The sequence below is a fragment of the Callorhinus ursinus genome, unplaced genomic scaffold (genome assembly GCF_003265705.2).
Source record: "Callorhinus ursinus isolate GAN/ISIS: 27379988/994484 unplaced genomic scaffold, GSC_fseal_2.0 scaffold1, whole genome shotgun sequence".
Classification (NCBI taxonomy): Eukaryota; Metazoa; Chordata; class Mammalia; order Carnivora; family Otariidae; genus Callorhinus; species Callorhinus ursinus.
In genome coordinates, this window is record NW_027397063.1 from 111,318,578 (window position 1) to 111,390,666 (window position 72,089).

The window sequence follows — 72,089 nt, forward strand, 5'->3', positions numbered from 1 at the left end:
ATGTTCAAGTTTAAATCACTTCAGTTACATCTAGTCTTTTTTTTTTTTTTTAAGATTTTATTTGACAGAGAGAGGGAACACAAGCAGGGGGAGTGGGAGATGGAGAAGCAGGGTTCCCACTAAGTAGGGAGCCCGATGCGGGGCTTGATCCCAGGACCCTGGGATCATGACCTGAGCCGAAGGCAGACGCTTAACTGACTGAGCCACCCAGGCGCCCCACATCTAGTCTATTTTTTATTTACCCATTGAGTTCTTGATTTCAGTGCCTATAGTTTTTTTTTTTTTTTGACAACTGAGCACTGTTTTTGTGTTCTTTGTAACTGTATTTCAAATTCCTTCCAAAACAAGGCCCCAGGAACCCCCAGGTTCAAGTATGTCCCTGAGCTTGGTCCACTGCTGTCTTGTATTCATGCTTGGGTATTCGTTCACCAACATTAAACTCCAGGATAGAAGATGTGACACAGCAGGACTCCCTCTTCCACGGCAAGAGTCCTCTGCTGACTTCAGAGGTGGTGGTGGCAGCCAATGTGGAAAACACACTGGAACTTTCCCCTGAACTGGGCTGTAAGGACAAGTGCCTGCCAGGAGCATCATCATCTTTTCCTTGACCCGCCCTCTAGTTTCTGAAGATATAACAGAAAATAATCTTCTTTGAAGATACTGGAAACAATTCCAAAAGACAAAACACATGCCCCCAATGCACTGAGCTTACAGATATTCTGGGTTTAATTCAGCTGCAGAATGAGCTGATTGATGCGTCACCTCGATAGCCCGGTAAGCCTACCTCCTTGATGTGGTCCACTCTATTCTTGGTAGCACGACAGGCCACTGAGAGATGGAAAGGATGTAAGAACGCAGAGATTCCTGGAAATTTTTCCCCGGAAAGGCAATTTCATGAATGAGGTCTTCCAAGCAAATAACACCATACTTCCCCAGGTGCTCCTCAATCACTGTGTTGTCTGTCAGAGGGATGGTTTTATTCTTGACCTTGTCCTGGCCACGTTTCAAGATGAGTTCCCGGACAGACTTCAGATTTGGAAGTCCCCAGGTCACATAAGGTTCCACTATATGCAGGGGTCACTCTGAAAAAGATACCACTAAAAATCTTCTTCAGGCGAAGCCTTGCAATGGTCCTCCGCATCAGTGAACTCACCCCATTAATCCTTTGGATGCATACAACAAAGGTCAAGGCATGTTTATCTGGCACTTCCAAGCCATGAGGTCTCCCTTCTAGTCATCTGAGGTGCACCCTGTCGCGTTGCTGCTGCCAGGAATCAAGTAAGAACCATTCCAGTCACTTAAACTTGAGCTCTTTTCCTATCTTCTGCTCTTTCTTCTCCAAAAGTGCCTGCTTTGCTTCAGTGGCTTTAAGGGCCTGATAAGCCTTCTTTTTCAGATTTTCTGGAACCAATGGGATCTTTTTTCTTTGCTCTTGCTCCACCATGTTTCCAAAGCTGTGGCTACTGCTCTACAGTTTTGTTTTTTGTGTTTTTTTTCCAAGATTTTATTTATCTGACCAAGACCCAGAGAGAGAGGGAACACAAGCAGGGGGCATGGGAGTGGGCGCAGCAGGCTTTCTCCGTGGAGAAGGGAGCCCGAAGTGGGGCTCAATCCCAGGACCCTGGAATCATGACCTGAGCTGAAGGCAGGCGTTTAACCACTGAGCCATCCAGGCGCCCCAACAGTTTTCATTTTTATGGTTAACTATTAAAATATTTCATATTGTATGCTCATCCTTGTAATTAAAACTACTAGCTAGCTACTCTGCCTTTTCTCTCGGAAGTCCCTGATGGTGTAAATCTGTTGTTCCCATGTTTCTGTAATCACTCACAGTGCCAGGTCTTGTGTTTGGTAATCATTAAGCAATGCTAGGAGTCTGTAGGCCCAACTTGGAGTTTTCCCCCACCAGATTTGATTCTGCTTCTACTGGTATCCAGGGGAGTACTCCTCACCGATCCTGGGAGCACCTCAGTCTGCTGACACCCCTGCTCTTCAGGCTTGGACCCCAGATATTATTGCTCTTGGAGATATAAGCCCCACCACCGGTCCCCACCCTGATTAATCCAGATTCAGTTCTAATTGTTTAGCTTTGGGGTTGGCATGGGGGAGGGAAAGGGAGAAGTCCTTGGGGAACCCTTCAACTTTTTGTGAGCTATGCCTCAAAAAGCGCGTTCTGAGATCCAGTTTTCATTGAGGTGAGTAGATCAGAGGTCCTGCTTACTTGATACCAAAATTGGATACTTACTTTTAAAACCTCCATTTTATTTCTTGAAACATACTAAGCATGACTGTTTTATGAACTATACTTTGATAATTCCAGTACCTCAAGCCTTCATGGGTTTCATTACGTAGTGTTTTTACTTTGCATTATTTTTTTAAAACACAGGCTTAAAGTGGACAAATCTTGTATCTACAGATAATATATCTTCACATTATGTACACACCTGCTTACCCCTACCCAGATCAACATGTTGAACTTTCCCATTACTCCAGAAACTTTCACTAGGCCCCTTGCTAGTCAACTCCTCCTCTCCAACATTAGGTACACTATTTGACTTCTATCAAGCTGGCTACATTTGCCCTTTCTTGACCTTAATATAAATGGAATACAATGTACACTATTCTGTGCCAGACTTCTTTCATCTAATGTCTTTAATACTCATTTGCATTATTGCATGTATCAATAATTCCTATTTTGCTTTTTTACTATGTATTTCATTGCATGAACTTACAACTGACTTTCCCTATGAACACTTGCGGAGATTTTCTCTTGGAAATTCCCACTCCTCCTTCCCCACCAGTAGTAATTCGGGTTGTAGCATAGAAATAGTTTCAAACTTTCTTAAAAACTCCATCTTTCCAAAGTAGCTGTACCATTTTACATTCTCGACAGAAATGTAGGAGTCCCAGTTGTTTCTACATCCTTGGTATTGTGTCTACTTATTATATTGGCTATATTGTGTTATCTTATTTGTGGTTCTAATTTGTATTGCTAACCATGTTAAGCATCTTTATATACGCTTTTTAAAATAGCGTTTAGGTCATTGCTGTTTGTGTGTATATTTTATTACATAGCCTGTCAGATATATTGTAAATATTTTCTTGCAGTCTGTGGCTGCATTTTTGTTTTTCATTTTGAGGGTTTTTCTTAATGATTGGTGCTTTTTGTGGACTCAATCCCTGCCTACTTCAAGGTTGCAAAGATACTCCATTTTTTCCCAGAAGGTTTGCAATTTTTAATTTTTACCTTTAGACTCATATTCGTTTGAGTATGGTAATGGCTCACTTTTCATACTGATATCCAGTTGCTCTTATGGGGGTGGGGACAACAACAAAACACTACATACTTAGGAAAATTCAGATCAAATAACCTAGGCCACTAAAACACCACAGAGTAAGTTCATACAATGGAGATCAATCTTACTGGATAACCTTGAAAGGTAAGATCCAGAAACAGTGATTGAAAGTGGGCCTTTTATCCTTGACAATGAAACACTTAAGGAATCGAGGTGCTTTGGAAGTGTGAGACTGGGACACAGAAAACAGGAGTCTAGCACTCAATTTTGTTGAGCTGGATGTGATGAGATCCTTCGAATGAGGCTAGGCTTAGAATCCTAGGTCTACCACTAGTTTCAAAATGTCAAGATATTTAAAAAACAACAGTATTTATTGAGAGAGCACACACAGGCATGAGCATGGGGAGGGGCAGGTGGAGAGGGAGAGGAAAAGGGAGTCAATCCCCAGCAGCTCCACACCCAGCGTGGAGCCTGCCTGGGGGTTCATTCCCATGACCTTGAGATCATGACTCAAGCCAAAACCACAAGTCCGACGCTCAACTAAGCCACCCAGGCACCCCTCAAAACACTTTTTGTGTAAATTCCCAGGAGAAAATATAAGAAAATGGGTTATTTCTCCTGATGGGCTACTAGAACACTTTGATCTTTGTTTCAACAAGGAATGCCCCTCCCCAAATCAGCCTGTCAAGTTTGTTTCAAAGTTTGGTTTAAACACTTTTTCTCCAACCAACCTTTCCAGATCTTTCTAAAAGAATCAATCACCATAACACTTCCAGAGAACATGACATCCCTGAGGCTCACCTAAGACACACTGAACCTAGTTAAGTCTGACTTGCTATGTTGTTACAAAGATGCTTTGGTGAGGAGGAGAAAGAAATCCAGTGCTTCCCTCTGGACCTCAGAAGTAACCTAAGGCTCTATACAGATCAGCTTCAAAAGCAGTTTACTGCTCCAATTCATATACTTAGTTCTATTTCTTATTAATCCTCCAGTATGTTTCGCCCTGAGCGAATCCCCATAGATCTTTCCTCTAAACTGTCTGTTACTCATTCCAGTGTTCATCCCAAAGGCTGTTGAATAGTGTAGTAAATAAACACAGAACTAAGATTCAGAACACCAAGTCAAAAAAAGCCCACTGTGACTAATATCCCTCCTAAATACCACTTGTCTATTCACCCTATCTATAGGCTGTTGGAAAACCACATGAAATCACACTGTATAAACATGGCACTCTATGAATTTAAATTACTGAACTAGTTCCATATATATTAAAGTAGACAGTTGGTTTGTGCAATGCAAAAAAATTAGGAAAATAAAATCATTTAACTACACTTTGTTTTCTTGCCTATCAGTTGTGTGGATGTCATACTTGAACCTTAAGAAATCATACACTCACAAACTCCATCACAGTTTGTAATACGCAGTAATAAACACACATACACCAATTTAAACTTGGGACAGTAAGCAGAATATGCTTGTCATACCAACCTCAATGATTATTTTGCCAATGTCCTCACCTCACCATTTCAGTCTTCAGTGGAAAATAGTCTAAAAGCTTTAATGTCGGACAAAAGGGACATGACAAATTTGTCCTGGTTTCCTCACCTACCAAACTAGGTGATGTTTGATGGTAGCTACAACTTGTGAAAAAACAGACAAAATGTAAAATGGATAGGTACTATAGAACACTTACATCTGTGTCAATTGTTTCAACCTACCATATGTGGATTCATTTGGTTATTCTAACAAGTTTCTAGCCCTTTAACTTTTAACATTCTTAACTTTCTGAAAGGCAAAAACCAAAACTAACACGAAGTCATGATGTTAAAAAATCATTACAACCGGGGGGTGGGAGGAATGGGTAACCAGGATGGGTATTACGGAGGGCACGTGTGGTGATGAGCACTGGGTGTTATATGCAACTAATGAATCGTTGAACAAAACTAATGATGTAAGATAAAATAAAACGTCAAAAAAAAATCATTACAACCTCTTTAGGCTCAAAATTTTCAGATATTCTTTGCAAACTAGTGTTTTGATACATGGAAAGCATGGTACCTAAAAATCAATAAACCTGTGGAATATATAGCAGAACAGAAATATCTTACTGACCTAAGAGGGAATCAGAGAACTTGACCTTCTGTTTCCTATAGAGATATCACTACGTCTAGCAGATCGGAGCCTAACACTCAACTTGAAAATGACAATGCACTTTTGTTCTTCACATAATCCTAAGAAAGTGTGATTACATTCTCACCAAACCAAAATATTAAAATACATTATAGGAAAAAACCCCCATATTTTCGTAAGGATATTTAAATTTTTTAATTTTAACAATTCAAATAAAATTCAGCTAGTTAACATAAATAGAATAAATGCACATAATTTACAGCCATGTACACAAAATGTGAGAATAGCAAACCTCACATCAATGGTCAAAAGATATCAACTCTTTTGATTTAGCTGTGACTAATAGATCATAATTTAACTGTTCACATATGAGGGGTACACATTCAAATGTTTATTAACATAAAAACTGAGTGAAACTAGAATTTTCAGTTTCTAAAAGGAGTAGCATAAAAAGCAGTGTATAGGTTAACAAGAAATATAAGTGCATGATGGAGAAGAGACTTGAGTGGGCAGAAAGTTCGCACATTGTAGGGAATATTTTCATGTAATTAAAATTCCTTCTAATTTAAATCATTCAGAAATACTTTATTCTTAGGAATGTTTAAGTCATGATCAGTAGACAGGCTCAACTATTATATTTATCAGCCCAAAAGGGGTCCCTACAGTACTAATAGTCTGAGAAGAGTATGTAAACAACAAATGACAGGCATGAACAATGCTAGAAGAATAAAGGATAGATTCATTTCCAGCACTTAAATCCTTCAAGTTCAAATCAGTATTTTTCGTGGCTTAAATCTAAAAATGCTGACATGTTTATACTCTAGTAAAAGAGTAAACACTCATTATTTTTAACACCCTGGTCCTAATACATAGTGCTATTCCACAATGGGCATTAGGTTTTAGGAGACAAAAGGCTGGATTAAATAATCTAACAATATTCTATCCTGGTTTCAAAGTGACAAATAAATTACTTGTGAGCCCCATCTAGTAAGTTGGTTCCACAAAATTACATACATAATGAAAATTAAGACAAAGCTTTGGTGATACAGTTTTTTTTTTTTCTTTCTGGATTCAAAAGCACGGTATTACACCCCACAGTCACAGGGTTGGTAATTCTCAGATTTGGACTTTGAAATTTAGGAAATGTCTATGAGCCACAGGTACCAAAGTTCTATCTGCTGCTCTATGAGGCATACTCTTTCAGTATCTACTGCTTTAACTTAAGCGCAACTCAATTGCCTGATAAAATTCTCTAATAAAAGTACAGACAAATCCGAAGAGTGCTGCCAATCTCTATACTAGAAATAAAAAGTCATCTGATAGAAAATTGATGAAAACAAAACAGTTTAAAAAAATTAATCCTTTAAATATGCATTTTCTTTTTAAACATTTGCATCAATTAAAAAAATCTCCAAAGAAATGTTCCAGAGACAAATTTTATATACAACTTTTATAGTTTTCTTTTTTAAATTATCTGTCACACATAAAGTAAACTATGGCAGATTGTGCTTTGGGAAAAAAATTAAAATAAGCTTCATTGCTCCTTTCCAGTTGTTGCCCAAAGAAACCCAAAATCTAAGACTCTAAGATCTTTTCTTCCAGTACACAGAGAATACTCACTTTTAAAAGCTGAATATAATGCACTAAAGGTCAACGTAAGTTTTATTTGCTAAATACAAACAAGACTAGAATACATGTTCATCCTTGAAGGACACTACTATGAATTTGCTAACACTAAATAATAAGATGTTCCGTAGTTGCTGGTTTTCATATCATTCTTAGTCATTTGTGGTGTAGTGAGATCATTAACATTAGGGAGAACCTGTCCTACATTCAACACAACGTATGTTCATGAATCTCTGCAAGGCAAATGGCACTGTATTAGGCAGTGTAAGTGGCACCTGAAAAGGCAAACACTATAGATGAGACTTGCTCTACAGATTTAAGTTAGAAACCCCTAGATTTTTTTTTTTTTTGGCTTGTTTCTCACAATAAATGTCAAAGCTAAAATTCACCATAAAAGGTACAAATAATCCCAAAGGTAATGAAACTAAATTTGCCTTTGGTCTCCAAATAGACTGGAATATTTTCTAATTCCAATCGAAGCACCTCAAAAACATCCAGTTACTGTTGATTACAAGGAGTTAAGAAAGTGAAGGAATTTAAGAGTGCACTGTGTTTCACTGGTGACAGCAGAGAAAACTTGCAATGATGTGCTACAGTTTTCTGTGTTAGGGGCATTAGTGTGTACATAGAATACATAAAACATTTATATTATTAAAGATCTCCAAAACACCATATCTAAAACCCAGAAAAATGGTTTGAACATGGTTTCTGCCTAATACATGACCAATGTTTAAAAAAAAAAATCTTAACATGGAATTCTCTCTCACCCCTCCTCCAAAAAAAGGCCACAAAGTGCATTCACAAAGAGTCATTCTTAAGATAAAGCCATTGCACAAAATGTACAGTTCATCTATACTGAAATGAGTACCACACTGGAGTTTAATTGTAGATATTTTATACACCAGTATAGCAACATCCATAAGCAAAAGTCTCTTAACAGAATTACAGCAAACATCTTCATAAGGGCCATACATATACACATTTAAGTATTAAAAGGTACAGTTGAACTCAACAGCAAAATGTAAAAGCTATATCCTGTTAGCACACTTAATCTGAATTAACTTGAATCTTTCTATGATTTACCATTCAAGAAATCACAGGATAGCATAAATTTCTTGTCAAAAGCAGTTTGTTCATTTACAAACTGTGGTCAATTAGGATCACACTACCTGCTCAATCAGATAGCAGAGGGCCCCCTCTTCTATGTTTATACTGCCCCAGATATGTATAATGTCACCTTAAAAAAAGAAACCTATTACGGCAAAGCTGAAAATTACCATTTTCTCTACAAAATAAATGCAATCTATACTGATCTTCTGGAAATAATTCAATGGTTCAAATTCCTAATGTAAAGGCAAACAGAAAAAGATTCAGAAGTGGTAAATTCTTTCCACTTTAAGAAAATGATACCTAGGTACGACAGATGATCTTTCAAGTTTGTAACTAATAAATCACTGACAAGACAATCCCATTCGTTCATGTATTGTAAAGTTAGAGAAGATATGAGGATGTGCTCAAGTTATTCAAATGGCGAAGAATCAACATTTCATGGTTTCTTCTGTCCCAAACTATTAACACTCAGCTTGATATGTTAATGAACAATTTAAGTGTCCACATTATGCTCAACATCAAGCACCTGTTAGCAGTGGAAACCAAAACATTTTAAAGCTAAAAATATGCAAGATCTTTAGACATTATTTCATTAGTTGTCAAAACTAGTGACTATTAATGCCAAATAATTAATTTTAAAATATTCCAGATCCTCAAGGAAATGGGAAAATAATACTAAGGATCTCACTTACTCTTATTTTACAATTTTACAGAAATTACACAGATGCCAGAGGTAAGACATTTATGACTGTCAATACTATCTTTGGATAGTTATAATATTTATACAATTAGGGATGGCTTTGTTTAGAAGACTGGAAAAAGTGCTCATGGAACACACACTATACTCTGACTGCCATAAATCAACAAAATGCAACTGTGTCCTGCGGACATGGTAGAGAAAATGGCAATTTGGAGGCAGGAGTGCTTCTAAAGGCTTTTTCTTAGAGGCAGCCTAGGTTTTTTTTTTTTTTTTTTTTCCCTTCACATTACTGAAAAAGACCAAGTAATGTGGTTATGATTACTTTAATTCCTACAACCAAACTTCCACTTAGGCATAGTTACATGTTCCCAAACTTTTTTCTTCTGTCCACCATGCTGGCTTCAATACTGCATGGTCCACTGTAATCTTTTGGTCTTCCCTCTTCATAGTACAGCAGCCTGAAGTTGCTATCCATTGAGAAGGTAAACCACCAATTCGTAGGTGGCCATCATAATGGCTGTGTTTGGAATCTGTCTCACCAGATGAGTTGTTAGACCACGGTAAAGAGACCCATAACCTTCTTCTTGAACCACCAAAGACAGTGTCTGAAAAAAAGATCTATATTTTGTTCCCTCTTCACGTAGTCTTGTTCTTACAACTTCTGTTTGGGGGGGAAAAACATCATTTTAAAAGCATTAGTGATATCTTTATTCCCTCCTAATGCTGAGCACATCCCATTTACCAGTCTTTAAGTGTAAGCTCAGAATAAATATGGGAGTGATTTTTAATGTGTAACTTATTGAAACTGGTCTTATTACAGTAACACCAAACTTCTAAGACAGCTGGCTAAAATCACTAATAATAAATACTAATTATAAAATTTCATAGGTTCCTGAATGGTTGAAGAATAAAACAAAAGTGTCAGTTGTACACTAGATATAGATAAAAGGGAAAATACATGTGGTAAGGAAAAGGTGAAGAAACAGAAAAGGGAATGCAGGTGGTTATCAAAGATGAATACACAAAAATATATGAGAAATAAACATAAAAGCTCTTAAGTGGACCCCACAATGAGAAAACAGAAGCGACTGCCTCTGGCTCGGGTCATGATCCTGGAGTCCCGGGATCGAGTCCTGCATCGGGCTCCCTGCTCAGCAGGGAGTCTGCTTCTCCCTCTGACCCTCCCGTCTCATGCTCTCTCTATCTCATTCTCTCTCTCAAGTAAATAAATAAAATCTTTAAAAAAAAAAAAAGAATAAATAATCTATTCACAATGGTCCACAGATACCAACATGAAATTTTATGTACATAAGCCTAAAAATGTTCAAAACACTAGCTGTTAGCTAAAAGGCCCCATCTGGGAAGGAACTAAACAAATATCATAACATTTTAGAGCTCTTAAGAGATATAAAAAGATTATGGCTAGTCCATTATTTCTTAGTTTTGAAAGGTGAGGAAATCGGACTGCTGAGAGGTTTTTTAGTCAGCTGGGCGTAGAGGTTGGGACAACAATTCAGAGCTCTCTACTGAAGAGTCTGTTTTTCCAACACACCACTCCTGCTGGGCCTGAGGGAAATGGCCTAGAGCTAGAACTATTTTCACCGCAAATGTTAATATTTGAAATCTCTTGTGTCCTATCTTAAAAAAAACTCATGCCATTTATATATTCCATTCAAAATATTGTTTATAAACTACCTCTTCGTATAAAGACATCATCTCACTTGAGGTGACAGGGTGCTCTTACCCTTAGCAGCCCACGGTTCTAGGTATCCCACTGTAGCCAGGACCTAAACAACGCTGCTCATACTGTTCTCTTTTGACTTCTCTTTTTTTTTAAGATTTTATTTATTTATTTGAGAGAGAGAGAATGAGAGACAGAGAGCACGAGAGGGAAGCGGGTCAGGGAGAAGCAGACTCCCTGCTGAGCAGGGAGCCCGATGTGGGACTTGATCCCGGGACTCCAGGATCATGACCTGAGCTGAAGGCAGTCGCTCAACCAACTGAGCCACCCAGGCACCCCTCTTTTGACTTCTCTTAAAGAAAGAAGTTAGGAACTTCCCTCAGGAAATGGAGGGAACTCTAAACAAAGTCCAACTTGGTTAGAGTTGGTCTTACTCACAAATTGTATTTTAGAGCAAATACTCATTTCCTCCTAACCCTGTTTCATTTGTCTTGATTATAGCTTTAATCACAGGGCCTCAGATTTACAAGGATGAATGTAAATGTTAATCAGTGTAATAAAAGTGAAGCATTCAGATTAAAAACCCAAAGCGGGGGCGCCTGGATGGGTCGGTTGGTGTAGTAGCATGCAATTATTGATCTCAAGCCCCATGTTGGGTGTAGAGATTACTTAAAAAATAAAATCTTAAAAAAAAAAAAAAAAGACCCCTGAGGCTCAGTCAGTTAAATGTTTGCCTTCGGCTCAGGTCATGATCCCAGGGTCCTGGGACTGAGCCCCGCATCGGGCTCCCTGCTCGGCGGGAAGCCTGCTTCTCCCTCTCCCTCTGCCTGCTGCTCCCCCTGCTTGTGCTCACTCTCTGACAAATAAATACAATCTTAAAAAAAAAAAAAAAAATCCAAAGCAAAACAAACCCCCAACACAACAAAATCAAAGGCTACACTTAAGCAAAAGTTACAAAAAAACCTCAGCATCTTGCACACAAATTTTTAAGTGATTTTGTTATCTATTAATGAAACAGGCTAACACTATAAAACTTCCATTAAAGATGGAAATAAATCATTCATATATACTTATTTGCCAATTTATAATCCTTTGGGATTACAGACTCCATTTCAAATTTGGGCTCCTCCACTGAGTAAACATGTGTGACCTTCGGCAACTTAAAAAATGAAGACAAATTCTGGTTACGTTCTAGCATACTTAAGACTTAAATAGAGAAGGTAAGTACTTTGCAGGAATTTTTTGTAGATTAGCAATAATGTATATAAAGTATCTAGTACACCATCTATATCCATACCTTTTTTTTTTTAAATTTGCCCAAACATCACCTGGCTGGAATCTGATGGACTCTGGTCTAAAATGTGATGGTCCAGAGTGCATGCTCAATCTTCATCATGCTACTGTAATATACACTGACCTACTAAAACAGTTACTTACACAGATTTAATCCCATTATGATGAGCTCCTAGGAACTGTATTCTGTTTTACTGAATTCAATAAAAATTATAAATGCTGTAATAAATGGGCCATTGGCTGATGTGGGAAAGTATTTCTAAATTAATGGAATTTTACTACCAGAAGCCCACTCCCTCTTACCATGTGGATAAGCCAGAGTTGTGGCACAAGTTTTTGAGGTGGCAGCAGCTAGCATCATTCCCACAAAATCGGATGCTTCTTTTACAGACTCTTCATCATCTTCCATTGTAGAAGCAATCTTATATTCCAGTAGTTTTTGCTTAATACTTTCATAAATAACAAAATGGATAACGGTCTCTGATATGCCAGCATATGACGCAGACATGCCCCTATAAAATCCTCTAAGTCCATCTGTCTGATACACTTTACGAATACATTCAAAAGCGCCCATTCGCTTTTCCCCACGGTTCCTGAAAAGCAAAAAGGAAAAATGTTACTTACAAAGTAGTATAGGTTTTTAAAATAAAGTCAGTAAAATATAGTGGAAATATGCCACTCTAAATATAGAATGATCCTCTCTAACTCATGGAGAAGTGAAACCAAAATTTTAAAACATTCATTTTAGACTTCCTATTCTTTTGTCCCAAGTTTGTCACATTAGATGGGTAACATGTAAGTAGTTTATTTTACTAATGCAAAATACACTACATTAAAAATCTTCAGTTTCATATACTCACTGAAGTTTGTATTGTAGGGATAAGAAACAAAATAGTCCAAATACATTGTGACTGCAGTTCAAGATAAAAACAAGCTCTCACATTACATTAAATCATTAAATCCAGTTCTAAGTTGAGATTTCTTCTGCACTTTGTAACATAAAAGAGTGATTGTGACACCAATGATGATAGTACATCACAAAGCAAGGAGTATAATTAATCCAGTATTTGTGCATTTGAGGGATTCTTCCAAACCCACTCAGTTATTCCCAAAAAACGACTGGAAATTGAAGTCAAATTTCCAATGATCCTTTGAAGGCAACAGTCCTATCTTTCATGTCAGTATCATGGTGAACAGTGAATGAGGACCCCGAGAGTTACCAAATATTTACTGAGCACTGTGCCCAGTAAAACTTCCTTAGTGCTATTTATAGGCGGTATATCTACTCTTATACAAGTATAGAATTTTGAGTTTATAAAAATATTACCTTACACTATGATTCTCCCAAAAGACCCTTATCTATAAGAAATGGGTTTAAATGCTACCTACAGGGAAAGAAATAGAAAATTTACCTATTTATAAATATATACAACCTGTTTCTGACATAACAAAAACACAGTTAAGACACCCACCTCATAACCCACAAATTCCTCCAGTTTTATGAACTAATTATTGTTTTGAACTAATAATTGTCCTCAACTAATGACATTGAATGAATACTTTCTTCGTTGAATGATCCATGAAACCAACTGTAATCAGTTTCTGCCAGAGGCTTCCTCATAAGAAGTTAAAATGCTACAAGTCCCAAAGGGTAATATGCAAACACATCAGCCCTGTTCTTGATTTCATGGTTATACATTAGCATCCTCAAACCAACCTTCAAACTACTCCCCCAACCCCACCCCATTCCCCATCACCCCCAAGCCTAAGAACTTGTGTTGGCTTGTGTTACAATTGTAGGTGAAAAAATAATAGAGTTTTAAGCCAAACTTTTCTCAAGACCCCCCACAGATCTACCCTACATCATACTGAAGCATACCCCTGGTAGTTTATAATAGTATAATATCGACTGGCATCTTTACATTTCTCTAACCTTTGGGTTGTTTTAACTACCACTACCCTTTCAGATCTTTGGCTTTAAGGAGTAAATTTTGAGTTTTGCTTCACGACACTTAAAGATTTCATTTCAATTATCCTGGATGAAACAAGAATTAGAGATGTTTCAAGTCTCCAAATAGCATATAGTTCAACGTGACAGAATGTGGAAAACAGATATTTAAACAGGCATAATTGTTAATGATTTCTTAGATCTGTTTTATAGTCTATGAGATATATAGACTAGTTCCCAAGCCCTAAAATATAACAAACAGTGAAAATTTGTTACAAGTCTACTCCAGACCAAAAGGCTAAAAGTTTCAAAATATTATTATTATTATTATACAGCAATAGGATCGTCTCTTTATAAAAGTATTTCCTTTTCCTCATCCTCCATTCTACAGGCCAACAGGAATTAAGATGGCAAGACTCTAAGCTGTACTGCTTTGGGACTTTGCTCAGTTCCCAAACACGCTGAAGGCCCTAAACTTAAGACCTATGAGGTTTGCACTAACCACTGCTTCTGCTTAAAGTGGGCTCAAAAAAAAAAAAAAAAAAATTCCCTGACTATTCCATTTAAAGTTGGTCCCCACTGTTTCTCGGTATAGCTCTAGAACTGAGAAGTATATCTGCTCAACATACGTTTATCACATGAATGATTTTTGCTCCCATAAAATGGTCATTGATAACAGATGAAGTCTATGAATATATGAGAGCTAAATCCCATGCCAGGCCTCTCTGTATATAAGGTTAATAAATTTGAGCAATGATCCTTCAAGATTTAATCTAGACTAGTTGATCATATGGGTTGTTTAACTGTTGGGAGACCAATTATAATCATTCACATAGTGAAAATATCACTGCTTGGGCTAGGCTAATATATTCTTTTTCTTTCATTTTCTTTTATTTAAAAACACAACACACAATACACTTTCTTCCCTAGAAAGTCTCATATTGCCAACTATTATATTACTTTTGCTTTTGATGGTAGACCCAAGTTTCAAAAACCAAACAAAAAAAATCGGCAGCAAAAGAGGGGAAAGACATGGCTAGATACACGGCACTGAAATCTCACAGATATAAATTTACAGGAAAAAACTATTTGAAACCAACTTTAATTTTGTTTTAATGAATTAACATACCTTGCATCAAGCTGTAACCGAGTCTTTATAAGCCAAATGGGATTGGTCGCTGTGATTGCAGTAAAACCTAAACAAAGATGTTTAAAATGAACTCTGGTAAAAATGAAGCATATACTATTAAACTTTTAAGGTTTTAAAAAATCAAACAAATCTATATTAAAGAAAATGTATAAACTATTAATTGATGTATGCTATACACCTTTATTTTACAAACACATACAACCATGAACATTTGTAGTTTATTTCCAATCTACATTCTCAAATTCTGACCATAACTAAAAAATTATTTTAAGAGCAAAATCTGGTAATATATAAATTCCTCTCCCAACATATTCAGAATATTCTCTGGGGCGCCCTCTACACTCTAAGATAAATTTAGAAACCCATTTCTAAAAATATATAGAAATTTGGTGTGTTCTAGGGCTTTTTAGCATGCAAACTCTGCAACAGCTACTTGAGGTCCAAATCCCTACATTAAAAATGGATTCTACCTAAAGGTCAGCATTTACTATATTTGATCTTAGGTTGGCTATATAACAGAAAGGACTGTTGTTTGCCTTTATGAATGCTTTATATGAGAACATATACTTACTAATACTGTTATAATAACGTATCACAGAAGTAAGGTTTCTGTTAAGGTTAATAGGACAGATCTATTTCTCATCCACTTAAACACATACAAAAACTCAAAAGTTCAAAAAGTTACACACTGGAACTTCCTTCTCACTTTTATAGACACTGAAGAGAGAAACTCAGAGTAGAAGGTAGTTCTAGTTTACTTTAAAACTTGAGTACTATGTACTATCAGTGCAGAAGGGTGGTCTCCTAAGATGGCTCATTCCAGTTAGTAAATTAAGATCTCTGGAACAGTTGTTTCTAGACTAGTGCTTATCTTTTACTTTCTATCTTCCTACTGTTACAGAAAAATAGCACATGAAATGCAATCTTGGTAACGGGAATTTATGAAAATTGCTTTATCTATACAAAACGGGGTTTTAATATATTGCTTGTGAACATTTAAGATCACTACACATACTTCAAAGAACTACTTACATCAAACTGTATTTATTCAATTGGCCCTTAGATTCAGTGAAAACTTACATGCAGAAATGTCTAAGGATCTTAACTATTTTAATTCTTTCTATCAAATAATAGGCAGGTGAAGCACATTGTGTTTAGAAAGGTGGAATATAACCAGCACATTTAATATGAGTAAAGTTATTTCAGGAAGAAAAACGCTGTGGTGCACTTAAAAATAATTTGTTTTTTAAGTTAACATAATAGTGCAGGACCAATCATAAACCTTTTCTTGGCTTTCAAAGTCAATATAGGTATATCTAAAATGCAAAATAATTTTACTAAATTGTTTACAAAACAGAATTTGGTCTCATAGGTTCTTTTCCCTTCCATAATGTCAGATAATTAGCTAACTCAAATTTTATTTCCTTAATCCACTGTTTAACACCACAGAAATAGCCAGATGTCTCACAAAGGGATGCTTAAATTCTATCTATTTATAAAACACGAATAATGGAATAAAAATTTGGTTTGGTAACTCCTTTCACTATTTTGGAACAGTTCTATAGCCTCCATTTCTCTCAGGTGTTTTTAATACTACATACAGATGTATAAAACTAGTACGGGACCAACAATTTTGTATGCGCCAGTATTAAAATAATAAAAATTTAAGTATTGGACAGGTTATCAGGAACATTTTTAAATAAGAGTTTCTTTTCATATATAAATTCTTGGTAAAAGGAAAGGAGAAGAAAAATATGAACCTGTTGGATCTGTTTAAATATTTTATTGGGAAAAGATTTTTCTTACGTCCTGGCTTAAATGAGAATAAAGCTAAAGAATTTTTTTTTCTTTTCTTGACCTTCATTTTCCTAACTGAAAAACTCAAACTAAATACATTCAAATTACATTTTAAAGCACATGTCCACCAGACATCAGTAATCTGGCTATATCCCTTATTTAATGATTCTTTGTTTTTAAACCTAAATATTTGTATTAGCTAAATGTCTGTATAGTAATATTAGGGGGCTTATTAGGGAAAGGCTGCAAAGCAGCACAAGGCAACAAAATATTCTGCATTATCCACAATGGTTTTTATTAATTATCCTGTGGAAATTAAGAAAAAAAATTTGCTTTTCATTAAATTTTCAAAGTCTAAAACTGGGAATCCTTACACCAAACTTTAAAAAAAAATGGCCTGTCTAGGTAAAAATCTCAATCTACTACACTTTATTTGAAAAGATGAACATCAAAGTTTTTTTTTTAAATAGAAGTTCTATTCCTAAAAATATTAGTACCCAAGCTTAATACTCTTCCAAGTCACAAAATTCCTCAATTAAAGGCTGAAAAAACTCCATATTGTAAACTTTAAAATACTGCAATATTTATAAATATTACTGGAAATGAATTTTTCAAATATCCATGAATAAAATTTTTAATTATTTTCTGTACATATTAATGAACAATGATAGGACGCAAACAACAGGTATTTCTCACTTAACTAAAATTCATTTCCAAATACAAATTAATCTATGGGACAGGAAACATTAAAATTCAGGTCAGAGTGTTGTCATCTTATCGCTCTATAACTGTTACTATCAGTAACTTGTGCTTACTAGAGTTGTTCTGGCTCAACTCTCCCAATAATAAGCCAGCTTTTAATAAAGACACTAGCCTAAATGCCAGCAAACCATTACATTAGACAGAATCTAGGCATAACCCACAGGTTTTTAGCTATTGTCTTTACCACAGTTAAAACTCTGGTCGGTCCTAGAATTTTATGCTATTACATTCTCTTAACCACAGACACTCTACCTAATAAACTAACTAGACATTATTAAGCTAATTAAACCTATAAAAATATAATCTATTAATTCAAGAAATGAAACAAGTGGGAAGAAGCAAAAATTTATCACTAACTTAATTATATATGGCAAGGCAATTTGAAGTTGGCCAACAGTCAAAGCTAAAGAGATCTTCCTACTTCTAAGACAAACATATACAATGATACTGGGAATAGTTTCCCTGAAATTTAGAAATTTACTATTACTTTTTATTTTGGCATTTAAATTTTGTGAATTTTGATAATATCCTAATTCACATTAATATTCGGAGCACCCTGTTAAACATTAAAACTGACTTAGAGGCATATGAAGGATCTATTTGTAGGTTAAAAAGAATTAATATTGCTATAGTCCGTGAAAGCAAAGTTGCAGCGTATTGGCCATACTGTTAGTAGTGCGGTTAGAATTTTATTAATTTTTTAAAAACTTTCAAAATGCAACTTTTATTTGCTTCATCTAAGACTCCATCTGTTAATGTAAACCAGATTAACAGAAATCCTGCTTACAGGAAACTTGCTGAAAATGTCTATTTCATTAAGTGAGTGATACCTGTAGTATTGCATTTTTCAGTACTTTTTTTCATCAAATTCTGTAAGAACAAAGCCCACCTAACCTTCTAAGAGAAACAAATTAAAACTACAAAAAAAAAAACAAACCCAACAACAATTAAAACTACAACAGCTCAGATCCCAAATATTCCTACCCCGCATTTATTGGAAAGTAATGGTAGGTATTATTAGATCAATGTTTTTGCAAGAAAGTAGAAAGCTAAGTATCAACAGACAAGAGAATGGAAAGCACTGTATTAGACTTTTAAAATATGTTATGCTAAGCAAAGAGAACTACTATTTTTCCTAAAAGTTGTGGGATGGTATGATACCATTTACAACTATGTATATCTTAAATATTGTCAACAAATTCTTTCGAGGTCAAGGCTATTATGGCCAAGCTGAAGACCCCAGGCTTTTATTACACGATGACTGAGAAGTTACCCCATTCTTCCTTCTAGAAGGAATATTCTAAAGGGATCAGAATTAAAGTTTTATGAAATACTCAGAACGCACACACAAATTCAGGAAATAAAAGCTCATTTCCCGCCTTCTATTAATTCCACAGCTATTATAAATTCCCAGGGTGTGTTTCTTATAACTAGAGGCTGCAAGAGACGCTCAGATCAGTACTCACGAGGTTTAAGTTAGTCCATATTTCTACAGGAAGTGACCTGCGGATGGGGAGCATGAGATGACACGATCTCACTCTTTTCTCGGGAGAAATGTACAGTAAATGCCTAAAATAGACACAGGCTTTTCTGTATCATAACAACAAGCAGTGACCTCATCAGAAACATGTGTACAAAATGAATCCCATTGGAAGGATTTCAGAAATATTCACTGTGAGATCTAACTTTTTTTGAAAATTTTAAGTTAAAAAACAAAAAGGAATATCAGAATGGGCCATAATTAAAAAAAAAAAAAAAAAAATGCACCGAGTACTGAAAATTCTGCCATCTGCAGCAGTTTCAGAGTCCAAATACTTACCTAAAAGACGAATTTTGCCTTAAAGAAAAAAATGCTAACCTTGTCAATGGGGAATCTAAGAAAATATTTAGAAGGGATTATCATATCCCATTTTCCTAATCATTATGATCAGAGGTGAAATCACAATTTTCTATACTTTAGCAGTCAGCTTACTTAGTAAAGCTTTTTTTCTTAGTAAATCTTAAAAAAAAAAAAAACCCAGAATATTTAGAGTAACATTTTGTAATTATTTATAATTTTTAAAAATTAAAGTATATGTTGCTACAATTGTACCTTTCACTATGGCCAATAATATTGCACATCCATTTTTATGGAATATTTTGGATTATTTTGTATTTAATTTCTTGTGTTCTACAAAACAAAAAACAGGAAGAATGTTTACATACAAACACACAAAACATCTGCCCAACCACCCATCTGGCTGAATAAACTGCCATGAACAAATAAAATATTAAAAAATATATAGGCAAGACAAAATTTCTCTTTAATGAGTAAAAACTTAACCTTTAATAATAAACTTTAAGTCAAACAGAAAAATGTATCTTGAAAAGTACAGTGAGTGCTATAAGCAAATAAAACCCACTAGGTATGTAGTAAATGTTAAATGATTACATTATTGGTGTTTTAAAAATTAAGCAATAACTGTCTGAATATATAATCCAATAAAAATCAGAATTCTTTTCATTTAAAAATCTGTAATGTTGTATATAGAAGTCTGTATGTTCCAGATAAAAATTTCTGAAAACTGGGAATTACTATAAAGACACCATACTATTTTTTGTATGCACACTTGTGTCTAGGTATATAGAGAGGGATATGCAAGTTCATTTTAACGAAAACATACAAGTAACCTCGACAAAACAAATACTCTCAGTCTAACAAAGGTTACATGTAGAGAAGGAAAAAAAAAAGCAGATAAAACATAGTCAACATTACTTAATTTTATTAAATAGCCTTCCAGGTGGAAATAATTTTTCCAATTTATACCTTTAAATTTAGGTTTATAAATTCTTATAGTCTTCTCTTGAAACACTACAACAAACCACAGTAAGATCCACTTCAAATAAACTGTCATTGATTAAAAAAAAAAAAAAAAAAAGGTTTACTACCTAAACACTTGAGTTCATACGGATAAAATGCAAAATCAACTGGCTACCTGGAATAAAAATTATGTACAAGGTCTGTTACTAAAATCCTTAACGTGTGTGTTGTTTGATGTGGCAAAATCTTGCAGGCAATATCATTAAACGGTCTATTTTAGTGCATCTTCTGATACCAAGATGACAAGGTTAGCATTTTTTTAATAGCCAGTTAAAAAATGATTTTTCATATGACTGCCTCTAAGCACTTTGCACCCCCAATTCATATTTAGAAGACTTCTAAAAATGATCCTGAAGAAAAACCAGAGCAATCTGGTCTAAATAATTTCAAGAATGAAGGGGGCAAAAGGCTACCTTAATGACTTTGCGTGGGACCATTCAGTTTCACCAACCACGTAGTTATGTATAAAAACTGCGAAGCTAAGTGTTAATGCTCATGAATAGTGCAAGGAAGCTCTCTGAAAGCACAATTCTCAGAAAAATTTAACTGCAAACAAATGGAAGAAGTATTTTCAAATTACACAATAAGAATATAATGCAATAATCTCTGAGCAATGATAAGACAATCAATTTACAAAAATTCAAGGAATTCAAGGTGGAAAATAGTATCAATATAAAAACAAACTCTGAGTTGACATTTGTACACATTTGAGAGAAAAGTGCAAAATGACAATTCCACTGAAATTACATGATACAAAAATAGTAATAAATTCTGATGAGATGTTTTAATGAAAAAAGATGTTCCAATTGGGAATTAAGATATTCTGAAACCCTAAACTTGCACTACTGAATATATAACTATCCTCAATTAAAAATGACTGCTCATCTACTTTCTTTGTCTTCCAAAACAAACAAAAAAAAGATTAACATTTCTTTAATAATTTTCTGGGGTTAAAAAACAAACACTGGTAATCCAGAAATATATTCTTAAAGATCCTAATACAGCAGTTATATAGTTTGAAATTTTTACCTTATACCCAACTCAAATTTGAAGAGGAAAAATCATATCCATATTCAACATCTATAAAAAGTACATTAAAAAAATTCTAGTTGTAACTAGATGGATCTCTATGGTACTAACGAACTAATTCTCAAAATCCAAATCTTTGTAGAGCAACCTACATTCCAAGAATAAGGTAAGGGAAATTCACATAAATTATATAACTTGCCCAAGATCTTTCCTCATGGGTAAATGAGAGTATTTCACCACCTTGACCTCTAAGGTTTTTTACCTTTCAGCTTTAAAACTTCAATGAGCCAGTGAGCAATTACAAATATAAAAAGCCTTGAAAATAATTTGTGAGGTATATGGTAGATTATACGGCTATTGACCTTTCAGAAATTAGTTATTTCCAACTTACACTTAGTTCGTTAAAGTATGTGGTTCAAATTGATCCAATTTATTTCTAAACAGAAAATGGTTAACAGTTTAAGGCACTCATTATTAAACATGTAACTGATACTCAATTTACTGCTCAACAGTTGATGAAAGTAGTAATAATTTGCTTTTAGTCATAGCATAATTTGGAAATGTGAGGTATGGTTAAATATACAACGAATCTCAGAAAACTGCAGAGAATAAACCAAAGGTCACGGCTTTGTCTAACACGCATTGCAACAAATGATTCCAGAACCAGACTGGTCTAATCAGTCTTCTTGTTTATCTTTAAGGCAGTACAGAGGCCCAGAACTAGTTGCTTTAATTCAGAATCATATATACTCAACAATGATGTTGGAAAACATTTCTATAGCAAGCATGTACACAGAGCCAGTGCCTAAATTTCAAGTACTATCTAGTGTGATTTATATGGAATGCTAAACATATTTTTCAAAATACATACATGACAGTAACTCTCAGGTATCAGTAATACATCACAAAAATTTCAGCATTTGAGCACAGGACAAAATGAATACTTTACCAAGAACTGCCGGCACATTTCAGACAGAAGCCAAAACATGCAGCAAAAAGGGAAAAGGCACTAACAGAAATTGAGGAGAGAAGAGTAAATTACAGCTGCATAACTTATTTATAGTGTAATTATGGTTGGATTCTTTAAACTGTCAAAAGTCATCACTAAATATTCAGTGGACTACACAAGACAATGTAAATATTATATTACCTGTATGCTATCACAAACCCGATTACAAAAATGCCAACTTATAACAGATTTTAAGTATACCTCCTGATCAAATTTACTGTATATTAATAAATATAAGAATCATGTACGTAGATGCTAATCAATGAAAAGCACATTGTCTTAACTATATAATGTAAAATCATAATTCAATATTAAGTCTCTAGGTTTTGGAAAATTTTTTGCTTTTTAATATTATATATTCATACCTGCCATTGCAGCTGAAATCATGTGTACCTGGGTAGAATCTGGATCAAATACACCATTCAACTTTTCCTTGCAGTTTGAATAAGCAGCAAAGTATATTGCTCTAAAATAAAGATTTAAATTTTATCAATAAGCATGTTGCATAATTCATAAGATTTAAATGACAAGTAGATCGATCTTTATAATTTTAGAGAAATCTAAAAACAAAGTCTTAGCCACATTCTCATGTAATATCAGGTTAATTTACATATTTTTTCCATGTAGATTCTGATGTTTTGCATTGACTCATTAAAAGACAAACTTCAATGTAAAGTTCCTCAAACGTAAAGCATTCTCCAACAAAAAGACCCCTACCACCCTGACCCAATACTTTTACAGCAACTGAATGAATCAAACAAAAACTATTTGCATAAGATTTTGATGTTTGGAAACATATGAATAAGGCTGGAAGGCTTATGTAATGGTAAGGTTAAATTAAACACACTTGAGTAAAAATGGTATGAGAACTTAAAAAATTGCTAAATATATAATTAGTTGATATTAATACAAAGATATTACCATTAACATAGAATATGTGTTATATATATAAAATATACTTTTTTTTAAGTGGGGAGAGGGTGGTAGAACTGACCCAATTCATCAAGGTATGTTTTAACAATTGAGATACTGTGGTATATTCTAATCTATATTATACACACAGAGTAGTTCACAGTATCCTTAAACAGATAAAATAATTCCAGAAGAAATGAGCCCCATCAGGTCATGTCTACTGTCTGTAAATATTCCATTAAATCTGTAAATATTTCCCCTCTTAACTTATTGACTATGATTTCATGCATCCCAACGACCTCTTCATTGTTTAGCCTTCCAGGCTTTGAATTATTTGCTTGCAGTATCAAATCCTTTTATTTCCCAACAACCCTGGTTATTTGTCCAATAAGGAATGTAACAGGTAAACAAGTACAAATGAGGACAGTTTCACTGTTGTACCTTTTTTTTAATGTGCTGAAGAAAAATGGGAAGCTAATATAATTTAAAATGAAACATTCTACATTATGAGCAAGAAAAACAAATAGAATACATTTAATGATGACAAATTGTAAAGATATATAAACAGCACATTCCTAGAAATGAGTAAGAAATAACTTTTAATGAGAAGATAGGCAACGAATATATACAGGTAATTCACAGTAGAGATAGACAAATTGCAAATCATTACAAGGAGGAGTTTGTGACTGCACCCAAAATTAAACAAATGTATATTAAAACAGTGAAAATCAGGGCACCTGGGTGGCTCAGTTGGTTAAGCGTCTGCCTTCAGCTCAGGTTGTGATCCTGGGGTCCTTGGATTGAGCCCTGCGCTGGGCTCCCCGCTCAGTGGGGAGTTGGCTTCTCCCTCTCTGGCCCTCCCCCCGACCCCACGTGTGTTTGCTAACAAATAAGTAAAATCTTAAAAAAAAAAAAAAAAAAAAATCACACACACCCTGTGAAAATCATGTTTAGTCTATTTGGCAAGTATTAAAAGATAAGAATAGTAACCAACATGAGTAATATGTGATAAAGAGTAATTCACTACTTGAGAATAAAAATATGGGATGCCTTTTCAGAAGGCAATTGAGCAATACTCATAAATTTCAAATGTGTATATACTTTTATACAGAAATTCTACTTATAATGAACTATTCTAAAGAAATACACTTGCTTAAGTAGTCAAAGACGAAGTACAGTATGTTCACAAAACTGTTCCCAACTGACAAAATGTGGAAATAAACCTAAAGGTTTATCAATAAGGAAATGCTTATTAATGATAGAATAGCCATACTATGTGATTAAACAAAAACTACATATTTTGATGGAAAAAGCTTCAAGACAAATTTGTTGAAATATTTTAATATGATTCAATGACTGAATATAATTAAAAGTATACATTTTATGCATTTTACATAGACAATAAGCCAGAAAAATTAACGGAAGCCTATACACACCAAACTGTTTATTAATAACAGTTATCTGTGCAGAGAAGAGTAAGTGCCTGTGAGAAGGCATATAACCTGAGAGGTGATGTGTTTAAGATGGAATGTCAACCTTTATGCTATATATTTTTTTTAGTTTTTACAGTAAGGATAAAATTTTTTTTTAATTAAAGATTTTATTTATTTAGTTGACAGAGAGAGAGAAAGCACAAGCAGGGTCAGTGGCAGGCAGAGGGAGATGCAGACTCCCCACAGAGCAGGGGGAGCCTGATGCAGGACTCGATCCCAGGACCCCGGGATCATGACCTGAGCCGAAGGCAGTCATGATAAAATTTTTTAAAATTTGAGACAGAGCGCACATGTGTGCGGGAGGTTACACAAGTGCGCAAGTGGAGGAGGAGCAGAGGAGAGGGAGAAGGAGAGGGAGAATCTCGAGTAGACTCCATACTGAGCACAGAGCCCTAAGCCGGGCTCCATCTCACGACCCTAATTATCATGACCTGAGGTGAAACCGAGAGTCCAACGCTTAACCACCTGAACCACCCAGGTGCCCCAAGATAATTTTTTAAGAGTGAAAAGAGCCCATAAAAAGTTGAAACCCAATAAATAATAAGGCATGTATCTAGTACATGGGATAGAGCCATTTTTCACTCTGAATGGGAACTCTAGTATTTGTTTATGGAAGAAGTAAATCTAAGATAAAAGGGTATCAGAGAAAAATGACAAATTAATGTATTAATAAGGCCTTTCTGGCTCTTTTAATAGGGAATGAAATTATTCTGTTTAGCTTGTCCTCTAAGCCAAAAAACAGGGTTAGTTTTTTTTTTTTTTTAAGATTTTATTTATTTCTTTGAGAGAGAGAGACACAGCAAGAGAGGGAACAAAAGCAGGGGGAGTGGGAGAGGGAGCAGCAGGCTTCCCACTGAGCAGGGAGCCTGATGCGGGGCTCGATCCCAGGACCCTGGGATCATGGCCTGAGCCAAAGGCAGACGCTTAACGACTGAGCCACTCAGGCGCCCCAAACAGGGTTAGTTCTATAGATCTAGGTATTCCTCTTTTTCACTGTTGGTTCCCTTAGTTTGTTCTTTGCCTTTTGAACTTGGTACACAAACAGCATCACAATGATTTCACTAAGAGGTCTTCACACAAGGCAAACTGCCCAAGCTTTTACATGGTTACTGACACCTGTTTTTATACCATGGTGCTTTATCCTTACCATCTTGACTTCTTTTCAGCATCTTCTATCATTAAGCTTGAAACAAGAAAGATTGCCAAGATTTTGTTTAACTTAAAAAAATTCTTTTTACCTGGAAGGAGCCACCCCCACTAAATTGGGACCTAATCCTCTGAACAAGGAACGAGGCCCTTCTTTTTCCAAGATCACTCTGAAAGAGAAAAATATTTAGAAAGGAATGTCCTTCAACAAAGTCTAATACTTTATTTGTATAGCAAACTTAAGACTTTTAAACCTGTAGGTTTCTGCTATAATGTTGTACTGCTCTGGTCAGTTTTTCTTACTTAGGAAAATCTGTTTTTCTTGACATAGCATAAATTGATAATCTTAAATGATAATAAAAAGAATTCCAATCAGATTCTTTTCTAAAAGTTTTAAAGACTACAGTATAATTTCTACATTTTTATATAATCATGCTACTCTTATCTTCAATATCCTCCATTTTACAATCTTTACCAGCAAATTCAATTCCCAATCAGAAATGTAGTTCACCGTCTAGTATTTGAGGTCCTTTCTTGGTATCGGACAACTCTCTCAGTAATACAGCATTATCTCATTCAACCATTCCAATGAAATGGTGTCAAAATCTGGCATGCTAACCTCCTTTAGGATACTAAAATGGTTAGCCTGTTACCATTTCTCCCTCTTTTCAGTTAACATTTACTATATTGAATACTTACTGTATAAAAACTAAGCAGAGTAAAAAGATAGAAAAGAAGGTGAGACACCTGCCATTGAGAAATTTGATGTGCAGTTGTGGAAAAAAGAATTATATTGAAACAAATAATTCAACAGACTGTATTAATAAGCAAATACTATACAAGCTAGATACATATGCCCAGCAGGGAAAGGAAGAGGCATGTCTAAGTCATGGAAGGCTTTCTGAGAGTTATTAAATTAAACTTGGAAGTGAGGAGAAACAAACTGGAAAAAGTATTTTAACTTAGAGTTACAGGTTAGAGCAGTGGTTCTCAACCAGCTATAGGCTTAAGAATGATTTCTTTAAAGACAGCTAAGCATAATGGTTAAATAAGGGCCTGAGATACGGGGCCAGACCTCTTAATATGAAGATCAATTTTGGTAAATGACTAGCTATAAGAACATAAGGTAATAAGTTTTATCTTATCCTCATTTTCATTTGCAGTAAACAGAGAAAAACAGTACTCTTTTTCTGGGTTGCTGTGAGGAATAAATAAATTAATATATAAAGAACTTAAAAGAGCATCTGGCTCCCTGTAAGTACTTGATAAATCTTAGTATTATGATTACTACTAGAGCATTTGTTTAAAATGCCTATTTCTCTGATCTCACCCTCCAAGTATTGTGATTCAACAGGTATAGGACAATGCTCAGTAATTTGCATTTTTACCATGCTTCCAGATTGACTGACACAGGTGATACAGAACCACTTCTGATAAAACCAGATTAGACAGAAGCAGAGTTCAAAATAACAAATTATAGAGAACATTTTGAAGATTCAGTGTTTGTTAGACTTTTCTGTATCATAAATCTCTTTGAAGAATTAAGAAAGGTAAATGTTCTTTAAAGATTTTATTTATTTATTTGAGAGAGAAAATGAGAGAAAGCCTGGGGTGGGGGGGCGGGGATCAGAGGGAGAAGCAGACTCTCCACTGAGCAGGAGCCCGACGCGGGACTCCAGGATCATGACCTGAGCCGAAGGCAGTCGCTTAACCAACTGAGCCACCCAGGTGCCCTGGTAAATTTTCTTTGAAAAACTGGGTCACATTGGGCTCTGTGCTCCACAGGTAATTTGCTTGAGATTCTCTCCCTCTCCCTCTGCCCCTGCTCACACTCGTGCTCTTGCTCTCAAATAGATAAATAAAATCTTTTAAAAAATACACATTTGCAAACACCATTTTGCATACAATTTCATGTAATTTATAGACCTCTTAAAGTTCATCCATGAGCCACCTAGGAATCTAAGAGCCCAGGAGGGATTCCTAAAGTTTGTGGTTAAGCCATGAAAACACTTCACTCACTAGAATGGTTACAATAAAAAAAGTCAGACATAGTAAAACAAGGGTTGGCGGGGGTGCCTGGGTGGCTTAGTCTCTAAAGTGTCTGACTGCTGATCTCAGCTCAGGTCTTAATCTCAGGGTTGTGTTAGCCCCGAGTTGGGCTCCATGCTGGGCATGGAGCCTACCTAAAACCAAAAAACCAAAAAACTGGGGTGGTGAGGATGTGCAGAAATTGAAAATTTCATTCATTGGTGACAGGAATGTAAAATGATGCAGCCACTGGAAAGTGTGATAGTTCCTCAAAATGTTAAACATAAAGTTACCGTATGACCGAGAAACTCCACTCCTAGCATATCCCTCAAAATGAAAACATACGTCTCTACAATAGCATCATTCAGAATACTCCAGAAGTGGAAACAAACCAGTGTCTATCACTGATGAGTGGATAAACAAAATGTGAGATATACATCCATATAAAGCAATACTTGACAATAAAAAGATACTTGTTAAAACATGGAAGAATCTTGACATTATGCTAAGACAAAGAAACCAATCACAAAATGTGTATTATATAATTCCATTTATATACAATGTCCAGAATAAGCAAATCTGTAGTGACAGAAAGCAGATTAGTAGTTGCCTAAGGCTAAGGGATGGAGGGAGAGGGAAGGGAGAAAATGAGAAGTGACTGCTAACAGATAAAGGTTTATTTTGTGATGATGATGAAAATGTTCCAAATTTAGAAAGGTCATAATGGTTGCACAACTCTGTGGATATACTAAAAACAAACTGTACACTTTACATGGGTTAATTTTATGGTATGTGACTTATACCTCAAGTAAAGATGAAAGGAAAAAAAAAAGCCATGAAACAGATTGCTTGGGACAGAGCCCCTGAGTAGGGTAACAATGGGAATGAGAGTAAAGAGACGTTAAGGCAGAGAATGCAAACTTAGAAGTAACCTACACACTAATGACAGGTGAAACATGTTAAACTAACTCTTACAAGAGGGCCAGAAAAACTGAGAAATTAAAACAAAGCTGAGAGGGATTCCTACTACTGCTGAGAAAAATCAGAGACGGCAAAACCACTGAAAAATAGAATAAAAAATATAGTACTATGGTGGGGAGCCTGGGTGTCTCAAGTTGGTTAGGCATTTGACTTGATTTCGGCTCAGATCATGATCTCAGGGTCAGGAGATCAAGCCCCACAGCGGCTCTGCACTCAGCTCGGAGTCTGCTTGTCCCTCTTCCTCCCCCTCTGCCCCTCCCTCTGCTCATGCACACTCCTGCTCGCTCTTAAATAAATAAATATATATATATAGTACTGTCACAAAAGTCAAAGAAAGAAGTTTAAGGAGAGGTAATCAGTGCTAATAAAAGTCAAAATCATGATATTGAAATGATCTATTATTAATAGGTAAAATGTTCTATTTTTATCAAGATGGTATTATTAATCAGATTGATAATACTCTTATTCATCAGATATTCATCTATAATTACAGCATTTTATTTATTTAAGAAGGTGGGAGGGGCAGAGGAAGGAGGGGAGAAAGAGAGAGAGAGGGAGAGAGAGAGAGAGAATCTCGAGTAGGCTCCACGCCCAGCACGGAGCCTGTCATAGGGCTACATCTCACAACCCTGAGCAGAAATCAAGAGTCAGACGCTTAACCGACTGAGCCACCCAGGTGTCCCTATAATTATGGCACTTTAATCCAAAATTGTTAACAATTTTATTCTACCTATCATGTACTAGGTAAATTTGAAAAAAGAAAAGACTGATGAAATCTTTTGGTAACTAAGGTAAACAGACAGTATTGAGTTTATTTGCTGCCACAAAATAAACACTACTGAACTAAGCTCAAATAGATGATGCACACTAGTGACCTGATAAGGCAGATACAAGTTACATACCTAAGTGTGAACATGTAAAACGTAATTTCAACAGTTTTGACTTTTCAAATCCAATGTGCGATATATAATGAAGTATGGTAAAATGTAAAAACAAAATATTTTTCAAACCACCAAGAAATGTCAAACAAACACTGATTCACCTCTTAAAATCAGTAGAACACTGCTTTAAATTTCAGTTATGTTTAGGTTATGTAAAAATCACAGATTGCCATTAAGTGGATGTACTTACTGTGTCAGTACTTGGAAAATTAAAAAACACACAAAAAGAATTGGCTTTTAACACTATCACATTTCAAAGACAAATAATCCAAAACAGAATTCCTAAAATATTTTCAGAAAACAAATCCTCTGAATAAATATAGAAAAATTTCCCAAATACACAATTTGGAAATAACATTACATTTTATATTATCCAACTAACTCTTCCTCTCCATTAGGCATTATCATTTCTGATGAATATAATTCAGAGTAACTCTTGTTAATAAGTTTGTAAAAAGCCTTTTTAAGAGTGGCAGAATATAAACAAACAAAGCACATGGGTATCATTAAGGTAAACAGACTTAAAAAAAATACACGAATACTGTGCTCTCACTTTAGGCAATGGAGAGGTCCAGGAGACACTACTCGGTTGACACTGGCTCCAGCCATGGTGTTCAACTGAACTTCAGAGATATAAAGTGTCACAGAAGAGGACTGCAGCCGTGTTTTTACAACTTCCAGTGGACATGTCAGAATAGCTCCTACTGTACCACCACATCTACAAAAAATGAAAAGAACAAATCCACTTACTCCATAAATTCATACATTTAGACCGTAAAATGAGCGGGCAACTGGGGCTTCACCAAAGTATTAAAGTTTTAAGTTTCATTTTAAAAGACTAAACAATTTTAATGTTTCATTTATTTGACTGCATACAAACACCTTTAGTAGCTAAAAAGAACTGAGTTTAGTATTTACCTAGCAAGTATAATTAAAGAAGACTCCAAATGGCGGGTATTGTTACTAGAATCTACTGGGAAGTCACATCATAGTTTTAAATAGTATCCTAATGGTTTATTTGGTGCTCCTCACCTAGATATTATTTGTGGTTGTTGACACCTAGGACCCACTATGAGGTATATCCCATCTCTCAAATTCCTCTATCTTTCAAAACTCAGGATATGTTTTCAGAGCAATAAAATTAATCACTGACAGATAATCATGTTTCCTATTTTAAATATTCAAATACTCAGAAGTGTTTTACCTACAAAAAAAAAAGACATTTGTATCTCAACGTCAGTATTATTAGGCCCTCATGTAGGAATCTGTACAAGCTAGGTAGGCTTAGCTAGAATAATCCAATTTATATAGAAAAACTGATCACCAAAACAAAATACAAGCTCTTAACAAATGACATCATTTAAACTTTTTCAAGGAATATAAGAGACAGGCTGGAGTAATTATTCTTTTTAAATGCAAGAATGGGAAATAATTTTCTCTTAAAGCACTAACAGCTACCAAGTGAAACCTTGAGAACTGCTTTTTAACCAGAGGAAAATCACTCAGGAGAGCTCTCACCATACAGTCTAAGAGAAAAGCAGACTAAATCAGAAGTAACCTGGACCTCCATGGGCATTAAAGGAAGAAAAAGAAAAGCAGCCCACCACAGAAATATACTAAACAATTTTACCTCCAGAATTAAAAAAAAAGTGTGCGTGCGCGTGTATGTGTGTGTGTACATATATACATCACATAATAAAAAAGCAGGCATGGCATCAGTATTACTCCCAATAAAATTTAAGACAAATCATTAAATAAGGTAGAGTATTTCATACTGATCTAACAGTACCTGCCATCAAGAAAATAAAACTGAAACAGATTTTATGCAGCAAAAGTAAAAAATACAACTTAAAAATAGAGAACATCCATATGTAAAATAAAACTTGACTCTTACCTCATACTGTATTTAAAATATAACTCAGAATGAATCATAGACCTAGATATAAAACATGAAACTGTAAAACTTCTAGAAGAAAACATGTGGAGAAAAATCACCAACTTTGGGCTAGATAACAAAAAAAGCATGAATCATAAAAGAAAAAAAATGATAAACTGGACTTTACCAAAATTAAAAACTGTCACTTTGAAAGAAACTGTTAAGAAAATGAAAAGACAAGCCTACAGTCAGAGAAAATATTTGCAAAACAAACATCTGATAAAGTGCTTATATTCAGAAACACAACTCAATGATAAAAACAACCCAAAAGAAAGACTGGAACAAACACTTCACCAGATATATGGATGCAAATAAACATTGAAAGATTTTTTCAAAATCATTTATCAGGGAAATGCATATTAAAACCACAACAAGCTATGATAACAATACATCAATTAATGGCTAAAACTAAAAAGAATGAGAAAGCCAAGTGCTGATAAAGACCAATTGGAAATCTCATACATTGCTGATGGGAATGAAAATGGCAGTCATTTTAGAAAATGGTTAAAAAAAAACACAAAAAACCCCAGAAAAAGCAGCTTGTTGGTTTCTTACAAAGTCCCACTCTTAGGTATTGACTCAGGAGAAATCCAGATATATGTCTGCACAAAAACCTGTCCATGAATATTTACCGCAGCTGTACTCTTAATAGCCCAAAACTGGAAATCTAAATGTCTTATCAACTGAAAGGATAAACAAGTTATGGTATATCATTATAATAGATTATCACATTCTGCAAAAAAAAAAAAAAGACTCAACAATCTGGATGAATCTCAAAAGCATTATGCTAACTGAAAAAAGTCAGGGACAAAAGGCTTTTAGTTTCAGGACATTTTCATTTTAGTGACTTTCTGGAAAAGGCAAAACTAGAACAGAAATGAGATCAGTGATTACCAAGAGCCAGTGAAGTACGTAGGAACTGACTACAAAGGGCAGGAAGGAATTCTTAGGATAAAAGAAATGTTCTATATCTTGATTCTAAAAGTAAGTTACAGTACCTTATACATTTACCCAAACTTACTGAACTATACACTTAACAAATTTTATTTGGTGAATTTTATTGTATACCCTGATAAATCCAATGAAAAAACCGAGTATGTGAAAACTAGTAAGAAATGTTAAGTATATGAACTACCTAGATTTGAATACAATTACATTATGTTAAAATTTTAATCATAATAAACTTAATGTTTCCTAAAAACTCCACTTAAGAGTTTTAAATAGGAAATTTAAAAAATTAAACCCCAAAAAGTAAAGATCAAAACCATAATCATATTGTCAGAAATCAATACATCAATTAGATAAATAGAAGGGCTATAAAGGATTTGAAACAAAATTAACTAGATCGAGGGAGACTCCATACTCAGGAAATAAGGAACAGGTTTACTTTTTAAACGGCTACAGAAAAGGCTTAAAACCTCATTACAGCTGACTCCCAAACATGGGGGTTAGGGGAACCAACCTCCCCTACCTCATGTAGTTAAAAGTCCACATATAACTTTTGACTCCCCCAAAACTTAACTTCTAATAGTCTACTGTTGACTGGAAGCCTCACCAATAACATAAACATGTAAAATATATTTTGTATATGTATTATATATTGTATTCTTACTATAAAGCTAAAGATAATGTTACGAAAATCATATAAGGAAACTACATTTACAGTACTGTATTTATTAAAAAAAACCTGCATATAAGTGGACTCTATCAGTTCAAATCCATGTTGCTCAAGGGTCAACTTTATATAAAAGACCACAAGGAAAATCTTTAACAGAAGCCACAAGTTTGTTTCTGTTAATTGTTGAGGGCTAAGTGGCAAGAAATGTGAATCACAGTACACGCTGTAGCATATGCTGCAGAACTCAAGACAGCCTGTGCAGTAAAACACACTGTATTCACACAATACTGATTTACACTCAATAAATCATACCTGTTTTAATTTGAATTTACCTGGGTTTTTTTTTTAGCTGTTTAGTATATTTACTTTATTATTACATTTATTGGAATAAAAACCAAATAGGCCCAAAATTTATAATACCCATGCATATGTATTTTGGTTTTATATTCTATGAAACATAAAAAATGTTTTCTTGGTTTTCACAATGAACATGAATTACTTCTATAATTAAGAAATAAAAACAGGGGTGCCCAGGGGCATCTGGGTAGCTCAGTCAGTTAAGCATCCGACTCTTGGTTTCAGGGTTGTGAGTTCAAGCCCCACATTGGGCCCCATGATGGTCAGGAAGCCTACTTAAAAACAAAACGGGCACCTGGGTGGCTCAGTTGTTAACCGTCTGCCTTCAGCTCAGGTCATGATCCCAGGGTTCTGGGATCGAGCCCCACATCAGGCTGTGTGCTCAGTAGGAAGCCTGCTTTTCCCTCTCCCACTCCCCCTGCTTGGGTTCTCTCTCTTGCTGTCTCTCTGTCAAATAAATAAATAAAATCTTTAAAAAAACAAAACAAAAACCAAGAGCACCTGGCCTGCTTAGTCAATGGGGCGTGCGACTCTTGATCTAAGGGTTGTGGGTTCAAGTCCCATGTTGGATGTGGAGATTACTTAAAAATAAAATCTTAGGGTGCCTGGGTGGCTCAGTTGGTTAGGTGACTGCCTTTGGCTCAGGTCATGATCCTGGAGTCCAGGGATCAAGTCCCGCGCCAGGCTCCCTGCTTGGCAGGGAGTCTGCTTCTCCCTCTGACCCTCCCCCCTCTTGTGCTCCCTCTTTCTCTCCCTCAAATAAAATCTTAAAAAAAACACTTAAACAAATTAATTAAAAAAAAAAAGCAAAGTTAGCACATAGGCCAAGATTCCTACCCTGTCACTCCTCACTGCAAGAAAATAAACCTATTACATAAAGAAAACAATCTACTGGGGAAAACAGCCTTGTTGTAAAGATGGTATATGATATGATCCATGTAAAGTATTTCATGACATGGCACATAGAAAATGCTCAGTAAATATTAGCTACTGAAGTTATCAGCATCTATTACAGACAGCAGTAAGGGAAATTCCAACATAACTATTACAAATACTTTATGGCCAAACCACAGACAAGATATATACTATGATTCCTTAAAAAACAATTCAAGTAATGAGGATCCTAATTATACAGAGCTGGGGGATGGTTTAAGTGGGTGCACACACAAGCACTTAGGCTGTCCTGAAGCAGTTTTATGTTATGAAATTCAATAGGTATGTAAGCATAGGGGTGACACTCCAGTATCTCTCATGCTGTTTTTACCTTAAAGTCATTTAAAATTATTACGCGTGCTGAAATCATTAGCATTGATGCAGAGAACAAAACTACTGGAGTCAAACATTTAAAATCTCACCTTATGAAAACAGGATTAACTTCAGATTATTTCTTCTCCGTGTCAAAAATCTCATTGTTTAAAGAAATATGCCACAAGGACAGAGAGAACCAGGGGAGAAATGAACAAGTCCCAAGATTTCAAGCAAAGAAGCATATAGGAAGGGGTAACTGACTTATTAGTAAAGAGGCAAAAAGAATTGAAGGAGGAAATACCAAATAGCCCTGCAGAATCTCAGAGGCCTAAAGATTAGTGCACAAAGTATTCAAGATGGAGGTGAGGCAAAGAACTGAAAACAGGACTGGCTGATAGGCTATATAGCAAAGGTGGGATACCCAGTGGATCTACCCCAACCCTCACACACTGGGTAAAACTATATTCCCAGGCAGAAGCTTAATTCTCTAAAGAACATGAGAATTCAAGAATCTCTGAGATCAGGTTTCACAGGCAGAATCAATAGATACCAAAAAACCCAAAACCAACACCTACACCAAGGTGAGCTACTACAATCTCTTAAAATACTGGGAACAGAGGTGCCTGGGTGGCTCAGTCATTGGGCGTCTGCCTCCGTCTCAGGTCATGGTCCCAAGGTCCTGGGATCTAGCCCCGTGTTGGGCTCCCTGCTCAGCGGGAAGCCTGCTTCTCCGTCTCCCACTCCCCCTGTTTGTGTTCCCTCTCTCGCTGTGTCTGTCAAATAAATAAAATCTTAAAAAAAAAAAAAAATACTGGGAACAAAGATCCCATCAAGTTCCATAGAAAGGATAAAAGGTTACATACACAGGAAATGTCAGAATAACGTCAGAATTTCCAACAACTGCAGCCGATTACTGATTCTAGAATTCTATACCAGACCTGTCAAGCAGAAAAAATACACTGCAAAGAAATACTTAAGAAATTTCCTACCTTACACCTTTTATAGCTACTAGAGAATGTGTTCTACAAGTTAAGGGGTTAATCTAAAAAAGAGCAGGGAATATTCCAAGTAATTATGTTGTACATCTAAAACTAATACAATGTTATAGGTCAATTATATCTCAATAAAACGGGTGGGGACTGAATTTAGAAACAAAATGAGTAACCTAGGAGAGGGAGAAAGGAATCCCAAGATGATACTGAAATGTCAGGCTTAGAAAATAACCAGTCCAGAAAAGATTCGGTAATAGAAAGTTCAGATGGATGAAGATTTCCAGGAAAAAAAGGCTGACAGATGAATATATTTGAGGATATGAAACTAAATATTCAAGGACTCACATAGCTAAAAACATTTTTAAATGTGTAGCAATTATTAACTCCAAGGGGGGGAATGAAAATATTCAAGAAAGAAAAGCTCACAAAGTGAGCCCTCCTATCACTGATATTTATATTGTCACAGTAAGGTAAGCATTTACTATTCATTTAACCAAAAAATTGTGATGTAACTAACTACGTATTGAGAGGACAGAAAAAAAGGGGAAATAGGGAATAGTATAACTAAATCCTCATCTACTAGAATAGAAAGTATGAAGAAAATTCTACATAGCTGAGACTAGGAAGGAGATGTGGGGGGAGGGGAGTTGGGAAATGCTGTTTAATAAAAATCTTAAAGCAGCTTTTTCTAAAAACATCATACGCATACATTATTTTTAAAGTAATTTTAATCAAAATTTTATCAGTATTTTTTTTTTAAATAGCAGCAGTTTTTAAATGGAGAATGTGGTTGATGCTTCTGGGACCCACTCACTGGACCCCATGAAAAAATGATGTGTATGGTATGCAAGTGTCTTTGACTTAGTACTCCAAAATAAACCCAGAATCTTAACCACTGCTCATCATTTCCATCCTGGTCTAAGTCACTGACCCCTGCTGTAACTCTACTTAGGATTTAATACATGAACCATGCTCCCTGTCTCAGGATCTCTCTTCTTGCTGTTGCATCTGTAATATTCTTGCCTTGAACAGAAGAATGGGTTACTACCTTACCTCTTTATCTTTGCTCAGTTGTCACCTCTCAGTTATGTCCTCTCTGATCACCATATATAATATCCTTCACGCTGACTCTTTATCCACCTTTCTTGAACTACTCTTCTCTACAGCCCATAATGCCACTTAAAATACTAAATATTTTATTTACTTTATCTTCTGTGTTCCCTGATGCTACAATATAAGCATCAGGAAATCAGCAATTTATATCCACTTACTATAACCCCAACATCTCTAATAATGCATGGGACATAGCAAGCACTCATGCTGTATCAGTGAGTGAATACTGTAGCATTTGGTAATTCAGGATTTAGGAGGTAGGAAACAGGGGCGCCTGGGTGGCTCAGTTGGTTAAGCGACTGCCTTCGGCTCAGGTCAGGATCCTCCTGGAGTCCCCCATCCGGCTCCCTGCTCAGCAGGAAGTCTGCTTCTCCCTCTGACCCTCCCCACTCTCAAATAAATAAAAGTCTTTAAAAAAGAAAAAAAAAAAGAAAAGAAAAAAAAAGGAGGTAGGAAACTGTGTATTTGGCCCAACTTGCTTATTCTGCAGATGAGAAAACAAAAATCCTGCAAGGGAAAATTAGTCGCTCCAAGTTGAGTCAACTAAAGAACAACCTGAATCTGCTGATTCTAAGTCCAGCTCTTTCCTTTTCAAATCTCTGACTTCAATTCCACAAGAAATATTTTACATCAAGAAATAGGGGCGCCTGGGTGGCTCAGTTAAGCGGCTGCCTTCAGCTCAGGTCATGATCTCAGGGTCCTGGGATCAAGTCACGCATCGGACTCCCTGCTCAGTGGGGAGCCTGCTTCTCCCTCTCTCTCTGCTTGTGCTGTCAAATAATTAAAATCTTAAAAAAAAAAAAAGGATATCCACATGCCCAAACATTTCACAGAATACTACTTTTTAAAAGGTTGGTCACAAATCAACCAAATTGATTTCATAATCCACTAATAGGTTGCTATACAATTGAAGCATGCTGTTTTATACTAAATTAGATGCAATTTAACCAAGGATATAAAAGGAAAAATTTGTTCTTCTGTATTTTTTTTTTGAGGGGGGGAATGGGACAGAGAGAGGGAGACAGCGAATCCCAAACAGGCTCCGGGTCCAGCGCTGAGTCTGACATGGGCTTTATCTCACAACCCTGAGATCATAAACTGAGTGTCAAATCAAGAGTCGGATGCTTAACCAACTGAGCCACCCAGGCACCCCTCCCTCTTCTGTATTGTTATTACACATCTTAAGTAGCTTCTGAGTAGAGATATCTTCTATGCACTGTCAATTTAGTGCAAGATTAAAGCAGCATGCTACTTAATAGCTGGAGGCTAGGGACAATGCATCTTCAGCTTCACAACTAAAGGGATGTGAGTACAACTAAAATATATTAAATATATACTATGTGTCTCATTTATTAATCTTTAAGATTTTGGACAGCACAATTATTTTATTAAACAAGTTATAAAACAATTAATTGAAAAGACTAGAAATTATTTCTTAAACATTCTATATAAAAACCGTTAACATTTAAAATTTAGTTTTATTCTATTCTCCCACAAAGTTTCTTAACAATGAATATTGACATAAATATTTACTATTTATAATAAGCAAACTCCTCATGGACACTGATCTGAACAGCCAATATAATGCTTTAAAAAACTAGCAAGATAGGGCGCCTGCGTGGCTCAGTCAGTTGTGTCTGCCTTCGGCTCAGGTCATAATCCCACGGTCCTGGGATCCAGTAGAACGGCTCCCTGCTCAGGGGAAGAGTCTGCTTCTACTTCTCCCTCTGCCCCTCCCTCCTGCTTGTGCTCGCTCTCTTGTAAATAAATAAAAAAATCTTAAAAAAAAAAAAACACTAGCAAGATAGAAATGTAGAATGTATTGGGGCCAGGAAGAATCCAGATCAAGAAGGCCATGCGGAAGATCCTGCCATTTACAGTAACACAAATGAACATGGAGGACATTATGCTAAATGAAATAAGCCAGACACAGAAAGGAAAAAACTGCACGATCTCACTTATATATAAAATCTAAAGTCAAATAAGATAGAAGCATAAAGGGTAGTCATCAGGGGCAAGAAGGTGTGGGAAATGCGAAGGTACTAGTCAACAGTACAAATCTGCAGTTATATAGGATGAGTAAGTCTAAAGTTCTAATGTATAGCATAATGACTAAAATTAATACTACTGTATTGAATACTGGAAATTTGCTAAGAGTAGATTTCAGGTGCTCTCACATACAAAAAATGGTAATTCCATCAGATGTTATAATCATTTCACTATGTATACTTATTATCAAGTCATCATGTTGTACACCTTAAATATATACAATTAAAAAAAGACCATGTGAAGAAGCTCCTATGATACCTTAGTATGAGGTACTGAAGGCTAACAAGGGTGACAAAGGCATATAGAGGCTTTCTTTTTTTTTTTTTTTTTAAAAGACATTCAGCGTCATGATCAGACTATTACATTTAGCAATCAACAGCATGGGTGCAAAAAAAAAAAAAAAAATCTACATTAAAACCCTTTGTTGGAATGCTTTACACTTTCCACAGAACAGAAACTAAAATAACCTGTTATACAATTAGTCACAAATACAGTCCTTGAGTTTTTTGCCCATACACATGAGTATTGTCTAAAACATGTCTTTTTTGTAGCAGCTAGGCCCTGCCACCACCGTGCTTGGCTGAGTTCACAAATCTGTTGTAACCTGTAGCTTCCCTGTCACTTATCTGGCTCTCCTCTCCTGCTAAGCTTTGTTTCCTGGCAGTAATTAAAACCTTCTACCACTGCCATAGCTACTGCTGCTGCTGGTACCACCATAGCCACCTTGGTTTCGTGGTTTGGCAAAGTATTGGCCTCCACCACCATAGGGGCCAGATCTTCTGCCTCCAAAATTTCCTCCTTTCATGGGTCCAAAATTTGAGGATTGTTGTAATTGCCAAAACCATTATAGCTTCCGCCACCTCCAAAGTTGCTTCCATCACTACCAAATCCATTATAGCCATCCCCACTGCCACCATATCCACCTTGACTGCCACCAAAGCCACCTCGACCACTGAAGTTCCCTCCAAGACCAAAGTTGTCATTCCCACCAAAACCACCTCCACGACCACCACCAAAGTTTCCAGAACCACTTCGACCTCTTTGGCTGGATGAAGCACTAGCCATCTCTTGCTTAGATAGGGCTTTCCTTACTTCACAGTTGTGGCCATTCACAGTATGGTATTTTTGAATGACAATCTTGTCTACAGAGTCATGGTCATCAAATGTTACAAAAGCAAAACCTCTCTTTTTGCCACTGCCTCGGTCAGTCATGATCTCGATCACTTCAATTTTCCCATACTGTTCAAAATAATCTCTTAGGTGATGTTCTTCAGTGTCTTCTTTAATGCCACCAACAAAAATCTTTTTCACAGTTAAGTGGGCACCAGGTCTTTGAGAATCTTCTCTTGAGACAGCCCTCTTTGGTTCCACAACTCTTCCATCCACCTTGTGTGGCCTTGCGTTCATGGCTGCATCCACCTCCTCCACAGTGGCATACGTGACAAACCCAAAGCCTCTGGAGCCCTTGGTGTTTGGATCTCTCATTACCACACAGTCCGTAAGCGTTCCCCATTGCTCAGAATGGCTCCTCAGACTCTCATTGGTTGTTTCAAAGCTCAAACCTCCGATGAAGAGCTTCCGCAGCTGTTTAGGCTCTTTGGGAGACTGACTTAGACATGACGGCGGTGGGAGGGGAGACTTTAACGATGCTTACTCTGCGGCGTCCACGGGCAGAAAGGAGTAATCTAACGAACGTATCTATATAGAGGCTTTCTGACATCCAATTATCCTCAAGTCTCTCTGGTTCTACATTCTAAACTTCTTCTCACATTTTCCCTCACCATTCCCACTCCAAGTGCCTTAAGCAAGCCTTCACTTTCTTTTTTGCCTTCTAACTGCTCCTGAGTCCCTCTGATCCACTGATGTGGTCAATGAGTTAAGATCAGTTTTAAGTTATCACCAATGTAACTTGCTACCAACAATAAAGTACTAAGTTGGAGCTCTACTGTTAAAAGAAAAACTTAAAATTCAAAGTTGCTGGCTCATTTGCTTTAAGTGCTTCGATTAGCAAAGAATTCCAAGGAAAGAACAGTCAAGTTTGATAGCTGAAGAGCATACAAGTTCATTATTCTATAACATCAAAAACCTAGAAAGGACAGTTTCTAAGGTTTACTACTCCTATTTGAGACAATCTCTCCCTCAAATAAAAAAGAAAAGAGCAATCTGCCTCTTGGTGGAAAACTGACACAATAACTATATAATATACAGTTCTATTAAAGAATTTAATATACATACAGTGTCATTAAAAATACAGCTTAAATTAAATCTTACTTACATCCTTTTGGCAGGTTGTTAGGAGTTGCCTCCGTAACTCAATTGATCTAACCAATGGCCTTACAGACTCTGAATATTAACTCTGGCAAAAAATATAATGGGACCAAAGGGTGTCTTAAAGAAGCGTAAGTTATGCATGTGAGTATGTCACCCACACCCAAGGTCCAGCACTGGTCTGTTGCAAATGTTCCTGATTTAATAATACAGCTACTAGGCTATTAGAAATCTCCCTGAGATCCTGATAAACACATGCTTGAATACAATTATAATCATCAGGGAAACAATCCAAAGGCCCCATACTCAGACAATTTTTGCCTAAGATTAAATGCCACTGCAAAAGGTTATTTAGTTCTATTAAAATATATTGAGTTTTTATAACTTAATCTAAATGGTACCTGTGTGTGAAGCAGCCCAGTTACAACAGCTAATAAAAAGATCTCTCTCCTTTTCTGTAACTATTCATTATTGTTAAAGTAAAAAATAACTTTCCTAATTCCTAATTAACATAATTCTATTAGGATAAAAAAATAATGAAATCTAGTTTTCTATGAAGAATGTACCAAAAGTGATTGCCTAAATAAGTCACTTTCATATATAATTCAACATCTTCAATTAAGAACAATGTAAATTGACCTGTACCTCTGAAACAAATAATACATTATATGTTTAAAAAAAAGAAGATAGTAGGAAGGGAAAAATGAAGGGGGGGAAATCAGAGGGAGAGATGAACCATGAGAGACTATGGACTCTGAGAACAAACTGAGGGTTCTCGAAGGGAGGGGGGTAGGGGGATGGGTTAGCCTGGTGATGGCTATTAAAGACGGCACGTATTGAATGGAGCACTGGGTGTTATACGCAAACAATGAATCATGGAACCCTACATCAAATAAATAAATAGGAAAACAAAACAAAACAAACAAAAAGTCATTAATAACATCTTTGTACTTCAAGAATGACCATTTTTCTTTGTGAATTTAGCTTTTCAGTACTCTAGTCTCAGATCTCTAGGAAAAATTTGTAAAAAAAAAAAACTGCCCCACATCTTAAAAAAAAAAAAAAAAACAATGTAACTGACACAACCCAATGGGCGTTTCCACAAAGCTTACCATATAGACCTCCAGGATATTCTACAAAATTGGCTTTATGTAATATAGAGCTGGTAGGATCTGTAGAGATTATTTGCATTTCCACAATGCTCATAATAAATAATATATAATATATAAATAATAAAATTGGCTTTATATAATATAGAGCTGGAAGGATCTGTAGAGACTATTTACCTCTCATTTTACACGTATAGAAAGCTGTTTGACCTTGGGTAAATCAATACACCTCAGTATTTTTCCAAATTTTTAAGGGGCTGAACCAGATGATCTTTACCGTCCTTCCCAGACCTAAAATTTCTCTAAAAATGATAAACCAGAAAAAAAAAGATAAACCAGGTTTTACTGCAACAAGTTATGCAACCACATGTAAATATAAAATCAAGAGATACAAAGGAAGGGAATTTATAAGGCTGATCACCTATGTTGTGACAGCCCTTAAATTCCAGTACCTCATTTAATACTCTAAATAACCTGCAAATGCTAGGTTCTTTGGGGCAGGGAAGGCTCCTAAATCTATTGGTGTTTAGATGCTGCAAAAACTCCATTTCTGCTTTTAAAGAAAAAGCTAACCAGGAGGTCCTTTACATGTATTAATAACAAAAAAGTGACAGATAATCTTAATCCAAACTGGGAATTTAGTGCAAACTACCGAACCCTACTTTTAACAAAACTTGATATTTGAATTTTGAATGCAGAGTAATAGAAATGTCAGGACCTGGGAAGGGCCTTAGAGATCATATAGTACACCTTCCTCATTTTACAAATGAAGCAATTAAAATAAAAGGTTTTGTCCATTTTTCACTCAAATTAAAATAGCAGGCAGAAGTAGATGTGTGGTCTCCTAACTTTCAGATATTACCCTGTGATGGAATTACATGAGGAAGCTGGATAATTTGCCTAACATGACATCTTTACAAGAACATCTACATGGCTAATGGTTTAAAAAAAAAAAAAAGATTTAATTTGCCGAGATTATTTTAACATATCAGAAATATGGGTTACTGGCAAAAAGTATCATAAATGTGGAAAGTAAACTTCGTCTAAACTCGGTCTCACGGATTAAAAGAAAAATATTTTTCTATTCCAGAACAGTGGCTGGCCCACGATTGGTGTACAATGAAAGTTTGTCGAGTGAATGTGCCAACCTAAGGAAAAGTATTACCACCATTGGCAATAAAGTCTTAAAGTGGTTGACTGAAAAACAAACTCTACCCTTTAAGGGGATGACACTTTATATGGTCATACAGACCATCTTTAGAGCCTTAGCATAATTCACCGTAGCCATTTTTTGATGACTAAGATCCTACAGATAAATAACTCTTAAACTTAAAAATGCTAGGATTCCCCAATAATTTGGAAGGAACCAATCTAAAAAAGAGACTCAACTGGCTCAACAAAATATCTGTAGCATTTTAGTTGACAATCACGGAGGCTTTAGGCTTAGTCCTAATCTTGTACACACAGTTAACTATCTCCAAAACATCTGACCTCTCCCTACCCCCGACTTTCTCCTTTGAGCAGACGAAAAGCAGCGGGTGCACGGGAGGGTTGGTTTTCATGAAAAGAATCCGACCCCAAAGAAAATACTGCTTTGCACCGCATCTTGCAACCTGGAGAAGCTCGGGCAGAAAATTTTCCAAGAGCGAGAAACCTACAGCTCCAGCGGGCGAGTGAACACCAAAGCCTCCCCCGGGGGCGGGAAGCCCCCCCCCCCCCCGCCTCCGGGCCCACCCGGGCAGCGCGGGCCGGGAAGTCAGGTACCCGAGGTCCGAGGTGGGGCGTGAGCGACGTGAGGACGCCTCTCAGCCCGCGCGGCAAGGGGGGAGGGAGGAGGTGGCCCCGGCGCCCATTTTGTCCTCGGCCTCCGCACCTCGGTCCTGTCCCCCAGGCCTAGAAACCTCCGCGAGGCCTGCAGCCACACTCCTTTCCGCGGCCCGCATCCAGGACACGCGCTAGGCCGCGGCGCGTGGCTCCGGCCCGCTTCGTTCCACCCCCACCCCGGCCCCGCCCGCCGCTCATCAGGCTCTCGGATACCGCCCCAGCCTCGCCACGGCTCCGCGGGCCCAAAGCCTTACGTCTCGCCCCGGCTTCATCCCTCATCCCTCCCCGCCGGGCCTCAGCCTCCTCAGCAACCCCCGGCTCAAGCCCCCTGCCCCCTCACCCCTCCCCGCCCGGGCGTCGCCCTCTCGGCCCGGCGGGCTGGAACCCCCTCAACCCCTCTCTCGCCCGCGTGTCAGGCCACGGCCTTCAGCCCAGCACCCTCACAGCCCCAGCCCGCACGCCCTGTCTGGACCGTACCCCCCGGCAAACAGATGCACCAGCGTGTCCCTCTGGGTCATTCTCTCTCCCGCATGTCCTCCGGGCGCTGAGGCGGGACGCGGATCCGGCCACCCGCGGCGGCCGGCGGCTTTGGTCCCGGTCTAGAGCCGCACGGCGCCCCAGGGACGGCGGGGGACCGGCTAGCGGAAAAGCGGCTGCAGAAAGCAACCGGCGCGGCCCTCCCCGCGGTGCTACAGCCGCGCCACCTCCCGCTCCAGCTGAGCGATCTCTACCAGAGCCGGAGAGCGACGCGGCGCAGTGGGCTGCGGGGCGAGGCTGCCTGCGGGGGCTCGGATATTCCGGTGACCCCCGACATAAACAGAAGCTTCCATTGGCCTGCGCTGCGTGACGTCATGCGGCCGGCACGCCGCTTTCACGTGATCGCTAAGGGTGGCGTTTTTTTGTTTGTTAGTTTGTTTGTTTTGTTTTTCTTCAATGAAAGGGGCCGTGAGGCGGGGCGGAGCGCGTGTCCTGAGGGTAGTAGGTCACCGTGCTCTTGCGCCTAATCCGGGGCGGGGAGGCTGCACCGGTGCCACCTGGGCCCGGGCCCGGCAGGCTGCTGGGAGCCCCACGCTCCAGCCCAGACCACGTGAGAAACTGCCTGGACTCCCAGTTCGCCAGCGTGCCGGGTCTCTGACTTTCTTTTTTTTAAGATTTTTTTTCTTAAAAGGCAGTTCTGGGTTTACGACAAAATTGAGAGGGAAGTACAGAGATTTTGCATTCACACCGTTTGATTCACTTTTTGAAAATTGGATTTATGGCATTTCCGCTTCCTGGTATCTACCCCAGGCAGTGCATGGGAAAGGCCCTGTACAAGGGTACAATGTTTACAAACAATGCTTGTAATAGAAAATTGGGATCAGTAGGGAAGGGAGAAATAAATCATGGACCATCGCTACTCTGCAACATGCAATTGTAATAAGGAGTAAGGTAGATCCATATGGAAAAAAACTCAGGCATAGTAACAGGCAAATAGAATTTAAAAACCAACGTTTATTTTAGAAAGAATAGAGAATTAACATTTACTAATTCTTCTAACCAGATTTTTTTTTAAATTAAGTTCTGAGAAGATAATGTTTATTTATTTTTATTTTTTTTTAAAGATTTTATTTATTCATTTGAGACACAGAGATAGAGAGAGAGAGAGCAGGAGCAGGGGGAGAGGCAGCGGGAGAAGGAGAAGTCGGCTCCCCGCTGAGCCAGGAGCCTCATGTGGGGCTCCATCCCAGGACCCTGGGACGATGACCTGAGCCGAAGGCAGACGCTTAACCATCTGAGCCACCCAGGCGCCCTGCCAGATGTTTTATATATATATACTACATAAGTCAAAGACTCAGGGAAGGAAAATGTTCTATTTCTCCAGAACACAGTGACTAAAATGTTTTTAATTTTATTAATTAGTAATTATTTCTAAGGTGCACAAAGGTACAGAAAATAATATAACACATAATCTGTATTCATCACGTAATCTGTACCCACCCTGAACAAATGTTAGTATTTTCCACCTATTTGTTGGGTAACTTCCATTCCACCTGCAGGGCCCTCACCACCCTTTCCCACCTATGTGGGATTATCCAGGGCCACCTTACTTTCCTTCCAGGGCCACTTTCTTCATGGAGTCCTCCTTGATTGTCTCAGCTCTCTATGCTCTTCATCTACTCCTAAATTCCTACAAAATGTACAGACTGCATGCCGCTGGCAAATACCATAGTTAATATTCATCTGTAAAATCGGCATAAGAGTACCCCACTTCCTAAGGTAGTTGTGAGGAATAAATGCATTAAAATATGTAAAGCATCTACAGCAGTGCTGTGTAAGTACTATCTATAAAAGTTAGTAGTAGTATTTTACTGTCTTATAGTCTTAACAGAAATAGCAGGGGCCACCTGGCTGGCTGAGTAGGTAGAGCATTCGACTCTTGGTTTCTGGGTGGTGAGTTCAAGCTCCATGTTGGATGTAGATAATACTTAAAAAAAAAAACACCTAAACAAAAAATGGCAGCTGATATTTCTTGAACACTTAATAATATGCCAAGCTCTGATCTAAGCACTTTACATCATTCTCTTATTAAATTCTCGCAACTACCCTGTGGTAAACAATATTATTGCCCCAATTTTCCATGAGGAGCCTGAGGTGTAGAATAATTAAGTAACTTGCCCAAGACTAACCAGTTCATTCAGAAGGAGCTTGGATTTGAATCCAGCAGAGTCTGTCTGATTCCAGAGCTTCGGTTGGTGAAGTAATAAGAGCTGCCCATTAGAGGAAGGAAATTTTGAAAAGAAAAAAAAAAAAAACCAGAAAAGTAAAAAATAAAAATTGTCACCCAGGCGTACTACCCCAAAACCATTGCATTAGCATTTGGGGACCACTTCTTTTTTATAGCAGGTTTTTGGGGGTATCATTTACATGCCATAAACCACCTAAAGTGCATAATTTAGTGGTTTTTAGTATATTCTCATAGTTGTACAACCATCACGACTATCTAATTCTAGAGCATTTTCTTCACCCAAAAAGAAACCCTACATTTACTAGCAGTCACTTCCATTCTCCTCTCCCCCTGTCTTCTGGCAACCACTAATCTACTTTCTATCTTTCTAGATTTGCTTAATCTGGACTTTTCATATAAAAAGAATCATACAATACGTGGCCTTTTGTGTCTGGTTTCTTTTACTAAGCATAATGTTTCCAAGGTTCATCCATGTTGTAGCACGGATCAGTGTTTCATTACCTTTTACAACTGAACAATAATGTTCCATTGTATGAATATACCCCATTTTGTTGATCTATTCTCAACCGATGGCTCTTTGGATTACTTCTGTTTTTTTGACTATCATGTATAATGCTGCCATGAACATTTTTTAAAATATTTTATTTATTTATTTGACAGAGAGAGACACAACAAGAGAGGAAACACAAGCAGGGGGAGTGGGAGAGGGAGAAGCAGGCTTCCCGCAGAGCAGGGAGCCCAATGCGGGCCTCGATCCCAGGACCCTGGGATCATGACCTGAGCTGAAGGCAGATGCTCAATGACTGAGCCACCCAGGCGCCCCTGCCACGAACATTTGTGTACAAAGTTTAGCATGGACATACATTTTTAGTTCTCTTGGTAAGGTGCTTGAGAGTGGAATTGCTGGATCTTAGGATAACTCTATGTTTAACCCTTTGAATAGCTGCCAGACTGTTTTCCAAAGTGACTGCCATTTTAGATGTATTTCTTTTAAGACAATAGCTCTACCTCCCTGTTTTTGACATAGCGAATGTCACAGTAAATTACATTTAATGAAGCTTCTAAAACTGGCAAGGAAGGAGCCAGGGTTCTTATGTGTAACAGTTATTTCCTTTATGAGCAATAATAGTTCATTTGTGACCCTTTCCTTTTGAACTTCCTTCAGATGCCATTGTAGAAGGAGACTCTGCCCCCTGCACGCTCTGCCTGGTTTGTCATGGGACCGCCCACTGGCCTGTGGTTGCCACCATTCTTGTGGAGATCAGGGTTGGCTTGGCTGTCCGGCTTGCTGAAGTTTCGCAGCACTGCCCTCTGCCTGCTCTTTTATAACCATATTTCTTCACTCCTGTTGACTAGAGCACATCCTTCAAGACCAGCATAAGAGGAGGTTTCTTGAGCTGCCAGGTGCTTTTCCGGGAGAAGGATGTTGAGGCGGGGTGAGTGGAGCCGAGACTGCGCTTTAGTGTCAGGGACACCTTCACCTCCCCCAGCCCCCTATTTTTGCCCAGGGGTCTTCTGGGAGTTGTAGTTTTTTTTTTGTTTTTTTTTAAATTGAATCTGGAAAGAGAAACTGATGGGGAAGGGGTGGCCACAACTGGATGCTCATCTCAAAACAAACAGATAAGCTCACTGTGAGGTAGAGGGACTGCTACTGTCTTTCCTGAATGGTACTGGCCTCAAATTTTAATTGCTAATGGGCTAAAGAAAAGTTTTTAGTAGCTATTTGTGGGGGAGTGGACCATAGATGAAACACTGATGCTACCCTTCCCACACACTTCGATTTTATTAGTCTTGTAGGTACAGAAAATTTGTATGAGTTTCAAGCTTTGGATTGGCATTAGTTTTATTATTATTTTTTTAAGTTTTATTTATTTAAGTGATCTCTACACCCTACCTGGGGCTCAAACTCAGGACCCCAAGACCTAGAGTCACATGCTCCTCCAGCTGAGCCAGGCAGGTGCCCTGGCAACATGAGTTTTAAATGTTTGCATAAGATTTTTTTTTTTAAAGTAAACTCGACCCCCAAGGTGGGGCTTGAGTTTACAACCCCAAGAGGCACATGCTCTCCCAACTGAGACGGTCAGACACCCCAGGATTGTTGTTGTTGTTGTTTTTTAAAATCTCTGTATCTTCTTAGCTATTTCAGTGGGAGGTTGGGAGAGACTGTTTTACATTCTCTTAACCAGATGCCATTTTATTCATTTATTTTCCTATTTTGCTTTTAATAAAAAGTAATAAATTCAAACAATACAGAGGGGCATGAAGTAGAAATTAAAATCCTCTCCTCAACCTCCCTTCCTAAATCCCACTGCTCAGAAGAAATCATTGGTAGGAGCAGAGCAAGTGCCCTTCTGGGTACTCTGTGCCATGATGGGAGTCCTCTCAGAGCTGATCTATATAGCACTCATCATGCGCCAGGCATTGTTGCAAGCACGTCCCATGTATGTAAATTAACCCTCTCTAGAACCTAATGAGGTACATTCTACGGATGAGGAAATGGAGATGCAGAATGGTTAGAGGACTTGTCAAGGGGACTCAACTAGCAAGTAGCTGAGCTGTGATGAAAATCTAGGTAGTCTGACTCCAGAGTCTGTAAGCTCATCCTCTGTTCTGTACCATCTCAACTGTTTTTTGGTTGATGGAGAATATTAGCTATAGTTACTACAAGAGGGCAGAGGGTGGGGAGCTTTGGGAGGAACTCATGAAGAATGTGGTCATCAGAGGACAAGTGTGCTCTTACCTCTGAGCCCCATGTGGAGTCAGGAGAGCAGCTGTTCCCAAATGCAGGTTTGATCTCCCATGGAGCACCCCTTCCATCAGCCACCCTCTGCAACACATTCAGGGATAAGAGGTTCTTCTTAGACACACAGGTAAAAGCAGAGCTAGTGTTGGAGATAGATAAAGAGGTTAAAGAAAGGGATTTTACCCAGAACAGTTTGCTTGTAGGAAACACCATCCCTTAGGGTCCAGTTCAGGACTGTGTCCCAGGAGGCTTAGGAAAAACAAACCCAAATCCAATTTTTCTTACCCTCCAGGACAGGGGTATTAGAAAGGTGAAGAGAACTTGCAAAGAAACGTATAGATTTTGTTGAGAGAGAGAAGGGTACACACTTTCTCAGTTCTGTCTGGACAATGCCTGGGACTTCAACAATTTGTGGTAATACAGAAGTAGTACCCGCTTCCCATTTAAGAATCCATCTTAGGGCCTTACCAAGGGCCCCTGCTGTGAAATCCAACTTGCCTATTGGCATTTGGATCTTGCTTTTTTTGGGGATGGGGGTGGGGGTGGGGATCTTGCTTTTATTAATTCTTTGTTTTTATTACAAAGTAATAAAGGCAAACAAACAACTCAATTAAAAAAAATGGGTAAAGGACTTGAATAGACATCTCTCCAAGGAAGATATACAAATGGCCAGGGTGCCTGGGTGGCTCAGTTGGTTAAGGGATTGCCTTTGGCTCAGGTCATGATCCTGGAGTCCTGGGATCGAGTCCCGCATCGGGCTCCCTGCTCAGTGGGGAGTCTCCTTCTCCCTCTGACCCAATCCCCTCTCATGCTCTCTCTCTCTCAAATAAATAAATAAAATCTTAAAAAAAAAACCAAATGGCCAATAAGCACATGAAAAGATGCTCAACATCACTCATCACTAGGGAAATGCAAATCAAAATCACAATGATATATTACTTCACACCCATTAGGATGGCTAGTCTAAAAACAACAAACACAAACAGGAAGTACCAAGTATTGGCCAAGATGTGGAGAAATTGGAACCCTTGTGCTTTTGCTGGTAGGAGTGTAAAATGGTGCAGCTGCTGTGAAAATTCCTATGGCAGTACCTCAAAAACTTAGATACATAATTACCATATGTTCCAGCAATTTCACTTCTAGGTATATACCCCCAAAGAATTGAAAGCAGAGACAAACAGGTAAGTTCATACCAATGTTCTTAGCAGCATTATTCATAATAGCCAGAAGGTGGAAGCAGCCCAAGTGTCCATTATCAGATGAATGGTGTTTAACAAAAATTTAGTTGAGTACATTTTAAAGACCTAATTGGCTTTATTAAATGATTCAGGAATTGGGCAGCAGCACCCCATCTGGCAAATACAGGGGCCTTCACAGGAAATGTACAAGATGGAAGGTTTTTATAGAAGAAGGGTGGGGCACGAAAGTTATTAGCAAAAGAAAAGGATTGTTTCAGGCAAGGTAGCTTTCCCTTAGGGGGAAAAGTAAGGAGTCTTATGCTGACGAACCCATCTTTCTTTGGGGAATGGAGAAGGCCCAAGTGGCAGATTCATTGGCCCTGACTGAAAAATTCCTGACTGAGGGCCTGGGTGGCTCAGTTGGTTAAGTGTCTGACTCTTGATTTTGACTCAGGGTCATGATCTCAGGATCCTGGGATCAGCTCCGCTGGGCTTGGCCGCTGAGCTTGGAGCCTGCTTAAGATTGTCTCTCTCCTGGGGTGCATGGGTGGCTCAGTCAGTTAAACGTCTGCCTTCAGCTCAGGTCGTGATCCCAGGGTCCTGGGATCGGGCTCCCTGCTCAGTGGGGAGTCTGCTTCTCCCTCTGCCTGCCACTCTGCCTACTTATGCTTTCTATCTCTGTGTCAAATAAATAAATAAAATCTTTAAAAAAAAAAAAGATTTTCTCTCTCCCTCTGCTGCCCTGCCCTTCTCAAAAGTATTTTGAAAAAAATTTAAAAAAGAAAACAAAAGAAAAATTCCTGACTGACTGGTTAAGACTACATTTCTGGGGGAGTTTGAAACTGCAAATAGATAGTGTATCTAGCCCTGGTTTGGGAACTGGCTCTAAGTGACATCGTTTTGGACCTGTGGCTTTCTTGTTAACAATGGAAAAAATAAAATATGATATATACATACATTGGAATATTTAGTCAGTCTTTAAAAGGAGGGAAATTCTTTTTTTAAAGATTTTATTTATTTTTATTTTTTAAAAAGATTTTATTTATTTATTTGAGAGAGAGAGTGCGAGAGAGCACAAGCAGGGGAAGGAGCAGAGGGAGAGGGAGAAGCAGACTTCCCGCCGAGCAGGGAGCCCGATGAGGGACTCCATCCCAGGACCTTGGGATCATGACCCAAGCTGAAGGCAGATGCTCAACCAACTGAAACACCCAGGCACCCTTTAAGATTTTGTTTTTAAGTAATCTCTACAGCCAACATGGGGCTCAAACTCACAACCCCAAGATCAAGGGTCGCACACTCCACAGCCTGAGCCAGCCAGGCACCCCTAAAAGGAGGGAAATTCTGACACATGCTACAACATGGATGAACCTTGAAGACATTATGCTAAATGAAAAAAAAATCGCAAAAGGACAATTATTATATGCTTCCACTTATATGAGAGATCTAGAATAGTCAAATTCAGAGAGAAAAAAGTAAAATAGTGGTTACCAGACGCTAGGGGAAGGGGGGTTGGAGAGTTAGTGTTTAGTAGGTATGAAGTTTCAGTTTGGGATAATGGAAAAGTTCTGGAGATGGATGATGGTGATGGTTGCACAACAACGTGAATGTACTTAATGCCACTGAATTGTACACTGAAAAATGGTTAAAATGGTAAATTTTATGTCCTGAATATTTTACCACAATAAAACAAATAATGCAAGCAATGCACATGGTTGTTGTAAATATATAGTGTTAGAAAAGTTATAATGAAAAACACGAGGCTTCCGACCCCATTAATTTTGTCTCTTCATTTTTGCTCCTAGAGGTAATAGCAGTTCATGTTGTTGTTCTTTTCTTTTCTTTTTTTGAAGATTTGTATTTATTTATTTATTTGTCAGAGAGAGAGAAAGCACAAGCAGGGGGAGTGGCAGGCAGAGGAAGAAGCAGGCTCCCCGCTGAGCAAGGAGCCCCGATGTGGGACTGACTCGGTCCCAGGACCCTGGGATCATGACCTGAGCCCAAGGCAGACACTTCACTGATTGAGACACCCAGGCGCCCCTCGTGTTGTTTTTCTAGGTTGATTCATTTTGAACATTCTTGCTCTCAAAGATGTAGATTTAGCTCTTCTCCACTTTGGCACCCACCCCCCCGCCCCCCCGCCGCCCCGTGTTTTCCCTGTTGCAGCTTCCCAGACCTATCAGTCTTTGAGTTAACTCAGAGATTGTCTTATGATGACTATGTCAGTTTTGTCCACTGCAAAGCCAAATGGTATAGATGTTTCTTGTACAACTTTTTACTCTTCTTGGAGTTAACAATGGTACTTTCCCCCCAGTTGGTTTAATTTTCTATACCTATTCTTAATTTTTTCCACATACTACATCACCTCTATCGATGGCCTAGAAATCTGATCTTCTAAATGTTTAAATATCAGTCTTATTACTCCATTTTTTTGTTCCCTCTGAAGACCTCCCTCTTGGAATCTTCCATCTTCCTGCCCCAATAGGAACTAGTTGCTCTATTGGCTGCACAGTTTTCATCCTGGGATTTATACAACCCCACCTGTTTCCTGGATCTCACGTTTCTTTTTTTTTTTTTCTTTATCTGCTACTTCATTTTGCTGAAGTACATCCTTCAGCAGCTGCCGAAGAAAAGGTATATAGGAAGTATTATTATTATTATGCATGTTTTTTTAATTAAAGATTTTACTTATTTATTTGAGAGAGAGTGCGAGATCATGAGCAGGGGAGAGGGAGAGGGAGAAGCAGACTCCCCGCTGAGCAGGGAGACTGATGCGGGACTTGATCCTGTGAACCTGGGATCATGGCCTGAGCCGAAGGCAGATGCTTAATCTATTGAACCACTTCAGGCACCCACTACACATGCTTTTATTTTATCTTCACATTTGATAATTTGGCTGAATATAGGATTCTGAGTTGAAAATCCTTTCCCTCTTTTTTTGAAGATTTTATTTTTAAGTAATGTTGATACCCAATGTGGGGCTCGAACCCACAACCCCAAGATCAAAAGTCACATGCTCTATTAACCAAGCCAGCAAGGCCCCCCCCTTCCGACTTTTGAAGCCATTGCCCCATTACTTTCTAGCTTCCAGGGCTAATATTGAGATGTTTGACTCCATTTCTACTTCTGGTCTTTTATATATAACATTCTTTTTCTCTTTCAACTCTTAGAATCTTTCCTTTTCATCCCTGGTTTTGAGAAATTTCATGACAAAGTGCCATGGTGGTGATCAGGTCCCTACATTATTCGGTTCAGTGGGCCTTTTCAGTCTGGAGAGGAAAATCTAGGATTTACCCTTAGAGAGTTCTTCAGTGGTGTCACGTGTGCTTGTTTGGTCTTTCGGTCCCCAGAGCCAAAACAGATACTTTGTATTACCTCTCCCCCACAGTACCGGGAAAGAAGTGAGCACTAGGTCAGTACCCAGGGTCAGGGGCCAAGGGTTTAAAAGCATAAACTTCTGGTTTGGCAGCAATGCCCTGAGAAGCAGCAGTTGACAAATGTTTGGTGGGGAGAAGAGAGATAACAGCTTTATTTCACAAGCCTTTGAGTCTGGGGTGGGGAGAACTGGTTCAACAGGTTTTCACCTTCACCAGCCCCAAGTCCAGGCCATATCCTCTTAGGTTGCCTAATAGTTGAGAGAACAGAAGGGAAATGGAGAACAGGACTGGGGAGTCTCATTGTACTTGGGTTTAGGGTCAACGATCAGTGCTGGAAGGAAAAGCCCCACACCCCATAGTCAAAATTACCTTGGAAAAGCCCCTAAATCTCCCAGAAATACAGGATACCAAGAACTTTTTTGTACTAGAATGTTTCCCTCTATCCTTAACCCTTTCATGTATTCTTCCAGGATGTCAGTGAGACCATCACCATCCAGTTTCTTGGCCTCAGCTAAACAATTTGTTTTTCTTCTTGACATTGGAAACTACTTGAAGTTGCTTTCACAGCTTTTCCATAATTTTGGCTCTGTAAGACTTACTGCCAAACAAGAGGGAGTGCCAAGAATCAGAAATACAAAAACCAGGCAATGTTTCTAAGACTGTGGCTTTAAGACACTTGACATCAAGTCATGAAAGACAATAATTCCTGAGAGCTGAGAAACAAAGTCAACCATGTAATTGCCCCAGCTTATTGCCTGGGAGAGAGTTCTCGGCTACACCACGGGAAGATGGAAACTGGGCAGAGCTGGCAGACTTCCTGGGTTGTGGACACACAGCTGAGAATTCAGGGAGACCAAGGCAGCCAGAGTGTGGGGGACAGAGTACCAAGAACCCCAGAGGGTCCTCCTGAAGTTTTTAGCTGAGTACTAATCACATGAGGAAACCACTCGAGGGGGGAGGCAACAATCCCCCTCCTAGAATGAGAGGGAACAGCAGGTGGCATTCTTACAGGGCCAGGAATAGTGCCTATCCCCATCAGCACGGCGGGACACCTCACAGATCACGGGGCGCTGGGGAGAGTACACGGAAGGGCCTTGCCTCACTAGTAGGGAAGAATCAGCCCTAGATTAAACATGTTAGGATGAAACTTTAGTTTATTAAATGCATTTAATATGGGGGCGCCTGGGTGGCTCAGTCGTTAAGCATCTGCCTTCGGCTCAGGTCATGATCCCAGGGTCCTGGGATCGAGCCCCACATCAGACTCCCTGCTCAGCGGGAAGCCTGCTTCTCCCTCTCCCACTCCCCTGCTTGCGTTCCTGCTCTCGCTGTCTCTGTCTCTGTCAAATGAATAAATAAAATCTTTAAAAAAAATGCATTTAATATGGCATTTCAATGCACCCCAGAACAAAGGCCAAAAATCTCTATAGGAATTCAAAAACATCCAGCATCCAACAAGGCAAAAGCTACAACGTCTGGGATCAATCAAAGATTACCAGGCATACAAAGAATTAGGAAAATATGCCCCCAAAATACACGATTATAGGTTTTTTTATATATATGTGAAGGAGAAGAGCATCATTTGAATGTAACGTGTGATAAGTTAAAAACATATAAGCCCCAAAACACCTACTAATGTAACAAAGACACAAATATCTTAAAAGTAAAAAGATGAGAAAAAAAAGATATACTTGCTAACACTAGTAAAAGAAAGCAGGGTGGCTATATTATTAGACAAAGTGGATTTCTGCCCAAGGAATATTATCAGGGATAAAGAAGTCATTTCATGATAATTAACAGTCAATTCGACAAGAGGATCTAACAATCCTAAATATTTATTTACCTAAAGTAAAGGTACAAAATACATATAGCAAAAAACTGTTAGAACTGCAAAGGAGAAATAGGCAAATCCACAATTAGAGTCAGAGATTTCAATACCCCTCTTTAAATAATTGATAGAACAAGTAGACAGACAATCAGCAAGGATATGCAGTTTTGAACTGCACTATCAATCAACTTATCCTAATTGCATAGAACACTTGTATAGAACACTTCTCTCAATAACAGCAGAACGTACATTCTTTTGAGCATTTACCAGATAGACCAGATTCTGGGCCAACAGAATATATCTGAAAAAGTTTATGGGATGCCTGGGTGGCTCAGTTGGTTGAGTGTCTGCCTTTGGCTCAGGTCATGATCCCGGCGTCCTGGGATCAAGTTGGCATCGGGCTCCCCGCTCAGCGGGGAGCCTGCTTCTCCCTCTCCCTCTGCCCCCTCTCCACTGCTTGTGCGCCCTCGCTCTCTCTCTCTGACAAATAAATACAACCTTAAAAAAAAAAAAAGTTTAAGAGGACTCAAGTCAGGCAAATTATTCTCTCCAACAACAATGGAATTCACTTTAAATTGTTAAAATAATTTTAGCTGATTTATAGGATTGCTTTAAGCTTGAGTGCATCCACCGCTCATATCGTTTGATTCCTATAGATTAAGTTGTTCATGATTCTCCTCTTATATGGGCAAAGAGCAGATGTGAAAACAGAATGTAGTGAACTGGTAGATGTGTGTAGGTAGTAGGTAGGTCACTGAAGAACTGATAAATTGGTGAAATTGTGGGTGTGGGTTAGAAATAGTATACCATCCATTCTGGTCCAAGTAATGAAATGTTTATTACAGTTATGCGACTAACTTATATTCCGCTAATTTTTATCAATTAGGGACCCAACACAGTGGTGGATGTTTCACATGTATCATATCGTTCTGTTCTCACAACACAGCTATGAGGTTGGGTTTATTTTTTTTCCCTCCTTATCAAGAGGGGGAGGTAGAGAGAGAGAGATTGGGGGGGGGGGAGGATAAGAGAGAAAGAGAGAGAGAAAAGGAGATGAAGAAGAGGAGGAGGAAGAAAGAGAGAGAGAGACTGGAAGAGGAATGGGGAGAGGGAGAGGAAAGCTCAGCTCCCTCGCCTGGCACGTCGTGGTGACGTCCCTCCTGCTCGCGCAGCCCTTCCCGCAGGCGCAGGTCCCTCAGAAGTGTGCCCAGCCCACTGCCTACACTCCCACAGCAGTACCTGCCTCCGCAGATCACGCCCTGTCCGCTCCGCAAGCCCATGCACTCCTTGAGCGGCAGGATTCCCGGCACACAACACAGACTGCGCTTCCCCAGCTTGGGAACCATTCTGTATTTGTCTTTGTAGTGTCTTTGGCACTTGGCATCGTGGATGTCCAATAAATATTTTCCATGTGCCTACCCTGTGCCAGGTACTGTCCCAGCGGAACAACAAGACACTTGAGGTCCCAGCCCTGGCTGAGTTCGTATTCTAGACAATATGCTGGTTCACAAATAACATAACTTTGTACTATGAAACTTTTACTGTGAAGAAAAATGAATGATGGGAGGACGTAGTTTGTTTTTTAAAAGATTTTACTTATTTATTTGACACAGAGAGAGAGAGGGCGTGAGCACAAGCAAGGGAAGCAGCAGAGGGAGAGGGAGAAGTGGACTTCCCACTGAGCAGGGAGCCCGATGTGGGGCTCGATCCCAGGACCCTGGGATCATGACCTGAGCCGAAAGCAGACACTTAACCTACCGAGCCACCCAGGCGCCCCAGGAGAATGTAGTTTAGATTGAGTGGTTGTGGATATACTACTCTCTGGGGACCCGACATTTGTGTTGAAAGCTGAGGGTGGTAAGAAAGAACCAGCCATGTGGAGATGGGGGTTGTATTAGTTTCCTATGGCTGCCATAACAAAAATAATACAGACAGGGTCACTTATACAACAGAACTCCATTTTCTCACAGTTCTGGAAGCTGGAAGTCCAGGATTAAGGTGTTGGCAGGTTTGGTTTCTTCTGAGGCCTCTCTCGTTGGCTTGCAGATGGCTGCCTTCTCATATAGTTGTCCCTTAGTCTGTGTGTGCCTGTGTCCTAATCTCTTATAAGGACGCCAGTCATATTAGATTAGGGCCTACCCATATGACAGGATTTTACTTTAATGTCCTCTTTAAAGACCCAATCTTCAAATACAATCACATTCTGAGGTACTGGGAGTTAGGACTTCAACATGTGAATTTGGGGAGGACACAATTCCGCCCATAACAGAGGTGCAGTGCATTTTCAGGAACAGCAAGTGCAAAGGCCCTGAGTGAGTTTAAGGGAAAAGGAAGGCAGTGCGGCAGGAGCAGAGTGAGCAAGGAAAGACTGGTTGGACGTGCAGTTGGATAGGTGGCCAGGGCCCAGCTCAGGTAAGCCCTTGTGGGACACAGCAAGGATTTTAGCCTAAGTGAGATGGAAACCCACTGGAGGGCTTTAAGCATAGTAGTGCAAGGACTCGATTTGCAATTTCCAAAGACCACTCTTGTAATGTGGAAACTGGATGGAAGGAGGGTAAAAAAGGAAATAGGAAATGCGCTAGAGGGCTCTTGCAGGTGGTGGCTTGGACAGAGTGCTGTCAGAGGAGTAATAAGTAGGCTGGAGGGAGGGAAAGAGTAAGTGAATGGGGGGCACCTGGGTGGCTCAGTCATTAAGCATCTGCCTTCGGCTCAGGTCATGATCCCAGGGTCCTGGGATCGAGCCCCACGTCGGGCTCCCTGCTCAGTGGGGAGCCTGCTTCTCCCTCTCCCACTCCCCCTGCTTGTGTTCCTGCTCTCACTGTGTCTCTCTCTGTCAAATAAATAAATAAAATCTTAAAAAAAAAATAAAAAGAGTAAGTGAATGGGGAAGGAGGGAGAAGGTACTCTCTTTCAAATAAATAAAATCTTAAAAAAAAATAAAAAGAGTAAGTGAATGGGGAAGGAGGGAGAAGGTACGTGATATCTTTTATAAAAATGTAATTTTCAGCCAAGAGGCATCAGCACAGTGAATAGAAGGTGCTAATTTAGCAGCACTTCTCATGAATAAAGCAAGGTCATTCTAATGAGTCTTGGATAATTTGATTAGAATAATAAGTTCCATTTATTGAGCCTCTACGGTGTGGCAGATACTTGCTTTCTATGCAATTTCATTTCATCCTCAAGATAATCCCATGAGAGGGAATTGCCACCATCCTTGTAGAGATGAGGAAAATGCAGGCTTTAGTGAAGCCACCAGTGAGCATCAGAGCCGGAAATGCACTCTCCATTCCCCAACCCCCTCTTGATACACCTCAGTACCCTGCTCTTTTCCCTGCCCTGGCCCTTCCAAGGCCACCCACTGTTCCCTGTTGGACTCAGAGGAGAGGTGCTGGCTCTTTCATCTCCCTTGAACACCTGAGCCCACCAGATCTGCGAGGGGAGTGAGCCCCAGAGTGGAAACCTGAGGCTGTAGGCCTTTGATAAGATAGGGTTGCTAGGAGGGAACAATTAATTGCATGTTTTATTAATGGATTAATTGCATGTTCTCCATGAAGTATTAATCATGAACTCTTGCTAATACAATGTCTGGGGAGCAGTGAGCAACTTTGACTTGTGGCAATCTTGAACGTACCGAACCCCCCCAGTTCTGGTTTTCAGCTGAGTTCTAGCTCAGGATCCTCTGCTCTGTCCCCACAGAGAGAACTACGCTACCCAGAGGATTCTCTGCTCAGCTCCATTCTTCAACCCTCCTGAGGAAAGCTGCAAGCATATTTTGATGAAAGGAAGACAAAATGTTCAAAGGGAAAGAAAGGGAACGAGAAGGCCAGGAGGACGGGAAGGCCGTGGCTGGCAATGCTGGGGAAGGCAGAGGCAGCGCTGGGGGAGGTGGAGAATGGCAAGTAGAGAGGTCAGGCTGAAGACCTCCTCTGCCTGCAGGGGCCACTGAGCAGGGGGAAGTGTACCTGACCTGAGCTGCCTGGCTGTGGGTTACAGGAGGCCACTCTCCACCCCCAACTGGTTTTTTGGCTTGGCCAGGAGGAATGTCAACCATGGACACCAAACAGAAAGGGTCTTTATTCTTACTTGGCCACAGCACACACTGCCATCTTCTCTTCAGGGAGCCGCAGGGCCAGTTTTAAGAAATAGTCAACAAGAAGGAAAGAGTGCCTGGATGTGCTGGGCAGGTATCTGGTGATTTTCAGAGCCTCTGCCCCAGGGCATTCCTTTCTACTAAGATCAAAAAGGCCCTTTCTCTGGATGGAGGGAGAAACATCTTACTGCGTTATCTGGCCCACTGATAGAGGAGGTAACTGGATTACTGCCCATAGGGAATGACCAGTTTGGGAGAGTAGACAAATTCAAGGAGCTCCCAGCCTAATGGTCTCTGTTCTCAGGAAGCCCCCAGTTTATCTTTGGGAAAATTCCAGCCCAGTGTAGCTTATACAACCACTGTTTACAATAAATTTTAGGACATGATGAACCCATGCATCTACTTTATCATATTTGGAGAAGTGTTAGGAAGTATATAGGCACCTCTTGTTTCAGTAACCACCAGATACAGACTTTTAAAAGCATTCTGTTTTTTAGATCCAAATACATATAAGAATTTAGTATAAAAGTGACATTTCAAAACAACTTCATGTTGGGATTACTAGATTATCCCATCTGCAAAAAACAAACAAAACTCGGACTCCCAATGTCATTCTTTAGATCAAAATTAATTCCAGATGGAACAAAGATTTAAATACAAAAAGATAAGACAAATCAAGAGAATGAGAAGACAAGCCACAGCCTGGAAGAAAATATTTGCAAAACCTACATCTTGTAAAGAACTCTTATCCAAATTATACAAAGAACTCTTAAACTCAACAATAAGAAATGAGCAATGTAATTAAAACGTGGGCAAAGATCTGACCAGACACTTCACCAAAGAAGATATAAAAATGGCAAGTAAGCATATGAAAAGATGTTCAATGTCATATGTCATCAGAAAAATACAAATTAAGGGGCGCCTGGGCGGCTCAGTAGGTTAAGCATCTGCCTTCGGCTCAGGTCATGATCTCAGGGTCCGGTATTGAGCCCCACATTGGGCTCCCTTCTCAGTGGGGAGTCTGCTTCTCTCTCTCCCTCTGCCCCTCCCCCTGCTCCTTCCTTCTCTCTCACTCACTCTCTCAAATAAATAAATAAAATCTTAAAGAAAAAGAAAAATGCAAATTAAAATAATGAGATACCTCTTTTTTTTTTAAAGATTTTTATTTATTTATTGAGAGAGAGAATGGTAGAGAGAGAGCATGAGAGGAAAGAAGGTCAGACGGAGAGGCAGACTCCCTGCTGAGCAGGGAGCCCAATGCGGGACTCGATCCCGGGACTCCAGGATCAGGACCTGAGCCGAAGGCAGTCGCTTAACCAACTGAGCCACCCAGGCACCCTAATGAGATACCTCTAAACACCTATTAGAATGCTCAAATCCAAAACCCTGACAACACCAAATGCTAGTGACGGTGTGGATCAACAGGAACTCTCATTCATTCAGTTTTGTTAGGAATACAGAATGGTACAGTTATTTGGATACATTTTGGCAGTTTCTTACAAAATTAAACATACTCTTACCCCATGATTCAGCAGTCATGCTTGGAATTTACCCAAAAGAATTGAAAATATGTCCTCCCCAAAACCTGCAGACCGGTATTTATAGCAACTTTATCCATAACTGCCAAAACCTGGAAGCAACCGAGTTGCCCCTCAGTGGGTTGGCGTATATATAAGCTGTGGTACATCCATGCAGTGGAAAATTATTCAGCACCAAAAAGAAATGGCCTAAGACATGGAAGAATCTTAAATGCATATTACTAAGTGAAGGAAGCCAATCTGAAAGGCTACGTACTTTGTGATTCCATTTATATGACATTCTGGAAAAGGCAAAGCTGTGGAGACAGTAAAAAGATCAGTGATTGCCAGGAATTGAAGGAGGGAGGGATGAATAGGCAGAGCACAGAGGATTTTTAGGGCAGTGAAACTATAATGGTGGATACAGGTCATTATACATTGGACAAAATCCACAGAATGCACAACCATGAGTGAAACCCAAGGTAAACTATGGACGTTGGGTGACAAAGATGTGTCAGTGTAGGTTCATCAGTGATAACCAATGTGTCACTCAAGTGGAGGATGTTGACAAGTGGGGTGGTTGTGCATGTGTAGAGTCAGGAGTATATGAGAATTCTCTACTTTCCACTTAATTTAGCTGTGAACCTGAAACTACTCTAAAAACTAAAGTTTATTAAAAAATTTAAATTTTCAGAAACAGAACAAAAGAAAACAAAGCTAAGCCAAGCAGCTGTATTCATCATAACCCCAAACTGGAAAATATCCAGCAGGTGAAAGGATAAATGAAGTGTGGTTTATCCATACAATGAAATACTACTCAACAATAAAAAAGAGAGAAGATGCATACAATAACAGGGATAAATCTCACAGACACTAAGCTCAGTGAAAGAAGCCAGAATCAAAGGACATCCTGTACAATTCTCACACGATATTCTGTATACTTGAACTCAGTGCATTTTATTATATGTAATTATACCTCAATAAAATTGATTGTAAAAATGAAACCATAAACATTTTAGAAGTCATGGGAGACTCCAAAAGAAGATGTAATTTGGGTATGAGGAGGTCTCTTCTAAACATGGCACGAAACCTGGATGGCATAAAAGAAAGGACTGATAAATGATTATAGAGATGCAAATTTTCTTTAGGGCAAAGAAATACCATGCACAAAGGAAGAAAACAAGTGACAAACTGGGGAACACATTTATAACCTGGTTTCTCTTGTTCTTAACATACCCTAACCCAAAGAGTGTGCAAATATAAACCTATGTGGTCTCAAAACTGAGCCTGGTGAGGGATATAAATAAGGGCATATATGTCCTGAAGGCTGTGGCTGGAGATTAGAGTTGGGCTGGGTTCATCGTGGAGGGCTTGGCTTGCTGGAGGAAGTGATTTATATTAATAGGGCATATCCCATTTGTGCATATATCAGGATGGCCTCCTTCCCTATCCCTGTGTCTTGATTATGACGTAGGAAAAATCCCTTTCTTATAAGTTTGTTTTCAGGGCGCCTGGGTGGCTCAGTCGTTAAGTGTCTGCCTTCAGCTCAGGTCATGATCCCAGAGTCCTGGGATCAAGCCCCGCATCGGGCTCCCTGCTCGGCGGGAAGCCTGCTTCTCCCTCTCCCACTCCCCCTGCTTGTGTTCCTGCTCTCGCTGTCTCTCTCTCTGTCAAATAAATAAATAAAATCTTTAAAAAAAAATTCTTCCATAAGTTTGTTTTCACAAATTAAATCTTTAAAAGGAAATAAATGCAAAATTTCTCCCGTATACTGCTCTCCTACCCCACTGCCTTACTATCCAAGCATCTTCTAGAAACCTAGTTTCTGATTAACCAAAGCTAGTCCCAGATTAGACTGGCTGACCCTCCTGATCTCACACCTGAGTCCTGGCTCCTTTCCCTCATGGCTGCTCTGTCTGGATCCTAAATAAAGACTGTCTGGCTTCTAGGCCAAGGTCAATGGGGTTGGCATGACGTCTGGGTCTGGTTGGTTGCTGTGTCCTGACCTGAGCTGGCTTCCCGGTCTCAGACCTGGGGCCCCAAGTCAGCACACTCTGAGTGGTGTTTCCCCTCCAAGGCAGGTAGCCTAGCTGCCTTGATCCCTGCACCGGCGCCTGGCTTCTTTGGGAAGAAGGCCTTTTCTTGGGTGTTCTGAAGATTCTCTCCTTTCTCTGCAAGCCAGTCCATTTGCTTTGCTGTCGACTGTTTCTCTTCTCTGGAAGCTTTCTATAGATCTGAGCTCCCAGACACCCCTCTACACCTTCCTGGGTACCTATTAGGTGCCAAGTTCTCAGCTGGATGCTGGGATCAGCCCTGCCCTGAAGTTGCTCACAGTTTCGTGGAATGGACAGATGAGTAATAGGCATAACAAAGCATGGCTGTGATAAAGGGAAGCCCGGAGTGGGGAGGAAGAGAGGGGTCCTAGAAGGCAGAATGGCTCAGCAAGCTGTGATCGAGGGAGATTCCTGCAGAAGGTGATGTTGGAACCCAGCCTTGGAAGGCAGACAGGGAGACATGGAGGAGAAGATGCCCTGGGCAGAAGAAATAGCCTGTGTGGAAGCATGGAACGGGGGGGGTGAACTTTGGGGCCACAGGAGGATCACAGCTCATTTCCTCTGTTGGGCTGTATTGATCAGGAGCATCTTGTTTATCTGATTGCTATGGCCCGTCCTATTCTTTATTAGCTGTCCATGATCTAATATAGAATTTAGCAGCTTACCACAGGAAATATTCATTATCTCATACAGTTTCTGAGGTCAGGAATTGGAAGCAGCTTAGCTTCCGGTGCTTCTGACTCAGGATCTCTTATGAAGTTGCAGTGAAGCTGTCTCCTAGGCCAGAGTCGTCTTAAGGTTTGACTCAGGTTGCAGAATATGCTTCTCACCTCACTCAGAGGGTGGTTGTCAAGCTTCTCACCATGTGGCCTCTCCATTGAGATGCTTGTAACATGGTAGCTGACTTCAGGGAGAGAGAGGGATCGAGAGAGAGAGGGAGAGAGAGAGAGAGAGAGAGAAAAGAAGAAGGAGGAGGAGAAGGAAGGGGGAAAGAGGAGGAGGAAGAGAGAAGGAAGAAGAAAGCCCATAGAAGCCAGTCTTGTGTAATCTAATCTCAGAAGTGACACCCCATCACTTCCTTCACCTGCTATTGGGACACAGACCAACCTTGGTGCACTATGGGAAGGGACTACACAAGAGTCCAGGAGGTGGGATCATTGGGGCTATTTTGGAGGCTGGGTAACTCATATCCTGTGGTTAAACTGGATTGTGTCACCTGTGATCCAAGGTATACTACTACTCAGACTTGGTCTCTCAGGCAGCCATTTGGCTTCACTGGGGCTCCTCATCTTTACCTGGAGTGTCTCAGCATCTTTCTTAGAAAGCTAGACATTTCCTCGCCTCTTCCTACTTGGGGACTACGGGTTTTCCTTTTGGCCTCTCAAATCTTTTGTTTCTAGTTTGTAGAAGTCCCTTACTTCTCATCTCCACTCCTTAGGGTATTTGGGACACACTCTGAGCCAGATGAATGACCAGGTCTTCTCTGACTCAGCTAACAACCCATGTTTATCAGGCACCTGGGGGGCTCAGTCTGTTAAGCATCTGCCTTCTGCTCAGGGTCCTGGGATTGAGTCCTGCATCGGGCTCCCAGATCAGCAGGCAGTCTGCTTTTCCCTCTCCCTCTGCCCCCCCACCCTGCTCGTTCTCTCTCTCTCTCAAATAAAATCTTAAAAAAAAAAAAGCCATGTTTACCTTTTGAGAGTCTAGGTGAAGTCAGGAGATGGTTCTTCTTGAACCTTATCACTCAAGTTTAATAATTCCAAAATATTAAAAGAATTTTCATGAAGAGAAGAGGAAGAGAGTTGTTGCCCACATCTTGGGGAGGTGGTATATGTGGTGTGGTGGAAACAACATGGGCTTAGGTTGCAGAAAACCTGATTCCATCATTGGCCAAGGTCTTTAAACTCTCCGAGCCTCAGTTTCCTCATCTGTGGAATGGGTTGCTCTGAAGATTAAACAAGATAATTCATACAAAGAAAGCATTTGCTGGAAATACGTTGTAAAAATTGATACTTACTTTATTTTTTTTCCCTCTTCATGGTACTGGTTTTAGTATTACCACTACCATCTTCTTTCAAGGTCCAACTTGATTTTTACCTCTATTTCTATCACAATAATCTTACCAACATTGCCATCTCTGTTCCTTAACCTCAAATTGCACTGAGTCAGAGCTTCATCATATACTACTTAATTACCTATCATCTTCTTTCCTTTCTACTTACTTTGTGTCAGTCTTGCCTTGACAGTTAGATTTCAGTCTCTTCCTCTAGTAAAGCCCATCCCAGCAGTCACTCCATAATTGACAGTTGTTCAAAATACCAAGTATCCTTGAGGGGCTGGCTGCAATGTGAATCCCCTGCTATGAACTCAAAAACTTTCAGGAGGAGAAGAAAAGCGAAGGAGGAGGCAGTAAAGTAGCTAAGTACAGATGCTATCAGGAAACTTTGCATATGAAATTTTTGTGTTCCTTCACTTGCTATGATTTTGTTGAGTTTCCAAATGAACTGCTAAAACCCTCCGTTCAGCTCGCAACCAGCAGGGAAGCCATCAAAATAGATTGGGTTCCTTTCTTTAAAACAGCGTGAATTAATCTTACTTCTGCAGAGGAAAACAGGCTCTCACCCTTTAAAACACTGCTTAAACTATACCAGTCTAATATTAATCTGAAAATATAATGTAAATAGTTCTTTCTGCAAGACAGCAGTGCTACTATTAAAAAAAAAAAACGGGGGCGCCTGGGTGGCTCAGTTGTTGAGCGTCTGCCTTCGGCGCAGGTCATGATCCCGGGGTCCTGGGATCGCCCCACATTGGGCTCCCTGCTCAGCGGGAAGCCTGCTTCTCCCTCTCCCACTCCCCCTGCTTGTGTTCCCTCTCTCGCTGTCTCTCTCTCTGTCAAAGAAATAAATAATCTTTAAAAAAAAATAAAAAAATAAAAAAACAACAAACCCATGTTTCTTTGCCACAGTTGACAACATGTTTATCAATATGGAGACTGTTTTATAAGAAGGGAAGAATGGTTCCATTAAGGCATGAGCTTTATGGAATCTAGTGGCTGGCTTCAAGTGCTATTTTAGAGCCTTTATGACATGTATAAATGTCGGTGTTGACAGCTCTAGCTTCCTGTTACCAAATGTGAATAAAAATTAGTCCTCATTTTTAAAAGTAACTTATATAGAGAAAGTTGAACTACAGGATTGGTTCATTAATGCACCCATTCCCTTTATAGAACCTGCTATTTCAAACGGGAAGGATTTCCAGCACCACATGTATTATTGGAAGTTTTGCAGAAGAATAACATTGCAGCAGTGCTCTGGCAATGACCTAAGCAGTGGGTTATTTTGTGGGTATCTGGTGAAGTCAAGGAAGGGACTATTCCCCAGAAAAATTCATAGTCATAAATAAAAACATGAAAGAGTTCCATTGATTTCTTCCAGGAGCCAACGAATCCTAGGTTAAGAAACTCTAGGGTCAAGTTGCCCAAGGAGTTTGGGGTTTTTAGAAGAGGCTGGAAAATCAGTGATGGCTTGAAGGGTATAACCACCTGTTTGTCCTTGGCTCCCTAGAATGCAGCATGGAGTGCCCAGGGAATGTTTGAACGAACCATGGTTAGAGCTGATGTCGCTCCAAGCTCATGACAGAGTCAGACAAGTCAGTGGCTTTGTTCCAGGATTACAGGGTTCTTGTCTCATGGAGTCAAAGAATGAATCTCGCGGGCACAAAAGGGTGAAGTGAAGTGAAAGTTGATTAAGTGAAGGTGAGAGCAGAAAGCAAAGAAGCAGCTCTCTAGAGTGAGAGGGGTCCCGAATGGGTTGCCACTGAAGGCTTTTAGTGGCAGTCTTTTATTATAAGAGTACTGACTGGGAAGCTTGTGGCCTTGAGTTTCTTGTGCTGTCTTGGTTTGAGCATGGACTATTGATAACACCCTTACTGACTTAATTCTTTGAGGTCTGGCAGCAGCCGCCAATGAAAAAACTCCCTAACATTTAGGGCCGGGTGGTCTGTTTCCTTTTTTAGAATTTTTTTTTTTAATTTAAGATTTTATTTTTATTTGAGACACACAGAGAGAGAGAGCACAAGCAGAGGGAGTGGCAGGCAGAGGGAGAAGCAGGCTCCTCGCTGAGCAGGGAGTCCGATGCAGGGCTTGACCCCAGGACCCTGGGATCATGACCTGAGCCAAAGGCAGACGCTTAACCAACTGAGCCACCCAGGCGCCCTGTTTCCTTATCTCTTGTTCACACTGGCTTAGCCGCTTCTGCCTGCCAGGAATAGTTTCAGAGCCCAGCTAGGGGTCCCCTACTTCTCCCTGCCTATACCTTAACCCTTTCCTTATTCAGCTTTAGGGAAGAGCACCAGTCTAAGTGACAACCTCATATGTTATCTCTTTTGTCCTTCCTTGTGTTTGTCCTTCTGCAGAGCACACTTAGCCTTAGGATTACCGGTGGGTGAATGCAGCTAGAGGGGTTGTGTCTGTCCCTGATCTCTGATCCTGTTTGTGTGGGAAGAGAACCTAGACACAGCCAGAAGGCAAAACAATGTCCTTTGGCTGGTTCTGGTTCTACTCTAGGAATTCCCATGCCCTAAGGTGCTCAGTCACCCATGGGGGCCCACTTTGCAATTCTCCCCTTTTCCACATGACATTTGGCAGCCTGCTAGTATTTCCTTTTCTTCCTGGCAATATGCCCACATCTTTGGTCCTGTGATCTCAGGAGGCAATCTGACAAATAAATTCACACCAGCCAGCCAATGTATAACTCAGCCATTCCTCAAAGGGATGGTTTTTTGGTGATGATGATACTTTGATTGTGGGGACAGGCCAGTGGGGGAGGCGTCTTGTGAGTGGAAGAGGCCTGCCCAGAGTAGTGACATCCTTCCCTCCAATGAGCATGGTATGAGATTTTGTAGCCTAGGTCTGGGTTTGGTCCCAGCTGTGGGATCAAAGCCAAGTCATGTTAATTTCCTCTTCTCTAAAGTGGGGAAATAACTCTTCCAGCCCTCAGAGGGTGGTTGGAAAGAATAGGTGAGTGTGTAAATGTAAAAAAGACTGTTGTACATTTGGTAAACATTCTAATGAATATCATGCACGGACTAGCCTTGTCGCGGTTGGGGAATAAAGGTTGTGGTGTTGTGCAAATAAATCCAAATAATCCCTGAAATTACTGAAATTCCGGTATCTAGGGATGAGGTTTGGAGATAAGTTTCAGAAATGCTTGAACTCTGTGGGGCTCCGCTACCTCCTAAACCCTGCCTCCACCACCCCACATGGGCCTCAGGGCCTGCCAGCTGTACGCGGGAGGCCACCCAGGGAACCTCTTCAGGCATTCTCGAATGCCTCCTCGGGGCCTGGGCACCACAAAAGCAGGAGTCCACGTGGGGAAAGAAATGGGAAGAAGTGTGGAAGGAGACTTGCACTTTGTTCCCCTTCTTGTCTGGAAAGTGGCTGGGAAGAGCATAGGCACCATGTGTCTTGGGCATTTGTGAAGGAGATCTGTGAACAGACAACTTGATGTCAATGTCAGGTCACATTCAGTCCGCCCCAGAGGATGTCCAGCACAGGGCCTTGTCTCTGAGAGGCCCCCAAGTAGGGGCAGCTTGAGGGAGGCCTTTGCTGACTTGCGTTCAAGTCTAGGGATGCAACCTATGCATTCCAGATAGTTATCTTAGTTGCCTGTTACAGAAACGGGTCTTGGTGAGATCAGAAGCGTGGGTGGAGAAGCAAGGGGAATTCATTTCAGACATAGTGGGGTGTTTAAGTGGAAGGGTCCTACAGGCAGCTGACGGTGCTGCCAGGGGAGAGAGAGATTGGGAAGCCACCAGCCAGGAGGTGGTTGGTGGAGCTGTGGAGTGGATAAGCCCATCAGGGAAATATGCTGAGTGAGGGGACAGACTCCTACATGAGCCAAAGCCAGGGCAGCAGGAGCCGAGGTACAGGGAGCCGGGGTGCAGGGTGCAGTAATGAAGGGGAGCAGGTAACTCTGTGTAATATGTGTAGATAATTTCAAAACAGTAACAAAAACTGACTCATTGTCAGACAGCTGTTTAGCATAATGATTCAGGTACAGGTGATTCTAAACAGTATCAGTGATAAAATTTTTCCTTCTGCTGGGGCAGACGACTCCCACCGCCCCATCCTTGGTACTCACCACCTGTGTCCCCTTGCACCTGTTCACTCCTTGCTTGGAGAATGACTTCCCACATGGCATACCACCCTCCAGGTGTGCTCTGACCAAGTGCTGGGCCTGGGTTTGCTGGAAAGGCTTGAGCAGAATTACAACATGACAATCTCAGGAAGAAAGAAGACAAGACCTTCTAGAAATGGAGAGAGGTTCCTGCATCCAGATCCAGTCATGCCTGACGATTTCCCTAAGATGTTCCTTTAAGAAACTATCAAATTCCTTCTTGTGCCTAGTTTGATTTGAGTTTTTGTCACCTGCAACAGAAAGAATTCCAGTTATATAAATACCATATTAGTAACTATAGGTACAGGAAATTGCAAAAGCATTTGGTTGTACGCAGGTGTTTTGCTTTTCACCTAGTGATGGGGACAGAGGCTGTGGTTTCTAGGTTTTTCCTGGGTTTGGTGACCCCTGATCCACTAAGCAAACAAACGCACTGGCAGGTCACAGAAACACCTTTCTGTACACACCAGAACTCAGTAAAAGGCTGCTTGGACCCCATCCAAGGCAATTATTTACAGAAGCTCCCAAAACACATAATTATAGGGTCACAATGCTGGGACCTGCACCATGAGGGCAGCTCCTGAGTGTAACACAAAAAAATCACTGAACTAGTTGAACCTGAATTTAGGGTCTTAAAAAAAGTCCATTGCATAAGCTTAAAGTGAGGAAATCTGAATCAACAGCATTTCACATGAGAAAGCTTTGAAGACAAAATTTTTAAAAGGAACAGAAGAAGCTGATTTAGGGTTTTTAATTTATCCCAGGCTCAACACTAACCAGTAGTTGATATGGTGAGTAAAAAAAATCAAACTTTTCTTCTTAAGTAGAAAGATAATTCCAGCTCCTTCAGGCTTACAGGGTCCTTATAACTTGTAGATGCTGTCTTCTGCCTGTATCTTGGTCTTCTGTCTGTGTTTGTCCTAATTTCTCATTCTTATAAGGACAGTAGTTGTATTACATTAGGGTGCCACACTACCTTAATTACCTCTTTAAAGGCCCTATCTCGGGGTGCCTGGTGGCTCAGTCGTTAAGCGTCTGCCTTCGGCTCAGGTCATGGTCCCAGGGTCCTGGGATCGAGCCCCGCATCGGGCTCCCTGCTCCGCGGGAAGCCTGCTTCTCCCTCTCCCACTCCCCCTGCTTGTGTCCCCTCTCTTGCTCTCTCTGTCAAATAAATAAATAAAATCTTAAAAAAAAAGGCCCTATCTCCAAATATGGTCACATTCTGAGGTACTGGGGATTAGGAATTCAACATATAAATTGGTTGGTTGGAGGGCACAATTCAGCCCATAACAGGTTGCTTCTGCCATGTGGCTATTCTGAATACTCTTGCTATGAACATATACAGACATTTATTTGAATCTCTTGGGTATACATGCTAGAGCATATGGTAATTTTATGTTTAATTTTTTGAGGAACTGCCATGCTGTTTTTCACAGCAGCTGTACCATTATATGTTCTCACCAGCAATGCACAGGGGTCCAGTTTTTCCACATCCTTGTCTCACTTGTTATGTTATGTGTCGTTTTGTTTATAATAGCCATTCATCTTTACGGGTGCAAAATGGTATCCCATTGTGGGGTTTTTTTTTTAAAGATTTATTTATTCATTTATTTGAGAGCGAGAGAGAGATTGAGAGGCAGCGAGCATGAGTGGGAGGGGCAAAGGAAGAGGGAGAGAGAATCTCAAGCAGACTCCACACCGAGTGCAGAACTCAATGTGGGACTAGATCTCATGACCCTGAGCTGAAACCAAGAGTCGGGTGATTAACTGACTGTGCCACCCAGGTACTGCTCTCATTATGATTTTTATTTGCATTTTCCTAATGATTGGTGATATTGAACACCTTTTGTGTGCTTACTGGTTATTTGTGTATTTTCTTTGGAGAAATGTCTACTTGAGTCCTTTGCCCACTTTTATACATTTTTAAAGAAATCTTATTGGGGCTCCCGGGTGGCTCGGTTGCTTGAGCATCTGACTCTTGATTTCAGCTCAGGTCGTGCT

General features: G+C 39.4%; 1 protein-coding gene and 1 pseudogene across 4 annotated transcripts; both read right to left on the reverse strand.

Moving 5' to 3' along the window:
* Positions 1–725: 725 nt before the first annotated feature.
* On the reverse strand, positions 726–1,462 carry LOC112822600 (large ribosomal subunit protein uL30-like; annotated as a pseudogene).
* Positions 1,463–5,596: 4,134 nt separating this feature from the next.
* SLC25A36 (solute carrier family 25 member 36) lies at positions 5,597–45,256 on the reverse strand. 4 transcript variants are annotated; one of them, XM_073899266.1, is made up of 7 exons: positions 45,138–45,256; positions 30,446–30,610; positions 26,035–26,112; positions 22,757–22,857; positions 14,914–14,980; positions 12,140–12,429; positions 5,597–9,523 (listed from the first exon to the last, which is right to left on the reverse strand). In XM_073899266.1, the coding sequence occupies exons 2-7, from the start codon at positions 30,499–30,501 to the stop codon at positions 9,330–9,332; spliced, it is 786 nt and encodes a 261-aa protein (XP_073755367.1). In that variant the 5' UTR covers positions 30,502–30,610; positions 45,138–45,256; the 3' UTR covers positions 5,597–9,329. The 4 variants fall into 4 exon arrangements, with proteins under 4 accessions (XP_073755367.1, XP_025737223.1, XP_025737237.1 ...); XM_025881438.2 differs by having other exon boundaries at positions 44,884–45,219; XM_025881452.2 differs by lacking the exon at positions 45,138–45,256 and adding an exon at positions 42,760–42,872.
* Positions 45,257–72,089: the final 26,833 nt, after the last annotated feature.

What these genes read in the sequence shown, in the direction of transcription:
- SLC25A36 (XM_025881438.2), bottom strand. Translation starts at nt 44,924, where the DNA reads ATGACCCAGAGGGACACGCTGGTGCATCTGTTTGCCGGGGG. An exon ending in GTGCATCTGTTTGCCGGGGG is followed by an intron (nt 30,611 to 44,883) that starts GTACGGTCCAGA and finishes CATTTTTTGTAG; the next exon opens with ATGTGGTGGTACAGTAGGAG. An exon ending in GATTTCAGCTGCAATGGCAG is followed by an intron (nt 14,981 to 22,756) that starts GTATGAATATAT and finishes ATCTTTGTTTAG; the next exon opens with GTTTTACTGCAATCACAGCG.